Source organism: Dysidea avara, chromosome 4 (genome assembly GCF_963678975.1).
Source record: "Dysidea avara chromosome 4, odDysAvar1.4, whole genome shotgun sequence".
Taxonomy (NCBI): Eukaryota; Metazoa; Porifera; class Demospongiae; order Dictyoceratida; family Dysideidae; genus Dysidea; species Dysidea avara.
Genome location: NC_089275.1, coordinates 9,105,230 through 9,177,318, shown reverse-complemented (window position 1 = coordinate 9,177,318; position 72,089 = coordinate 9,105,230). Strand labels below are relative to the sequence as shown.

Here is a 72,089-nt window from a genome sequence, read left to right as displayed (position 1 = left end):
CCACGCCTTTGACATGAGGCTACAAAGAGTTACATGTGGCTACACTGGTTTTGTGGGTTACATGAAGCTTTACAGGTTACATAAGGCTACATGAGGCTACACAAGCTTACGTGAAGCTACACGGAGTTACCTGAGGCTACATGAGGATACATTGAGTTACATGAAGATACACAAAGTTACATTGGGATAATTACACAGTGTTACATGAGGTTACACTAGCTACACAGAGTTATCTGAGGTTACATGAGGATACATTTGGTTACATGAAGCTACACAAAGTTACATTGGGATAATTATATGAGCCTACTGCAGTGTTGCATGAGGCTACACTGCTACATGAAGCTACACAGAGTTACCTGAGGCTACATAGGATTACATGAGGATACATTGGGTTACATGAAACTACACAAAGTTACATTGGGATAATTAATTTAGCCTACTGCAATGTTACACGAGGCTACACTGGATTACATGAGGGTTATATGAGGCCACATGAGCGTAATTACACCATATTGGGTTAAATCATGAAACTACACAAACTTACACAAGGATACATAGGGTTACATTAGGCTACACAGAGCTATAATACATGAGGCTATAAATTGGGTTATATGAGGCTACACAAGGTTGCATGAGATGGCAGTTACATGAGGCTACAAAGAGTTACATTAGGCTGCACAGAGTTACATGATGCTACATTGGGTTACATGAGGCATGAGGCTACAAAGGGTAAATTACATGAGGCTGCACAGAGTTACGTGACTCTACATTGGGTTAAATGAGACTACACTAGGTTATGTGAGGCTAGATAAGGTTACATAAGGAGACATTGGGCTACACAGAGTTATAGTACATTAGGATACATAAGTTGCAGGAGAATACATCAGGTTACATGAGCCACCAGTGGCGTAGCTACCATTGAGGCAGCTGCCTCGGTAAAAAAATGCTAGGCTGAGCAACCTGAGTTTTCAGTGGCACCCCTAATTTTCTACTCAAATGTTTACTGCTACTAAGACAGCAATACTGTATCACACATAATAGAATCTATATGGCTGTAGTACAAAGCAGGGCTGGAACCCATGGTGATAAAGTCCGGAATTGGCTGGATCACTTTTCAGCTACTTGATTTTGCATCAAAAAGATCGAGATGCTCTAATAGAGCAGTCATCGTAATGTACTCTAATAGAGCATTCAGTACAGATTATAGCCACTGTTCTCATTACACTGCTTGGTCTAAATCATTTACATTTATGTTAATTGTCTTTAAATTACTTTTCAAAAGTTCCAAAAAGTCAACTGCATGGCATTGCATTGAGCTACTGAATTGATCACATCATGCATTAGCAGTTACAGTCAAAAAATAGCTTCCACATACCATTTCAAAGCATATATTTTCAAAATTTTCCTTGAGGGAGCATGCCCTCATACTCCTAGCTTGACATGCAGCTGAATATCAGATAATCTCTGACTTAAATACCACATCAGATCAATAAACCGTATAGTGTGCATGACTATGACCTCTGTTGCAGTCCATGGATGGCCTGACCTCTAAATTATCTCCGGAGTAAGTCAGCTTTTTGTGCTGAGTGAAGCTAAGCTGGAGCATTACTTATGACATTTAGAAAATGCTCAATCATCTGAAACAGTTTCTTCCATCCAACCAGTCAACCTGCAAATGCCAAACTTGAAAGTATTCGTGAATCAGTTGAGTCAGACCCTCTTAATTAGTTCAACTTGCCTTGGTAAAAATTTTTTCCTGGCTACGCCACTGGCTACGCCACTGGCTACACAGGCTTACATAAGGATACACAAGGTTGCATGAAGCTATACACAGAATTAAATGAGGTTACATGCTTGATACATGAGGCTATACAATGGCGGATCCAGGATGGGGCATTTGGGGCAAATGCCCCCCCCCCCTCCCTTCAAGAAATTGCATACAAGATCGAGATACTCTAATAAAGCAGTCACAATGTTCATGAGGCATTGTATAGCTTACCTATGAAGCTATAAATAGGATTTTATTTTACATAACAGATGTGATATATTCGGTAAATAACTAGCTATTATTGTTGTGACCTTTTTTTTTCATTTTTTGGTCTTCAACTGTTTTTCAGCAAGGTGCCCCCCCTCTTTCCAAACTCTGGATCCGCCCCTGCTATACAGAGTTACAGGAGGCTGCATTGGGTTACATGAGGTTACATGAGTTGCATTGGGTTACATGAGGCTACATTAGGTTACATTAGAATACATAAAGTTACAGTAAGATACATCAGGTTACATAAGCTTTGACACAAGGTTGCATGATGCTATACACAGAGTTACATGAGGATACAACAGGTCAAACAGAGGACTACATTTATAGTCTGGGTTATATGAAGGTACACAGGGCTACAACAGGCTACACAAAAGACTACAACTATAATAGCGTTACTATTACTGTCTTTGCAATGTCCAGCACTGAAGGTCTGACAGCCTTTGGATTAACATACATGAGAATTGATAATTTACAAACAGCTTAGGTTACACAGGCTTCTGACAGACTATTCAGGGTTACATGAGGTTACAATGAGTTACACAGGGCTGCTTTGGGCTACATGAGGATATACACATGACTACACTGAGGCTACAAAGAGCTACAATAGGCTATGCAGGTTTACAACATGCTACACTTACTGGGTTACCTGTGGCTACACAGGATTACAATGGGTAACATCGCGTTACATGGGTTACAGATTAAATTATGATGCATGGGTTAATTTACACGAAGGTACATATGGTTATGTGAGGTTACACAGGGCTAGGGTTACGTGAGGCTACACAGGATTGCAACACAGGCTACACAGGAGGTTAAACTGGTTTACATGTTGATGCACACATTAGGCTACACAGGGTTACAACAGGCTACACATATTTACATGAAGCTACACAGGGTTGCATGAGGATACACAAGGCTGTTATTATACACAGAGCTACAATAGGCTACACTTGGTTATTATGTGACTAGATTTGTGAAAGAGGTCTTCCACACACACATCTAGTTTGCCAACTTTGACAATTCATCAGCTTCAGCTGAGAAAAAGCTAGTTACTTGAATTTTGCTCAGTAGAGACCCAGCATGGATTAACAGTTGGCAAGAATTTCAGGCTTATATGTGATCTAATGATCTTCCCAGTTCACAGTATTGGATGTGTGTAGAAGATCCATTTTTGCAAATCTAATCACACATGAAGCTACACAAGGTTACATGATGATACAAAGGGTTAAATAGTTACATGAGGATGCACTGGGTTGCATGAGAATACGCAAGTTTTCCTAAGGCTACACAAGGGTACATGAGGTTACACATGGTTACATGAAGCTATAGCTACACAAGGTTACATGAGGTTGCACAGGGTTACATGGGGATATATACACTCAGTTACATACATGAGGTTACATGAGTCACACAGGCTACACCTGCATAAGCTTGTTACAGATACCCAGGGTTGTGTATATAGTGTATTAAACTGTGTTTCAGCTTTAAGTATTTAAATGAGCTTTAGGGGTTCTTTAAAATCTAAAAAAGTTCAGTAAATTTATCAAGGGTTGTGGTTATAAATTTAAAGCCTCAAATACCTAATGATTAATGTGATTCCACATACACTACATAAGTCGTTCACAGCTTTCTTATGTAATGTTGTGTACTGTAATTTGCCTTACTTGTATTTGGGCTTAACATTTATGATAAAATTTTCACCTTTTCACTACACAAATTTACTAATTTTTCATAGCTTCTTTTGCATGACTATCATTTACATTGAAGTTTAGTGATAGATACATGCTGAGGGGAATAACCAGCTCAAAAATTAAGTGAAGAGTAGCTATAGAGTTAAAGTTGATCGTGAATAGACTGTGTAACTGGTCTATTAGAGTAATCAAACCTTTTACACTGGTGTAGCAAGGATATAAGATAAATCTGTATTCTTATTATGTACTTGTTTAATTTACAATACTTAAACTAGTAGCCTGTTAAAGCCTTACAACTTAGAGCATATGGAAGAAACAAAGTCATAACTAACTAAATAATTGTTCTAAAAACCCATTGAAATTGAGACTATAGCACAGGTTTACCATGAATTACAACACTATATTAGGAAAAAATACTGAATGTATGTATATACTCAAGTAGTATTGCTATTACTACCTTTGCAATGTCCAGCACTGAAGATTGACAGCCTTTGGATTAACTATCCTAATAAATAGAATGCTTGAGAATTGAGAATTTACAAACAGCTCAAGTTACGCAGGATTACACAGGCTTCTAACAGGCTACACAGGGTTACAAGAGGTTACTATGAGCTATGTACCCCCAAGGCTGAATTGGGTAATTTGGGTTACATAAGGATATACACATGACTACACTGAGGTTACAGCAGTACAAAGGGTTACAACAGGCTATACAGGTTTACAATACGCTACACTTGGCTACTACACTGAGGATATATACAAGGTTACATATACACCAAGCTACACAGGGGTTCATGAGGATAAGCTTGATAAATGAAGCTACACTTGGTTGCAAGTAGATCTGTGGATAGTGTCCTTGTGTATATCCTCAGTGTTGTAGCCAAGTGTAGCATGTTGTAAACTTGTGATACACTGGGCTACAAGTGCACATTAATACACAGTCACTTGTATAGAGGATACACTGAGTTATGTCAACTAGGTTACAACAAGGTTTCACATCGATCGGTACACAGTAGGTACACTTTGTTACATGAAAATGCACTGGGTTACAAGTAGACGCACTGTCATGCAACCTTGTGTACCCTTATGTAAAGCTAATGTAACCAGATGTATCCTCCTGTAACTTTATGTATCCTAATGTAACCCTGTGTAGTGTCATGTACTATAACTCTCATGTAACCCAATGTCTCTTCATGTAACCTTGTCTAGCCTCATGTAACCTAGTGTAGCCTCATGTAACCCGATATAGCCTCATGTACTAACTCTGCAGTGCAGCCTAAGGTAACCCTTTGAAGCCTCATGTAACTCTGTGTAGCCTCATGTAACCCAATGTTTCCTCATGTAACCATATCCTGTCTAGCCTCATGTAACCCATTGTAGTCTCATGTAATCCTTATGTAACTCAGCGTAGTCTCATTTAACCCTGTGTATTGCCTCATGTAACTCTGTGTAGTCTCATGCAACCCTGTGTATATATTACCTCATGTAACTCTGTGTAGCCTCATGTAACCCTGCTAAATTGGGTCACATGAGGCCACACAGAGCTACACGAGGCTATAATATACAAAGGGTTACATGAGGCTGCACAGAGTTACGTGAGGCTACATCGGGTTACATGAAGCTATATCAAGACACACGGTAGTGTGTCGTGCGGCCCAAGAAGCGGGCGTGCCACCCGTGAGTATATTAACAGGAAGAAAAAAACGCAATTTTTACACCTATGTAGCTCTGTGATCCCTTATCCGATTGGAACCAAATTTACTAGAGAGGTGCCGGCCAGCAAGGGAAGTCTACACACCAAATATGAAGAAAATCGCTTCAGCCATTTCCGAGATACGAGCGAACAAAATTTCATTTTAATTTCTTCGTTTTTTCTTCTTCTATACTTCTTCTTTTTCGCACACTTCGCAAAATCCGCTATAAAACACGAATTCGTGCTCGGATCGGGATGACATTTGGCACACTTAAAGGGCTCATTAAGGCGGATCTCTGTACCAACTTTGGTAGGAATCTGATGAACATTCACGGAGTTATGACCGATTATTTGCGTAAAATAAGGTCGAAGGTCTGTCACGCCTACAGGGTAAACTCCTTTGAGGAATCAGTTGAAAATTGCTATGTAGATGGAGCAACCATCGTAGGAGTGCCTTTTTGTGGTTTGAAAGGAATCGGGATAAAGACCATGGAGATATGACACAAAACCCGACCTGTGTCAAAATTACGCGATCGATTTTTATAAATAAAAATATTATTAGTTTTCGTGTCTATCAGGCAAACCGCTTAGAGCAATGAGCTGAAAATCAGTGTGTAGCTAGAATAATCATCATAGAAAGTACTTGCAGTAGTACAGAAGAATCGGATTACAAACCACTGAGTTATGATTCTAAAGGCAACTACGTGTAGCAAATGCGAGATCGAGATACTCTAATAGAACAGTCACCCTAATAAAGCATTCAGCTGCATTTATAATTTACTCAATTATATTACATTGCAAGTTATTCTGTAGGGAATTCAGCTACAAACAAGTCACCCTGTAGTCAGATCAGCCAGAAGAAGGTACCTAATAGAGAGAGTTCAGCTACAAAGAAACCATCATGTAGAGAGTTCAGCTCAAACAAATTGCCCTGTAGAGAGATCAGCTAGAAGAAGTTACCTTGTAGAGAGTTCAGTTACAAAGAAACAATCATGCAAAGAGTTCAGCTGCAAACAAATCATCCAGTAGAAAGTTCCGCTATGAACAGATCACACTGTAGAGAGTTCAGTTAGAAACAAGTCATCTTGTAGAGAGATTAGCTAGAAGAAGTCACCTTGTAGAGAGTTCAGCTACAAAGAAACCACCATGTAAGAGAGTTCAGCTGCAAACAAATAACCTGTAGAGAGTTCAGCTAGGAACAAGTCACCCTGTACAGAGATCAGCTAGAAACAAGTCACCCTGTAGAGAATTCAGCTACAAACAAATCACCCTTTAGAAAGATCAGCTAGAAGAAGTTACCTTGTAGAGAGTTCAGCTAGAAACAAATCACCCTGTAGAGAGTTCAGCTAGAAACAAATCACCCTGTAGAGAGATCAGCTAGAAACAAGTCACCCTGTAGAGAGTTCAGCTAGAAGAAGTTACATTGTAGATAGTTCAACTACACAGAAACTACCATGTAGAGAGTTCAGCTGCAAACAAATCGCCCTACAGAAAATTCAGCTACAAACAAAACCATGCACCCTGTAGAGAGTTCAGCTACAAGCAAGTCACCCTGTAGAGAGATCAGCTAGAAACAAGTCACCCGGTAGAGAGATCAGCTAGAAGGATAACCTTGTAGAGAGGTCAGCTACAAAGAAATCACCCTGCTTCATCTTTTCTTTTTCCTGTGGTAAAGAAAAAATGATAGGTTAAAAAAAGCCCTAAATACAAATACAAAAAGAAGTGAAATCTAATCCAAAACAGCCAAGCTGTAAAAAAAGTGCGGCCCTCAGACAGGCTATGGTGAAAAAAGATGTGAAATCCAAGGTGGCGGCCAAGAAATGGCTGTGATGGTAGGTTAATGGTAAAAATTTTAATAATGACAATTCAGGTGAATTTTGTGCCAAGACCAAGCGGCACCAAATTCACGTGAATTGTCGTTATTAAAATATTTACATAAAACACGAATGCGTACTCGGATAGGGCTGAAATTTGGCACACTTGAAGGGCTCATTAAGGCGGATCTCAGTACCAACTTTGGTAGGAATCCGATGAACATACACGGTGTTATGACCGATTATGTGCGTAAAGTAAGGTCGAAGGTCTGTCACGCCTACAGGGTAAACCCCTTGGAGGAATGAGTTGAAAATTTATATGTAGATGGAGTAACCATCGTAGGAGTGCCTTTTTGTGGTTTGAAAGGAATTGAGATAAAGACCATGGAGATATGACACAAAACCCAACCTGTGTTAAAATTACGCGATCAATTTTTATGAATAAAAAACTATTAGCTTTCACATCTACCAAGCAAACCGCTTAGAGAAATGAGCTGAAAATCAGTGTGTAGCTGGAATAATCATCATAGAAAGTCCTTGCTGTAGTACAGAAGAATCGGATTACAAACCACTGAGTTATGATTCGAAAGGTAACTACGTGTAGCAAATGCGAGATCGAGATACTCTAATAGAACAGTCACCCTAATAGAGCATTCAGCTACGTTTATAACTTACTCCATTACAGAATTATAGTACATTGTAGGATATTCTGTACGGAATTCAGCTACAAACAGTTAATCTGATAGACAATTCAGCTACATGCAAGTCACCCTGTAGAGAGTTCATCTAGAAACAAGTCACCCTGTATCAGCTAGAAGAAGTTACCTTGTAGAGAGTTCAGCTACAAAGAAACCATCATGTAGAGAGTTCAGCTGCAAACAAATCACCCTGTAGAGACCTAAGCTACAAACAAACATGCCCTGTAAAAAGATCAGCTAGAAGAAGTTACCTTGTAGAGAGTTCAGCTACAAAGAAATCACCATGTAGAGAGTTAAGCTGCAAACAAATCACCCAGTAGAAAGTTCAGCTATGAACAGATCACCCTGTTGAGAGTTCAGTTAGAAACAAGTCATCCTGTAGAGAGATCAGCTAGAAGTATCACCTTGTAGAAAGTTCAGCTACAAACAAATCACCTGTAGAGAGTTCAGCTACAAACAAATCACCCTGCAGAGAGATCAGCTAGAAGAAGTCACCTTGTAGAGAGTTCAGCTATAAAGAAACCACCATGTAGAGAGTTCAGCTGCAAACAAATCCCCTGTAGAGAGTTCAGCTAGAAACAAGTCACCCTATTTATTTATTTCATTTTATTTCATTGCTTTACAGATACACAGCAAAATTACAAGGATGGTTGGTACAATAATAAGACAGTATGATTGGAAAGGTGATCTGAAGGACAAATGACAATCAATTACAGATGCCTATAAAACTAACTACTTATACTTAACTTAATTACCAAAAGCCTATGAAACTAGTTATTACAATAAATGATAGTTAGAAGGGTTGGGGAGCTTAGCACAATTACAACAAGGACATGCGAAATGGAAAGTACCTTTATTATTTGAATTAAAATTACTTAAAAAATGTTCCCAAAAATAGCTCTTTAACTGTTGCTTAATTGTGTTGAGGGAGAGGGTAAGGTCAATTACTGGCAGATAATTCCATAATCTGGGAAGTCTATAAAAATAAGAATTGGCACATATTGAATTACTTAAAATCTTGTGATGTAGTTTGATATTTGATGATCTGGTATTAGAATTATTGAAGGTTACATAATTGGAGATGTTAAAACTAGGAGTAGGATACTTTAATGATCTGATGAAAAATAGAATGTCTAGTATTTCAAATGTGTACATTAAGGGTAATAGTTTGAGATCCATAAGTCTTTCCTTGTAATCCGAAGTAAAATGGTGGGGACTATTCTACGGAACGGAACGGAACGGAACGGAACGGAACGGAATGATGGACTAAACCACGGAACGGAACGCTTTCTCAAACTGAAGCTTGCAACTTACCATTGCTGAAACTTCCCTTATAAGTTAGCAGTGGAATCTCCAGTGGGTGGTTAAACATAAAATAAAAAGAATAAACGGATCGATTGTGGGTTTTTGTTGGTTGTCATTAGTAACGAAGTATTATGAGCTGTATCAGTGATGTTCATCCATACGGAAGGGAACTTTATGTGAGCTGTTTTTCTTATTTAGACTTTAGAAAACAGTCTGGGCCGGTCTTTCAAGTCATAAGTCAGTGTATAAATAAAGCAAGCAGGAAGATACTGGTAACAGGAAAGAGCCAGCTGAATTAAAACTTGAAGAATTTTGTGCAGTGTGTGAGGAGCAAATATTTTGGCAGACCGCAAGGAGGGTATATTCTGCAAACATCACTGAAGTGTATGCATGGAGTTATTTATATATTAACAACTGGTGCAGTGGACTAATGCCGTATTCAATAGTGAGCTGATTTTATCTGTTGCACAATTCAAGGATGTGTCTGACTGCTAGCCTTGAATCAGGCTAAATGTCAAAACTCCAAGATCAGCCAAATCTCTATTATAAGCCGCATGTGAAACCATGCCCGTAGCCACCAGGCAAACGTGATTTGGACCAGGATGTGTATGTAATTTCAATGTATCTAGTCAGACCTGAAATGGAACACTTACATTAATTACATACCACCTAAGAATCCTAGGATTTCTTAAGTGTAACATTTCACATGCTTCACTTCAAACAAAACAGGTTAAATTTGTTCGTCTATTTTCAAGTGATTCCCAGTCCAGCTGGTCCATGAAATTACAATGGGATCACATGTATTTGTTACAGTGTGGGCTGTCCTGTGTTGGATGTACTCTAGAGTTGAGATTTCAAGGTAGACTCACTGCCAATGTACTGACACTAGTACTGTTGTAGCATGTTTAAGTGGAGGACAAATGAAATAGTAATGCTAGATTATTTATGTATACAAATTTTTCATAATGAAATTGATATCCCATTTTGATTTGTACTTCCACTTTGCAACATATTCAAGAGCAAGAACCTACCACACTTAATCTCCAACCACTGTCATTAATTAACCAAGATCTCACTAGTCTGTAATTCACCTTACTGTAGTGATTTTATTGATTCATCTGTATGTTTTCTTCATTTCCTTTGAAATTGTACCAAGAGTTCATAATAAGGTGGAGAGTGTCTAACTTGAATGCATTCACCAAACACCCTGCTTGAAGTAATACCTCGGCCTTATTTCAGAACAAAGGCTTTACCTTCTTCAGCAACTCTAATCAACAGTTTTCTATCCCCCAGTAAAGGTGTTGATTTGATGAAAGGTGAACTTTACACAGGGTGTTTGTACAGGCCATACTGAGCACTCTCCCCCATACAAATCAGTATTACAAACTTTTGGTTGTACAGTATAGGTAAACAAAGATAAGTTTCTCTCCTATCTTATTCTAGGATTTCTATTGACAAGGAAAATTCAATTATTTGTATACAGGCTCAAAATTGAGAAAATATAAAGAAAGTGAATTAATATTATACAGTCAGTTTGCTTTTGGATATTTAATGTCTCCAACCACAACAATAATTCGATGAATCCATGCATCTCATCACTGGTCATCTGAACATTCTGAAAGTGATACCTCACTCAATCAACCATATATTCTGTTTATTAGACTGAATAAAGTCATGATTACCTAAACAATCACTTAATTAATGTTTTATAATTATCCTATTCCATTTTCCTGGAGGTTCCACTGATAAAATGCAATTTCAGCAATGATAGCAGCTAGCCAAGCTGCAAGTTGATTCAGAAAGCATTCCATTCTGTAAAATAGACCCCATCCAGAATTCAACTCAGTACTCAGGCTGAGATATCTGACAATAGTCCACTACTCTGTTAATGAATCATTGATGTTCACACAATATAGCCTCCTTGAGGTATCTGAATGTTTGCTCCTCACACACTGCACAAAATTCCTTTAGATTCCACTTAGACTGAGTTGATTCAGCTTGTCACCATACTTGTTTCCTTTGTAGTGTAGCTATACACATACTGATTTATGCCGATTAGAAAGGCTGGGCCTCAGAATGTACATTCTAAAGTCAAGTAAGTAAAAATAACTCACATACTAGTAAAAATAAGTCATGCATTAAGTTCCCTACTTGATATATCCGAAGATGAAATCACTGAGTCAGCTATTCCCACAATTAGTACTTCGTTACTAATGACAACCAACAAGAACCCACAATCGATCCTTAAATTCGTTTTATCTTTCTTGGGGTACGTTTGATTACCTGCTGGAAGTGCCACTGATAACTTGTACAGCAATGGTAAGCTGCAAGCTTCAATCTGAGAAAGCATTCCGTTCCGCAGTTTAGTCCATCATTCCGTTCCGTTCCGTTCCGTTCCGTAGAATAGTCCCCACCAAGTAAAATCGTTTAAAATAAATTTGGTGGCACGTCGCTGAATTCTTTCCAACATCGAAATATCCTTAATGAGATTGGGCCGCCACAAAGGAGAGCAATACAATAAGGTTGATCTGACTAAGGTTAAATAAAGAGTTCTTTTGGGTTGGATTGATATAGTGTTTTTGAATGTTCGCCGTATCAGACCAATTGATTTATAAGCCTTAGCTGTAATGGCTTCGTAATGGGATTGCCAAGTTAAGTTTGTTGTAAATATGATGCCAAGACACCCTGTAGAGAGATCAGCTAGAAGAAGTCACATTGGAGAGAGTTCAGCTACAAAGAAGCTACCATGTAGAGAGTTCAGCTGCAAACAAATCACCCTGTAGAGAACTCAGCTACGAACAAATCGCCCTGTAGAAAGATCAGCTAGAAGAAGTTACTTTTTAGGGAGTTCAGCTACGAACAGATCACCCTGTAGAGAGTTCAGCTACAAACAAATCACCCTGTAGAGAGTTCAGTTACAAAGAAACCACCATGTAGAGAGTTCAGCTGCAAAAAAATCAATCACTCTGTAGAGAGTTCAGCTAGAAGAAGTCACCTTGTAGAGAGTTCAGCTGCAAATAAATCACCCTGTAGAGAATTCAGCTACAAACAAATCACCTTGTAGAAAGATCTGATTTAGCTAGAAGAAGTTACCTTGTAGAGAGTTCAGCGACAAAGAAACCACCATGCAGAGAGTTCAGCTGCAAACAAATCACCTGTAGAGAGTTAAGCTAGAAACAAGTCACCCTGTAAAGAGATCAGCTAGAAACAAGTCACCCTGTAGAGCGTTCAGCTAGAAGAAGTCACATTGTAGAGAGTTCAGCTACAATGAAACTCCCATGTAGAGAGTTCAGCTGCAAACAAATCACCCTGTAGAGAACTCTGCTACAAACAAATATGCCCTGTAAAAAGATCATGTCAGCTAGAAGAAGTTACCTTGTAGAGAGTTCAGCTACAAACAAATCACCTGTAGAGAGTTCAGCTACAAACAAGTCACCCTGTAGAGAGATCAGCTAGAAACAAGTCACCTTGTAGAGAGTTCAGCTAGAAGAAGTCACATTGTAGAGAGTTCAGCTACAAAGAAACTACCATGTAGAGAGTTCAGCTGCAAACAAATCACCCTGTAGAAAGTTCAGCTATGAACAGATCACCCTGTAGAGAGATCAGCTAGAAACAAGTCACCCTGTAGAGAGTTCAGCTAGAAGAAATTACCTTGTAGAGAGTTCAGCTACAAAGAAACCATCACGTAGAGAGTTCAGCTGCAAACAAATCACCCTGTAGAAAGTTCAGCTATGAACAGATCACCCTGTTGAGAGTTCAGTTAGAAACAAGTCATCCTGTAGAGAGATCACCTAGAAGTATCACCTTGTAGAGAGTTCAGCTACAAACAAATCACCTGTAGAGAGTTCAGCTAGAAGAAGTCACCTTGTAGTGAGTTCAGCTATAAAGAAACCATCATGTAGAGAATTCAGCTGCAAACAAACACCCTGTAGAGAACTCAGTTACAAACAAATCGCCCTGTAGAAAGATCAGCTAGAAGAAGTTACCTTGTAGGGATTTCAGCTACAAACAATTCACCCTGTAGAGAGTTCAGCTACAAAGAAATCATCATGTAGAGAGTTCAGCTGCAAACAAATCATCCTGTAGAGAGTTCAGCTATGAAAAGATCACGCTGTAGAGAGTTCAGCTAGAAGAAGTCACCTTTTAGAGAGTTCAGCTACAAAGCAACCACCATGTAGAGAGTTCAGCTGCAAACACATCACCCTGTAGAGAATTCAGCTACAAACAAATCGCCCTGTAGAGAGACCAGCTAGAAACAAGTCACCCTGTAGACAGATCAGCTAGAAGAAGTTACCTTGTAGAGAGTTCAGCTGCAAACAAATCACCCTGTAGAGAATTCAACTACAAACAGATAACCCTGCAGAGAGTTCAGCTAGAGTCAAGTCACCCTGTAGAGAGAATCCTGTAAAGAGTTCATCTACGTACAAGCAGATCACCCTGTAGAGAGTTCAGCTACATTTCAAGTCACCCAGTAGAGAGGTCAGCTGAAAATTATCCTGTGGGGATTAATTGACATGTAATAAATATATACTCTCTTTTTATATTATGAACTCTTGATATATGCATTATATATATAATTTGTACATTTACTGATAAAATCAGAATGAGTTAAAGTATTTATAAAATCTGCTTCATCATTTTCTTTTTCCTGTGGCAAAGAAAAATATATAGGTTAAAAAGCCCCAAAGCTGGCCATAGGCCGGCTTTGGGGGTATACAAATACAGAAAGAAGTGAAATCTAATCAAAAACAGCCAAGCTGTAAAAAAAGGAGTGCGGCCCTTGAAAAGGCTATGGTAAAAAAAGATGTGAAATCCAAGGTGGCGGCCAAGAAATGGCTGTGATGGTAGGTTAATGGTAAAAAGTTTAATAACAACAATTCAGGTGAATTTTGTGCCAATTGACCAAGCGGCACCAAATTCACCTGAAGTGTTGTTATTAAAATTTTTACCATTAACCTACCATCACAGACATTTCTTGACCGCCATCTTGGATTTCACATCTTTTTTCACTATAGCCTTTTCAAGGGCCGCACTCCTTTTTTTACAGCTTGGCTGTTTTTGATTAGATTGGATTACATGAGGCTACATTGGGTTACGTGAAGCTAGACATGACATGGTCTACATGAGGAGACATTTAGTTACATGAGGCTACACAGAGTTACATGATGCACACACGGTTAAATAAGCTACACTGAGTTACCTTGGGCTACAAAGGCTTAGATGAGGCTGCACAGAGTTACATTAGGCTATATTGGGTTTAAAAATGTTACATGAGGCTGTGTAGCCTCATGTAACCCAATGTAGTATCGTGTAATTATGTAACCCTTTGTTCCTAATGTAACTCTGTCAGTCTCATGCAATCTTGTGTAGCCTTGTGTAGCTCTGTGTAGCCTCATGTAACCTAAAGTAAACCAATGTAATAGCCTCATGTAACTCCGTGTAGCCTCGTGCAACCCTTTGTAGCCTCACGTAATTCTATGTAACATTGTGTAAGCCTGTGTAGTTTCATGTAACCCTATGTATCCTTATGTAATTTGTGTAACCTCATTTAACACAGTTTAGCCTCATGTAAACCAGTGTAGCCTCATGTACCCCACTATGGTGTAATGCTGTGGAGCCTCATGTAACTCTGTTTAGCCTCATTTAACCAAATGTATCCTCATGTATCCTTGTGTAGCCTCATGTGGCCTCAAGTAACCCTGTGTAGCCTCATGTAATTCAGTGTAGCCTCATTTAACCCTGTGTAGCCTCATACATATAATCCAGTGTAGCTTTGTGTAACACTGTTTAGCCTCGTATAATCATCCAAAAGTAACTTTATGTAACCCAATGTATCCTCATGTAACCCGGTGTAGCCTCAGGTAACTCTGTGTTGCTTCATGTAAGCTTGTGTAGCCTCATGTAACCTCATGCAACCTTGTGCAGCATCATGTAACTCAGTGTAGCTTATAATGTAACCCAGTGTAGCTGCATGTAACCATGCAGCATCATGTAACTCAGCTGGTGTAGCCTTATGTAACCTTGTGTAGCCTGTTGTAGATGTTCATTGCAAGGTTTGTTAAGATTAATGGTATACTAATGTATATTAAGTAAACAATTTAATGGTTTAACAAATAATGTTCATGATTTAATAAATAATGAAAAGTACCTTACAAATCTTGCACATTTTTGGGTAAATAATATCAAGGAACATTATTTCCATTACATTTTTGGAAATGCTATTAAAAAACTAAATTTTGATACAAATGGCATCTCAAAGTTCAGGTTTTGTGCCAAAATGTGTAACAGGACGACAAATATGGGGTGCCGTTTGTATCAAAATTATAACAATATACTAAGTATAAAAGACTAGGTTATATGCTTGCTGTACATGGTTTATACATATGTACATTTTCATAAATAAATAATGACTCTTTTTATAATGCTCAAATGACAAGACAATGACAAGTATCTTCTCTATTATGTGCCATTTGTTGTCCTGTTACACATTTTGGCACAAAACCTGAACTTTGAGATGCCATTTGTATCAAAATTTAGGTTTTTAATTACATTGCCAAAAATAGAAAAATGGAAATATTTTTCCTTGATATTGTTTACCCAAAAATGTGCAAGATTTCTATAGTACTTTTCATTATTTATTAAATCATGAATATTAGTTGTTAAACCATGAACATTATTTGTTAAACTATTAAATTCTTTACTTAATGTACCGTTAATCTTAACAAACCTTGCAATCAACATCTACAACAGGCTACACAAGATTACATGAGGCTACACAGAGTTACATAAGGCTACACTGGGTTACATTAAAGCTACAAAGAGTTACATGACCTACACATGGTTACATGTGGCTACACTGGGTTACATGATATAGTACTGCACAAGGTTGCATGAGGCTACACTAGAGGTTACATAAGGTTACACAAGGTTGCATGAGACTGGCATAGTTACATGAGGCTACAAAGGGTTACATGAGGCTACACTAGAGGCTACATAAGGTTACACAAGGTTGCATGAGACTGACATAGTTACATGAGGCTACAAAGGGTTAAATGAGCTGCACAGAGTTACATGATGTTACATTAGGTTACATGAGGCTACGCAGCCTCACGTAACCTTTTGTAAACCCAATGTAGCATCAGGTAACTCTGTGCAGCCTCTTGTAACTCTTTGTAGGCTCATGTAACTCAGTGTAGCCTCATTTAACCCTGTGTAGCCTCGTGTAACCCTGTGTATTGCCTCATATAATGCTGTGTAGCCTCATGTAACCCTGTGTGTTGCCTCATGTAACTCTGTGTACCCTAATGTAACCCAATGTCTCCTTATGTAACCATATCATGTCTAGCCTCATGTAACCCAATGTAGCCTCATGTAACTCTGTGCAGCCTCATGTAACCCTTTGTAGCCTCATGTAGCCTCATACAACCCAATGTAGCCTCATGTAAGTTACATTGGGTTACATGAGGCATGAGGCTAAAAAGGGTTACATGAGGCTGCACAGAGCTACATTGGGTTGCATGAGGCTACAAAGGGTTACATGAGGCTGCACAGAGTTACTTGGGGCTACAAATAGTTACATGAGGCAATACACAAGGTTACATGAGACTATACAGAGTTACATGAGACTACACAGAGTTACATGAGGCAATACAAAGTGTTACATGAGGCTACACTTGGTTACATGAGGCTACACAGGGCTACATGAAGTTACATCAGGGTACAAAGGGATAATTATACGGTTACACGAGGCTTCACCAAATTACATGAGGTTACATTAGGTTATATACAGCTTTACATGAGGATACATAGGGTTACATGGGGCAACATAGGGTTACATGAGGCTACACATAGTTACATGAGAATACATTGCATTACATTCGGCTAAGAGGCTACAAAGGATTGCAACACAGGTTACATTGAAGGCTAAACTGGGTTACATGTTGATACACACATTAGGCTACACAGGGTTACAACATGGTTACATGAAGCTACACAGCATTACACAGGGTTACATGAGGATACAAGAGGCTATTGTTATACACGGAGTTCCTGGTTATATGTGACTGGATTTGCAAAAAGGGGTATTCCACACACATCCAATTTACTAACTTTGACAATTAATAACTTATAAAATTGGAAAAAGATATTGACTTGAAATTTGGTCAGTAGTGAGTACCAACATGGTTCTCAAGTTCAGAGAATTGGATGTGTGTGGAAGACTCCTTTTTGCACATCCGGTCACATATGTGACTAGGTTTGCGAAAGAGGTATTCCACACACATCCAGTTTACCAACTTTGACAATTTATAACTTCAGCTGAGAAAAAGCTTAGTTACTTGAATTTTGCTCAGTAGAGACCCAGCATGGATTAATGGTTGGCAAGAAGTTCAGGCTTATATGTGACTGGGCCTGCGAAAATAGGGCATGTGGGCACATGATTTTTGCCTACTTTTTCAAACTTTCATCACTCATAACTTTTTGTACCATTATACTATGGCAATGCAGTTTTCAGCTCTTAGTCAGCATTTAATTGGCTTTATGATGCAAGTTACAGGATACAAATATTCTGTTCCAATACTGAGATATGACCTGTAGAGTGACAGGGTATAGTCTGTGCCCACATGCCCTGTTTTCGCAGGCCCGGTCACATATGTGATCTTCACAGTTCATAGTATTGGATGTGTATGGAAGATCCATTTTCAATCGCATATGAAGCTACAAGAGGTTACATGATGATACAAAGGTTAAATGAGGATGCACTGGGTTACATGAAGCTACACAGTGTTACATGAAGCTACACAGGAGGCTACACATGGTTACATGAGGCTATATACACTGGGTTACATGGGGATATATACACTCAGTTATATACATGAGGCTACACAGGATTACACAGTCTACACAGGGTTACAGATACTCAGGAGATTGTGTATAATAGTATATTAAACTGTGTTTCAGCTTTAAATATTTAAATGAGCTTTAGGGGTTCTTTAAAGTCTAAAAAAGTTGAGTAAATTTATCAAGGGTTGTGGTTATAAATTTAAAGTTACAAATACCTAATGGTTGATGTGATTCCACATACACTACATAAGCTTTCTTGTGTAATGTTGTGTACTGTAATTTGCCTTACTCATATTTGGGCTTAACATTTATGATAAATTTTTCACCTTTTTAGTAAACAATTATTTACTAAATATCTTATTGCTGCTTTTACATGACTATTTACATTGAAGTTTTGTGATAGATGCATGTTGAGGGGAATAACCAAATCAAAAATAAAGTGAAGAGTAGCTATAGAGTTGAGGTTGATCATGAATAGACTGTGTAACTGGTCTATTAGAGTAACTAAACCTTTTCCACTAGTGTAGCAAGGGTACATAAAGATAAATCTGTATTCTTATTATGTACTTGTTTAGTAACCTGCTAAAGCCTTACAACTTAGAGCATATGGAAGAAACAAAGCCATATCTATCTATATAGTTGTGCTAAAAACCCAGTTAAATGGAGACTAGCACAAGTTTATTGTGAATTACAGCACTGTATTATAGGAATAATACTGATTGTATGTATACACCCAAGTATCCATTTTGTAACCCAGTAATTCCATTTGTATCCTGTAACAAAGTATACCTACTGTGTACCGATGTGAAACCCTGTTGTAACTCAGTTGACGTAACCCAGTGTATCCCTTGTAGAAGTGACTGTGTATTAATGTGCACTTGTAGCCTAGTGTATCATGATCCACTATTACCTATAGGTGTATCCACAGATCCACTTGCAACCAAGTGTAGCTTCATTTAACAGGCTTATCTTCATGAACCCCTATGTAGTCTGGTGCAACCTTGCGTATACCTCAGTGTAGTGTAACTCTGTGTATAGCCTCATGCAACTTTGTGTACCCTTATGTAAAGCTAATGTAACTAGATGTATCCTCCTGTAACTTTATGTATGATAATGTAAAAATACTATCAAAAGTACTTGCATTGTATTTAATTACGTATCTAGAAAATCGTATGTACTTGTACAGTACTTATACTTAAGTAAATCTCAAAAATACTTGTACTTTACTTAAATACTTTTCAATGTACTTTACCCCATGCCTGGCACTGGATAGGCAATTCATGTAAGTAAATGAGGACTAGATTTAGAGTTGGAAATTATATTTGATGCTCTAAGTACAGTTGGCATGGTTTGGTAACTATCCAATACTAGCGGCACACTGAATTATGGTCCTAAAGATTCTCTTGGTACCATACAGAAACTGAGTCTGGTAAAGTTAGATAATCTGGCTACCATTGGGTTTTTGGTCCAATGATGTCTGTATTATACAGAGTCCAGTGTATTGCTTCTAATGGTGTTTGTATTTTATAAAGAATACATTATGTTGTTTTTTGTATACAGCTCCCTTGTGAACTGTTATCACTAGAGAGAATTAAGAGATGGATTTTGTGTAAGCTGAGTTACTGTATCTGTTTGTTGTTATCTTGTTTGTTATTGTTAGTTTGTTTGTGTACATGTTATTCAGTGTGCCTGCATAGCTTTGTTGTTGTTGTTGTTGTTTTTTTGTTTTTTGTTTCTTTCACTATCAGTGGCGCAGCCAGGAAAAAAAATTTACTGAGGCAAAGTCAATTAGGCCAATGTTTTCAATTAGGTCAATGTATAACATTGACCTAATTGAAAGGGTCTGATTCAACTGATTCACAAACACTGTCAAGTTTGGCATTTGCAGGTTGACTGGTTGGATGGAAGAAACTGTTTTAGAAGACTCTGATAATTTTTCTACATGTCATAAGTAATGCTCCAGCTTAGTTAATGCTACAGTATACCATACTTCAATTATTCGACTAGTATTAATTTCACTCAGCACAAAAAGCTGACTTACTCTGGAGATATATATTTTTAGAGGTCAGGTTGTCCATGGACTGCGATGGAGGTCAGTCATGTACACTATACTTTTTGTTGATCTGATGTGATATTTAAGTTGAAGATTATCTCTTTCATGTGATATTCGGCTACATGTCAAGCTAGGAGTATGAGAGCATGCTCCCTAATATATGCTTTGAAATGGCATGTGTAAGCTATTATTGATTGTAACTGCTAATGCAATATGTGATCAATTCAGTAGCTCAGTGCAATGCCATGCAGGACTCATTGGAACTTTTGAAAAGTGTTTAAATACAATTAACATAATGATTTAGACCAAGCAGTGTAATGAAAATAGTAGCTATAATCTGTACTGAATGCTCTATTAGAGTATCTCCGTCTTTTTGATACAAGCTATATTATGTTCACGTTGAGCTGAATCCTGAAAAACAGCTAAAAGTTAAAAGTGGATTTTTTTCTCAACAGAGTTAACATTTCAGCTAACCAGATGATTATTGGTAACAGCAAAGGTGTCAACAACAGACACGTACGGTTTGGCTCCATTACAATTTCGGGAAAGGGCTGTAATGGACACTGTACTTATATGGCTTCCCCATAGGAAATGTATTGTGAAAATTTTGATTGGCCGTAAATATTATGTCAAACATTTGAACAAAAAGATTTTGAAATATTTTTAGCGGATCAAGCAGTGCTACAAATGAGCCAAATTTCAAGATCATGTGTAATTGCATCCATGAGTTATTAAATGTTTTTGAGGATTCAGCTCAACGTGAACGTACTATAAAAAGTGGTCCAGCCAATGCCGGACTTTGTCACCGTGGGCTCCAGCCCTGCTTAGTATTACAGCCATATATATTCTATTATGTGTGGTACAGTAATGCTGTCTTAGTAGTAGTAAACGTTTGAGTAGAAAATTAGGGGTGCCACTGAAAATTCAGGTTGTTCAGCCTGAATTGTTGAGCATTTTTTACCGAGACAGCTGCCTCGGTTGCCTCAATAGTAGCTACAGCACTGACTATCAGGGAGGAAAGTGATGGAATCAACTTCCTTGACAAATCTTTTTTGAGCACAACTTTACGTCCACTCTTTATAATCAATCATTGTATTCTAATCAAGTTGTATGTACGTACTAAGATTATTGTTGTTGTTATTGTACTTTATTGTGTTGTATGTTGTACACTCTCACATGGAAGAACGGCACTGCTGAATGTGTTGAGATTAGATTTTTAGATTAAAAATCAATCAATCAACAATTATGTTGTGCGTGAGTCTCCCAAACTTGTTCATTGATTGTTGTTATAGTGGAATGTACAGAGTATCTCTCTGTAGCGGAGACTTTGGGATTAAGAATTTAATTATGTTGATTTGTTTGCTCATTAAAGTGCATGAAATTAGCTGGGATCGAAATCTTTATCCACATTTTGGAGTTTTTTTCTATTGTGTCCTTCAGTTGAGGAGTTTCTTAAGAAATTTTCACTGTACACTGAAACCTGCATGACCTTATTGATTGTGTCAGATTAGTGATTTACTATTGTTATGATGAATATTTTACAGAAACAGTTGTAGCAATGTTTTAAGAGTTTGTTTGCTTGTACTGTGAAAGAGTATGTTGTGTTCTCAATGCATATTAAATAAATATCTTGGAGGTGATTAGGTACAATTGAACTCCCCTATTTCAGACATGTTGGAAGCAATCTTGTTTAAGAAGTGTCCTACTGTAGTCTCAGAGGTATAATTATGTATATGCTGTACACACATTTATAATAACCCAGAGGAAGTTGGAAGCGTGCATGTGAGCCCAATGGTTGAAAAGTCCTTGCGGGTTTGTAATGCCTCCCGATTGATAAAGTAATATATGACATGGCAATGGTACAATAATCTCCAATGAATAAATCAGTTTTTTAAACTTGTAAATTGGGCTACATATAAGTCGCACAAGATCTCGTGCCAGGCCACAGATTCAGTAAATGTCTTTGTTGATGAGCTAGAAAGACAGAGAGAGGAGTCCCACTATAGGAAATTGTATGAATAAACACCCAACAACTCAACCCGCACAGCATACTTCACAAAGATTGTAAGGACATGCGTCCTAGTTGGGGATCACATGAGACAACATTAGCAACAATTGGCTGCCATGAAAAAGGTTAGAAATGGATATCATGGCTACCATTCAATGTTGCTGCCCTCCTTCAATGCTACACCCCACTTTACAATCTCAAAAATACAATTAACATAGAAAAAATTCATAGCACTTATTACGTTTCCAACCTCCTCTGAGAAATTACCTACTAACATGGACACAGGGGACAATTGCCCATACAAATGAGATGATGTAGTTGTGTCCTGATTATCAAGATGGTCTTACTGTATAGTGAGGTGTTCTGATCTAAGTGTGTGTATACTAAAGGGATCACAAACAAACGCCTTAAGGTGTTCTTATTTAATGAGGTGTACTTATTTCAGTGTGTGTATGCTAGTACAAATGAAATCATAGACAAATGTCCTGATTATCACAGTGGTCCTCTTTTTGAGGTATTCCATTGTGTGTGATTGTGAATGTACATGCTTGGTAAACCATGGCTTTATTGTCATACGTTTTGTAGTTGGGTTTCTGCTATGCCTGGCTCAGCTGAATATAGCAGGAGCTATGGAAGCAAACCTTACAAGATGGCTTTGTGATCCCTCTGCTCTGAGATGAAGTGTTCTTTATTCACAGTTCATTTGAAAGTGTTCTCAATAACTCTAAGGATAAGAAGTATGTGTGTACTGCTATGTACTTGTGTGTTGTGTGCATTCCAATCAAGATTCTAGAAAAGCAAGTTTATTTTTATCAAAGTTTATTTGCTTCCTACAATATTTTGGTTTTTACATATTATGTACACTGTATGTCCATGCAAACGCAGTGGAATGGAGCCCATCTTAGCTGGAGTTGTGGTGCTTGTGGCTGAATTAGACTGGTGGAATACATTGTGAAGTCTCTTACATATGTACAACAATTGGTGAATTAGATATGTGGCCTTTTGAATTAGGTGGCCACTAAGGCATGATATTTTACAGATGACCTTGTGTATCCTTTCGACAGAATGTGTCACCCAAACTCTTGACTGTTCTATTGGAATATTTTCTTATGTTCTATTAGAATAATTCAACAATAAGTTTGTATATAAATGAATGGGCTTCAAGTATTGCACTTATCTCAATCTGAAACAAGCCAGTTGTATGCTTGTAGTGTTTAGTATCAGAAACTTTTACACACCACACTTCCTAAAATTTCTTCTGGTATCATTTCTAATCCTTTCCACCAACACTTCCATAGTTATTAAGCCATACAGACTAGATGCGACCCTATGTAGCTGTATAAAGAGATTATAATAGTATGCATTAATTTTACTGCTGTATTTTATTTATTTCAGTGAGCATTGTCGAGCCTCAGAGGTTCAGGACATGCTGGGTCATGTGATGTAACATGCGTGAGTAGTAGTAGCACATGTGACAGTCACATGTGGTGATATGTGTTGATTATGCCCCTAGGGGCACCATGCATGGAGAAAGGAGAAGCTATTTGAGAAGTTCACTCAATGAACTTAACCAGTTGTTGGAGATTTCTTGGTCCTCAGGTACATTAACATCTATTTTACTTTAACTGTATGTTTTAATGCATATACTCTGAATGAGTAATGCAAGCAGTGTATGTATTTTGCTTTGTTGCTGACTGACTACAGCCTTGTTGGTTCTTGCTTTCCCTACATAGAGTATTCAGAAGGTCTGCTGGGGTTGCAGAGTCTGTTTTTATACAGGCTATAAATGATTTCTTAAGGAAGAGTCCCTTTATTGTGGTGTTGTGTATATAATTAATTATGATCCCTGTACAGAAAAATGATTCTTTATGTATTTTCTTCTCCTTCATTACCCTAATTCTGACTACGTACATTGAGGTTAGCTTGTGATTAAGTCAGCTGGTTATTCCATCATGCAGCCAGTGTCACTCTTCCTAAGGCCAAGCACAAACCAAGTGTTGAAGACTGTTCTGAAAGGTGAGGGGTGCTTATGATATAGGATGGGCATATGGTAAGGAAAAGGTGAAAATTGATGTACTTTCACACTCTATGATAATGATTGTAGCATTTATACAGCATAGTGATATGTATAACAGAACAGAATACTTGTAAGGGAAACTTGTACAGTGAAGAGTTGATTATCTGAACTTCATTTAATTGAACAGTCTATACATATACATTTGCTTGACAAAAGGATTGTTTAGTTAGAGTGTTTTGTCAACAAGTGTCCGCTAAATTGAACAGAGCTAGGAATTTTAAATTGGATTAGGGATCAAAGAAAAAAGTAGTGAAACAAGAGAGGCTGCAGGTATGCAAATGCACATCAAATCTCTATACTCAGTCTGAATATATCGATTAAATGTCCATTTGCATATCTGCAGGTATAGACAACCTCTCTAAGTCTCTTGTTTTACTACTTTTTAGTTGGCGATTGTCAGAGGGTAATTGATAATTCAAAGATATCAAATCAAATTGTTACACAGCAAGAACAGTACAAGAAGTGTCTCTACAACCAATCCATTTGCTACAGAAATACAGGCGATAAGCGTGATTAGTCAACACAGCCACAGGGAGCTGTATCACATTATTGCAAATTGACTCCTTGTGTTGTCAGTGAAGGAACTGAGACACAAAGGAGGATCCATGATGCGTGACGTATTGTATGCACTGCGGTTGGTGGAAAAATGTGTCTTGGGACAAAGTGACATCGAATGGTGAAGACTGAAGAAATCAAGCCCGTAGCCTTATCCATTGTCAAGTTATGCTTGGCTGGAGACATCAGTTAATTAGACAGCATAAAATTCTGTTAAATAGAAGAAATTTTATAGAAATTTATTGGAAGGGTTTAGGGTCTCTCTGGAGACATTAAATGGGCTTGGTTATGCTTAACCAATACTGCAAAGCTGATTTTTGGGTGATATTGTTAGGCAAGGAAGCCCAAGCCACCATGATCCCTAATATACAGCACTACAGTACTGATTGATGGTTTGATGAAAATAATGTTATCCAAGTTCCCCTTCCCCATATTACTTCTGATAATTGACTTGCACCTGTATTTGTAGGAGCTTAAACATGACATGTGGCTAGTAGCTACCCTTGCATAAGTAATAGGAGGAGAGATCTGACAGGTCTGGTAAACCAGTATAGGAAGATAGTACAGAATTATCATCACAAGTACATGGGAGATTATCGTGCTACATACTTGAGGGACTTGATGCAGGTATGAACTGATTGTGGGTTTGAATATTAGTCTGGTAGATGAAACTTGTAACCCGGAAAAAAATGGTATAAAAGATCATTTTAAAGCTCATTTCTCATAGAACAACATATCCAAAGTCCCAAAAAATCCCCCTTGGGGAATTTGTTTTATATCAGTTTAACTTTCCAGGCTAATAATTGTGACTGGATCTGCAAGAACCCCACATGTTAGTACTAGTCCATATTTTTGAATGTACATAATATATTCTTTAGATAGCCAAGAAATGGTAAACAGAAGTTTCAGCTCTAGAAGCCAAGCACTTTTGAAGTGACAGTGCTACAAAGTGGTAACAACAGAACTGAAATCAATTTGTACAGTGACAATACAGAATATAAACTACAGGCACTTAATTAAACTGTCATAACGTACGATTGCAGTCCTCTACCAAGATGCAACTTGCATCATCAGATTCTCCATGAACAAGCAAATCCATTGCTGGGTAAGTTTTGTCTTCCAGACCCTTCCTACAACCATCGCCAGGCGAAATTGACAACGTGACAATAAAACTATAGTGATCCACTTGTCCAACACAAGGCAGACTAATGCTCATACGTTTTGTCTCCTTGGGGATACAGACATGAAACAAAGATTTAAAAACTCCTCTTGCTTTGGGGATCACGATGCTATCAAGGTTTTTGCCATTAGCACCTTCCTTCATTGAGAAAGAAGCACTCAAAAAATTCCAAAATATTTCACCCAATGGCATTGTGTTTATAAATCAGGGGGAAACTGCGGCTATTTTACATGCGTATGATTACACATGAAACTACAAATTGTGACTATAAAGTATAGCTACACGTATAACAACTATGATATGACTATAACAACGAGAGTACAATTATGGGGAAAAGGAAAAGTCATCATCCAAACCTTGTCAGCCCGATATCATAAAACTAATCCTGGCATTGTTTGGTCAGCATGAACACACTGAAAGTTGTTGATGTAAGTTTCTCCTAGCCACTTTGGATGGAACTACGATCAGTAATGAGTCTAAGAATTGATGGTGCAAAAGGTGTCCTTACCCCAAAAGATTCCACAACTAGTGGAATGAAATCACTTCCTTCTCTTAAAAGCTATTACTCTAAACACTGAGTTTAATAGCAGAGACTTGTTCACAAATAATTTGTAGTAATTGTGTTGACAAATTGTGACCGAATCTGCAAGAATCCTACATGTTAGTGTAAACTAATTTTACAGTAGCAGCCTATAGAATGCAGGAGTTATATTTGATCCTGATTATCAACATAGCTATCCTGCCAATTTTGATGTCTCTGTCTGCAGTACTACTCAGTCTGCACATAATTTCCTCCTCTGCTTTCTGTGCTACCCATGGGGTAGCTGCTGTAGCTGGATAGGTGGCTAAGGATACTACTGAAGCATCTGGCTCCTGTGAAAGAGCAGTTAAAGAAAATTCTGATCTTTTAACTAGCAAACTGATCTGGATATGGTGTGGCCAGTTAATAGTTTTACTCAATAGGATGCCACACTCTGCTGCTGGCATTTACACCAGATATAGGTATATAGTCACTTATCAGTTACAAGCTTTCTTGCACCTTTTCGGAGACAACTAGCCCAGTGCCTGTCTATAAGATGCTAAAAGACATACTGTGATTTATAGTTGATTTTATTCTGCAAAGTTACAGGGAAAGCATTAGCTAAGACTTCTTAGTATAGTGACAGTCGGAAAGCTGTTTTTCAAAATGATAGCATTGTGCACAGTTCTCCTTCACTATACCAGCAGCAAAGAAGTGCTACACATTACGTACATAGGTAATCCTGCAAGCTAACATGTTATGTATGTGTAAGTTAGACAGCATATGCCTCCGCCTCCTATTCAATGATAAGAAGCTACTGCTAGCTCAATGCATTCTGTTTTACTTAAAGAGTTATGTAAAAGCAGTTAGTGTTGATTACATGCCTTCTGCACTGCAGCATGTTACTGATGCTAGCTCCTAATCTCACATCCTCCTTATTACTTGAACTGTGCGTTAGTTGATTCATAGAAATTTGGTTTCACAAACCTTACTTAGATCACTGAGATCAATGCATGCTGAGATGTAGTACTGGTGTTTGGTTCTTCAGAGTATATGTATCTCAGCCTGCCCTGGTGCCATCAGCTTTTAAACTACATAGCAAAAGCTAATTACCTGTAGCTTTCTTTACAACAGCTGTGTCATTATCAGTATCAGGATTAAGAAAACACTTTCAAAACTGCAGCACTCTCTTTAAGGGGTTGATGCTACAGTATGTGCCGTCATCCTTTATATTGCTCAGTTTGCTTCTCCAAAGACTAGGGACCCACCGATTATGCTCATAATTTTACCTATTATGCTATGCTGCACTGCTAAAAAATTTACCTATTATGCTTTTAAATTTATACTCAATACTTACCTATTATGCTCAAATTATGCCCAATTATTTATGCCTCAGTTCTCATGTTCTGCTAATAATTTCCAGTTTATGGATAAATAATAAGTGGCTGAAGCACAAACTTACTTGTCAAAATGCATATTCCAGAAAAGATCGATATACTCTAATAGAACAGTCAGCTATATTATCTATTAGAGTTACTGGCTGTTCTATTAGAGTATATCGATCTTTCTGTGATAGCAATTTTTATAAGCAAGAATTCATACTGTTACAAAATATTCCACCTATTATGCTAGCATTATGCTCAATGCTTTCAAGCACCTATTATGCTCATAATTATGCCAGCATAATCGGTGGGTCCCTACCAAAGACTGATTTAATTCACAGTCCTATGATGCCATCTTTTGCCATAAAATCATTCTAGTCATTTGATATTGAAGATGTACTGAGTCTCACCTACATACTCTGATCTTGAGAAATATTACACACCCTTGCTCTGTAGTTTTATTTGAAAATGACATAAAAAGCATGATCACTATTTTGATCACCGTGCAGCTATAACAAGATCGGTGCTTATGGTTACATACCTAACTACATCCTTTATAAATGCATCTCACACAGGCTAAAGTTTAATGCAATCATTCACTTATTCATGACAAGAAGTGAATATCTGTATTAATGTACTTATCAATATTATTCCCCTCCTCTCCCCTACAAGAATAATAGAGGGTGAATGTAGCTAACCAGTGGCGTAGCCAGGAAATATTTTTTACCGAAGCAAAGTTTATACATTGACCTAATTGAAAGGGTCTGCTTTTGACTCAACTGCCTCACAAACACTTTCAAGTATGGGTGGTACAGTATTTACAGGTTGACTCTCTCTGGTTGGATGGAAGAAACTGTTTTAGAAGACTCTGAGCCTTTTTCTACATGTCAAGTGTAGCTCCAGCTTAGTCAATGCTACAGTATACCATACTTCAATTATTAGACTGTACTCAACACAAAAACTGACTTCTCCTGAGATATTTTGAGTGGTCAAGCCATCCATTAACTGAAACAGAGGTCATAGTCATGCACACTATTCTTTTTTTATTATTGATTTGATATGATATTAAAGTCAGAGATTATCTGTTTCATGTGATGCTCAACTGCATGTGCTAAGCATATCAAGCTATGGAGTCTGGGAGCATGCTTCTTATTATATGATTTGAAATGGCACATGGAGGCTATTTTTATTGTAACTGCTAATGCATAATACACATGTCATTGATCAATTAGCTCAATGCAATGCTATGCAGTTGACTCAATGGAACATTTGAAAAGACAATATAAATGTAAATGATTTAGCTCAAGCAGTGTAACGAGAACAGTGTCATGAATGCTCTATTAGAGTATATTACTATGACTGCTCTATTAGAGTATCTCGATCTTTTTCGTAGAAATTCAATGCCAGACTGTTCAGGGCTCCAGCACTACAGCCGTAGATTCTATCATGTGTGGTGCAGAAATGCTGTCTAATAACGTTTGAGTGGAAAATTTGGGCTACCAAAACTCAGGCCTGCTCAGCCTGATACTTTTAACCGAGGCAGCTGCCTCGGTTGCCTCAATCAGTGGTAGCTACACCACTGCTAACCATGGCTTTTGAGCATATGTATTATGGTCATAGTAAGTATATTCATTATCGTGTTCTACTGTATTCAAACAATGCCCCTACAGTAGCCCAAGTAAATAAGTGGGGCTGTGATGTCAAATGATGCCTTGTGTGTACTGTAGGGAATCTGATTGTATAATAGTCAAATCCCTTACTATGGTTCCTGGGAGGTGAAGCTGATCACGCATTTACAGTAACACATTTGAAAGACATGTACACTTGGCGACATGGGTGGGTATGTACCTTGAGACATTGAGACATCCAGTGTAGGAGAGGTACTCACACTACTGTTGACAAACTTATTGCCAGCCATTATGTAATCTGCCATGTACAACTATCACAATATACTTTGTTCGGTTTTTCAGTAGGAATGTGCGTGACTATACAGATGTATCAATATAAAATTTACCATAAGGCCACTCCAAATAAATTCTCTGTTTCCCGTCCACCGCCCGCATCTAGTTACTGTCAGCTTAGTCTCGCGTGCCAGACGGTTTGTGTGGGGGCGGCAAATAAACCGTCTGGTCGGCACTGTTGCACACATTCCGGGACCACTGCCGGAATGTTGGCAGAGCCAATCAGATCGCTTCGCGGACTCTGTGACGAAACAAACACTAATAATTCAAATTCTTAGTGTAATAAAGAACTGAATCTCGGCTACACAGATTACTTTTTCGAAAGTTTAACAACGCCATGGGTTTAGGATCTTTGTTTCTCTAGTACAGGGCTCTTAAAAGCGTTGGTATAAGAACGATTATGGTTCACTACGGATTTGTGAAACGGCGGAATTGTAGAGGAAGACGTTCAGCAATGTTTCAAATACGTCACCAGGACAATACCAGTACAATCATCGTCTTAGTCTGCTCACACTGAGAAGTGGTTGGAACGATTATTACATCATCCTTGGCGCAAAACAATACCGTGATGTAATCTAATTGCATTCCTGTGAGTTCACGGAAAGTGTGCAACAGTGACCAGACGGTTTATTTGCCGCCCCCACACAAACCGTCTGGCACGCGAGACTACTGTCAGCTCTAAATATTCCATTATTTCGTATTCTTCCATTATTTTCCGGTTATTGTTGCATACTGACAGGCTCACTTGAAACCATGTCAGCTCACGTGTCAGCAGTGCTATCAAGTCGGCACAAACTTCACGTTTGTGCTATTTTTGCAACTTAAAAAGGAAGGAACATACTTAAGCATGCATTTATGCAGCTTTTTATGGTTGTGCCAGGTAAATAATGGTTTGAAAAGCTACCAATCTTATAATGAATAATGGAAATGGACCGCCCGCCCGCATGCAAATATGCTTGAGCCCAGGACGGGAAACAGAGAATCTATTTGGAGTGGCCTAATCATGATACCAATATTAAAATATTCATAAGGACAATCACAGGGAGAACACCCAAACATTACTAAGACAATTAGGGACTCCGTACTCACTAAATCTTTTGCAGTGCGGAGCCCTAGTGTATACACCAATGGAAGAACATGCCCTACAAATACAGTGGATAGCTGATCAAAGCAATGAAAATCCCAGACAACAATGAAGCAAACCTAAAACTACTGAGTACTCATCCCTCACTTAGTGGATAAAACAAAAGCCAAAGGCTTATAAAAGATAGTAGCTTCGTGAGCTAATTGTAATGGGTGCATCTAAAAGTGGCATGTTCAACCTCATGAATGTGCTGGCCATATGTGTGATATTTGCATGTTTCTTTAAGATAGAACTATAAGAGATGAAGTTGTTGGAAGGAGCAAGAGGATTGAAATTTTACTGTTATTCCTTTTTAGAGGTAAACTTGTAATCATAGAAGTTCACAGGAACCTCAGAAACTGTCCTTCATAAGTAGGTTAAATGTAGAGTGTACTTTACATGGAGGGTCCTTTAAGCACTGTCAGCTAACACATAGACTTGCCAATTCCAAACTAATGTGTATGCACAACCATAGTACTGTGCTTGTGATCCATATTTCCTCAAATATCAATTCAACTAGTAAGCTGTACCTGGTGTTTACTATTCTATTAGACACCAGCTGTCAACCATTTGTTACAGAAATTACATACAAACATTTAAACAACAATAAAAAATTTTCCCTGATGGATTTTTTGGGATTTTGGATATGTTATTCTCCATTAAATTTCACACAGAATGATACCAAAACTTCTTTTATACCATTTTTTCCCGTGTACATGGTTTTTTTTGCATTTGACTACCGGACTATATTGTGAAGTTATAATTATCTACTACTATATTGTAGTCCCGAACATGAGACACTTCTGTTGTCCTCAGTTGTTGATACTTGTACACAAGGCAGAATGGAAAAGAAGGTATAGGAATTATGATTGACATATGTACAATGAAACAGCTCAGAGATTAGGAATGGGGGAGTGTGGCAAGTATAGTTTGAACGTTTGCTTTACAGTGTATTATAACCTGCCAATTGGTTTTGATTGACCATACAAAATCTTTATCAAGTACTTTGAGCAGGTGAATGTTTGTACAGACAACATAAATTGTTGTGAATTGAGAAGTTGTGAGTGGTTGACATTGTATAGCAATTTATATCCAATACATTAACTCCATAGCACATGTGCTAGATTGAAAGTGCTCTAATAGAACAGTCACAATGATGTGCAGACAAGCAGGTGTGTGTGCTAGTGAAGGTTCACACTGATTCTCTTGTATTAAATTCACTGTGTTTTATTCTGTGTTTGTAGCTGAAGGAAAATATCATGACTTTCAAGATGTGCAATTGGATTGGATGAGATTGCAGGTAATCTAGTAGGGGTGGGGCTTGTTTCCTACTCACACATATTTAAATATACATGTATTTCATTCCCTCAGACATACTGTAGCATCAGCCAACCAGCAATGAGTCTCAGGGAGCACACAGACCTGGCTTATGCAGTAGCGGATCTAGGATTTTTAAAAGGGGGTTTCCGAAAGTTGGTATAGCTGAATTAGACATCTGATGACATTTCTCCAGAAATTTTTGAGATTTTTGAAGCTCTGAGATTGGATTTTAGGCTACTTTTAGTTAGCAATTACAATAAATCCAATGCTTTAAACTGCAAACACTATAGCAAAGATGGTGACTATAAGCTGTAGCTTTGATTGCTCTATTAGAGTAGTTACTTGACTGCTCTATTAGAGTATCTCGATCGTTTTTAATCCAGTGGGAGGTGAAAAGAGAAGTGTTGCTGAGGGTTTAATAGCTATAACTGTTGTCAGTTAAGTGCAGCTACATGCATGCTGCTGAAATACAGAGGTGTATAGTTGCTTGATATGAAAAATGATCAGTGCAACAATGTTTATGTATTTAGACTTCCACTGAGCTAAAATTTAAAAGGGGGTTTCTGTCGAAACCCCAGAAACCCATCTAGATCCGCCACTGTTATGCTATGAAGTTTGTGTATGACTTAGACAAGGTAATTTCTACCACATACTGCATACTTTATACTGAAATTTTGTATTTCGTTTCTGTACTGCTATAATATGCACATCACCCTATAATAATAATCACTTCAGATATTATGAATGTGACATTTTTGTTAAGGTAACAATAGTTCTGTTTAGAGTAGCTGTAGTCTTTTCAAAGGAACCATATTTGCTCTAAGCATGAGCTTATGAATTATTAATACTGTATTACCTTTCAGTTCATCAAGCAAATGGATTTAGTTGCGATTTTGCTGTATGTTTTGAAATTATGTGATATAGCAGTTATTTATGGTACTGTTATTGTAGGTTCTTAGGACTTATGGAGACATTTCATTCATTGGATAAGTGTGTGCATCTAGTGTGTGTATGTTTATGTGTGTACAGTGGGATATCATTACACCTGTGTGCCAGTCCAATCACAGAAGTGTTAATTGGTGAAGGCTGTTGTATTTATACCAGCATCAAGAAGCACTCTTGTTTAAACACAAGGCTTTTGAACTATTCTAGTAGAGCATACACGCTGTCTGTTGTCAGAATACTCTAATAAAACAGTCACTTTAATCAAGGGTTGGTGTTGTTTTGCTATTCAGCTTGTCAAGGCCCCACTCTATGTATATTAAATGTGTGTAGTTTGTATGTGCGTGTTTTTATACTGTACAAAGTCTTTGCAACATCAGATTTTGTCATCGTTTACTGGAGCAAAAGTCTTAGCAACCATGCAGTGAGTGATATAATATGTTAATGTGAAACTGTAAAATGTTGCCTTGTTTGTTGTTAGGTATGTGTCAGCATTTCCCATGGTGGCAGCAGAGTTTATGAATGCTTGCTCAGTCTTTGCTGATGAAGAGGTTTGTATGTTGGTATACATGTACCACACAAAAACAGCCAAGCTGTGAAAAAATGGTGCGGCCTTAAAAATTCTGGGTGAAAAAAGTTGTGAAATGAAAGGTGGCAGCCAAGAAATGGCTGCAATGATGTTAATACTAATAAATTTTAACAATGCACACAGCCAATATTAAAAGATTTTAGCATTAACATCATTGCAGCCTTTTCTTGGCTACCACCTTTGATTTCAAAACTTTTTCACCCAGGATTTTTAAGGCTGCACCATCCTTTCACAGCTTGGCTGTTTTTGTGTGGATTTCACTTCTTTTTGTACTTTATAAGGTCCTAAAACCAGCCTATGGCTGACTTTGAGGTTTGTTTTTTACTCACATTTCTTCTTTTCTATGTAGATACAATGATGATTATTGAAGACAGACTTATAAATGTATTTAACTGCATGATTGAATTCAATATTTGATAATATTATTGTAATACTCCAATAGAGCGCACATTTTTTTAGGACTTCTAATAGAACATACATAGAATGTTCTAGAACAATCTAGTACTTCTATTGGTAGATCTATGAAATTACAAACGTTTGATTATAAGCAGATTTCAACTAGAAATTTCATTTATAAAGCAGAAATTAAGTGAGGTGATCAGCCAAGGTAGCAGTGGTTCAGTGGTTAAGGATGCAGGTGTTAGGTATGGAGGTCCCTGGTTCGAACTCTGGTAAGTATTGTTTTGACATTTTGCACACCTTTTTTACCCAGCGGTGACTGCTCTATTAGAGTATCTCGATCCCGCGATTTTACACTTGTTTAGTTTTTGCTTTATAACTTTGTCACTGTAACTCTAATGCTATTCAAACTATCAAAAGGCACTGCTACAATGATCAGCCTATCTACACACCAATTATCAAGTTATTTCTGTATTTGGTTTACCCTGTAGCCATGACAGAAGTTTGATCTTTTTTTATGTGAATAAATGCTCATAACTCCTTGAGTATTACTCAGACTCACAACAAACTTGGTACGTGAATCCACTGTTACATGCTCTTCATTTGTGCCAAAGATGGAGGCAATCGAGTTACATGTTTGTGTTTTATAGCAATTTTTGCCAAGTGTGCGAAAAGAAATCGAAGCCCCCGTAGCCCCCCGTACGGCATAAGAAGAAAAAAAAACGAAATTAAAATTTTGAATGCCCATATCTCGCAAATGGCTGTTGCGAATTTAATCAAATTTGCTGTGTGGCATACCCTACTTGGGGTACAGTTATAATGCAAAAATGGTGTGCTTTGGAGGAGGCGCCATGGAGCTATGCATGTATGAAACAAATGTGTTTTCTTTCTTCCTGTAAATATACTTACGGTGTGGTCGCCGGCTTTCTTGGCCGTACGACACACTACCGTGTGTCTTGATGTATGTCTATAAAATGTGTTTGTCTTTGTGTATGTGCTATGTGTGCATTAGTGTTGCACCGATAATCGGTTCAATAATCGGTATCGGGCCGATATTGGCTACTAGCCGATTAATCGGTTTTGATTAAATCAAGGCCGATGTTAATCTCCACTGCGCTATGTAGTATAATGATGTGGGGGAGGCTAGACATAAGTTATTTGGCATTTTAATTAAGTTATGTGTTAATGGTTTAGCGGTGACTACAAGCCATGCCCATAATAAACTGTCAGGGTTTAGGCCATGCCCAACAATAAACTGAGGTTTTTAGGTTTCTATGTAGTACCAGCCACTTGTCTCAACTGTATAGCAGTAGTAAAATGTACTTAAAACCTGTTTACCATGAGTAACTTTTACTTGTGGTATACATCTAACTTTACATTTTAGCCTAGAATGAGCTGTATATCAATGGTTATGTCACTAATATGAGCCATTTAATAATGATGAGGATGAGTGTTAGTGTTATTAGTGAATATCGGATCGGTTATCGGTATCGGCTAATTCTGTTGCTTAATATCGGTTATCGGAATAATCGGCTAATTTGGATATCGGTGCAACACTAGTGTGCATGTCTAAAGGAACACATGTTTCATGTTATTTCCCATGTATGATATTGCTTGTTGTATACACCTTGGTACTCTCCCCAATGTTGAAGCTCATGTGAAGACATTGGTGGAGCATTGTTTGTGATCAGGGGTGAGATCACACTCCAGGGATTTTCCTCATCACGTGTTATCCCACACAGTGACTGGTTGTAAACACCTAGGACATCAATTACATTAACCACTAATAAGCCGAAACATGTTTCTTATGGTCTAGCTGTATAGTAAGGGTTATAGTATATGCACTGTTAAGTACCAATAATTTATAAGCCTGTATGCTTTCTATATGTAACCCTAGCTTGTGCTACTTATTGTTGTACAAAGGACATTAATGTTGGTAAACGCAGTGTTAGTATGGTCATTTCCTGGAGCTAACAGCTAGAGAGATCAAGACCATTGTGGGTAGTCTGTGTAACAAAAGAGTTGCATTACAGCAGCAGGTATGTGTGTGTAACTTTTTAAAGTTAGGAATGTTTGTACAAGCAGCTTATGACTCTGTGGGTGTGCACTCGGTTTCCTGAAATTGTTTTCTAGAAAGTGCATAGCATGTGACTTATTTTCTTCCAGATAATGATGATCTTATTGCTTGTACCACAATCGTGGGAATTGTGCTAGTATTCCTAAGCTAACACTGGATGCTCTGCACAATGAAATTCCTTAGGTTAGGTAATTCAATGGCTGCAGCACATGTTGCTGTCAGTACGTTAGTGCTGGACACTGTAGAGGTGTAACATAACATACAAAATATCAAAGTTATTTGTGGCTACTAATAGTTCATGAAACATTTCATAGGACAGTAGATGTGTCTATTTATGAGACTGTTTCACAGATTTTGTTTTCAAATTTTATGCTACAGTGAAGTTGGATATTTACTATTGTCAATAGTGGCCAGAGGGTATACCTTTCCAAGTAGCAAGTAACTTCTTTGAATATATAGTCACTAAACTTTACTCCTTTTCTAAAAAGTATTGATATGTTATTTGCTATTGTTCATGTTTTATACCTGTGTGATATCTGCTGGTACTATTTTTACACTATAGTAAACAGTGTTGGGAGTAACGCGTTATGTAATATTATTACTTTTGTGGTAACTAAGTAATATAACAAAATACGCTATAATAACAGGTAATATAACTCAAGTTACTTTACTTACAAATGTAATGCGTTACCTAAGTAATATAGTTACTGTGACGAGTCTAATATTATGTAATATTATTACTACAAATAACGAAGTTACTAATCTCGTTAGTTATCCTCTGAGTAACGCCTAGTCACATCGAAGTAATGAAGCCTACTGAATGAAGCTTATTCACCAGCTTCTTACTTATAACCAAGATTTGCACATTATCCAACAACGCAATCATGTCACGTGATAAGGTGGTAGTTTCACACATGACAGCTTAAGGCTGTGGACACAAAGTAATATAATATGTAATATTATTATAGTTACTTTATTTTATGAGTAATATGTAACTGTAACTAAATAGTTCTGTTGCAAGTAAAATGTAATATGTAACTAGTTACTTTTACAATGTAACTAGTTACTTTTACAAAGTAACTTGCCCAACACTGATAGTAAATGTCCTGTGTAAGTTCACTGTGTGTTAAGCTGTGTTGGTGTGGGAAAACTGAAACCCACAATCAAATAATTATGACAAGAAGTATTATAAAAGGAATCAAGTGTAGAGTATTGCTATCTGATAGCGCAAAGGTGTTGATTTGTTTTTTTTTGTACATGTAATGGAGACCTTTGAATAGATTGCAAACTCCACCCTCTGTGGTCTAATAACAATTTATGACAACTTGTGGGCCATCACCATGTTTTTTCTGTATCCATGGTTGGTTAGGTTGGCAAAGCATTGTATTACAGCTTTTTTGGTACACGATATCCTTTTTAGCTACACTGTTTTCAATGATGGTTTACAAAGTGTATGTGTTGAGTAGCATACCTTTCATTGTACAGGTGCTCAGCTATCATATCTCATTCTTGTTGAGTTCCATCACAGACCTCATGTTGTTTCCACCTAAGGACAAGCCACTGAGATTACTTCAGTGGCTGGTGTCCATTGTGACATGGACCCAGCTCTAACCTCAGCAACGTCACATCATTGTAGCATGTGTCTCTAGTATTAGTATAGCAGCACAGCACAAAAATCATTCACTTTTTTTGTAAAAGGATGAAACTATGGCTTGTACAGCAGTCTGGTCACTGCCAATAGTGGTGGCTTCCAGATCGAATTAGTGCTAAAATAACTCACTAGTAGGCTTCCTGGATGAATACAACCATCTTTATTATCCAGTGATGCTTTCTTTACACTCTAGTGATGATTTCTGATGGCTGTTGTGACTGTAATCCAGCAAAACATGTGACACACGTGACAAAAAAAATTGCCACGGGTATCTAACCAGTTCAGATACTGTACCTACCCGTGGGTATCTATTGGATTTTGAAAAAAGATTTGGCTAATTGTGGGGGCTATTCCGCTATACTATATAGTGTGGTGCTAGTTACTAATGGGTACTTTGAGATTATCAGCGCTTAGTCATTTGTTCTGTGCAGAAAACTGTTAGGAGTATATAGACTTTTTGTTTACGTGTTGATGCTAAATGTCATCATACAGTACAGTAGTATACTGTATATATTATAGAGATGATTGAGTTTTGGGCTTTCTTGCTTTCAAAATCACCCAAAATACAGCCTCATTTTTCCTTCCAAATAGCTTGGCTGTATTGGTTAAGCATAACCAAGCCCAAAAGTGCCTTCAGACTGGCTCCAATCTTTCCAACAAGTTTCTGTAAATTTCCTGACTTTTCTAACTAACTAACTAACTGATGCCTTCAGGCAAACATAGCTTGGTAATGCATAAGGCTAGAGGCTTGATTTTTTTACTGTTCAACATTGTTTTGTCCTGAGACATGCCTTTTCATCAATTGTGGTATGTACAATACATGCATCATGGACTTACTTTTGTCTTCCTTTGTGTTCCAGTTCTTTATGGTGACAACTCAAGGTGTCAATTTGTGGTAGCACAATATGGCTTCTCTGTGGCTATGATGATAGCTATTACACTTATTGCCCGTATTTTCTGTAGTGATGCAGAGACACTTCTTGTATTGTTTTTCATTTGTAGCATTGTGTAATGGTGTAACAGATAGAACATAGCTGAAGGCGAAGTGTAATGACCACTGCATCTTTAAGTAATTGATTATTGGAATGCGTTCAGACGCAAAATTAATTCTATGGCATGCCTGGCGCCATTCTTTCTTTTGATGCAGTATGCGTGAGTTCAGTAGTCTTGACTATGTTATCAAAAGTAAACAAACAAGTATGTACAGGGAAAAAAGTAGAAATTTTAAGTTGATGAAAAAGTAGACAAAACAAGGGAACAGTAAAACAGTAGAGCTGTAACTACATAGGAATTTAATGGCCACTAGTATATCTGCAGGTATAGGCAACCTCTCTTGTTTCACTACTTTTTTATTCTTTGGATCCAAAACCCAGCTTAAAATAGAGTTGAGTGTGCACTTTTATTAGTGTCTGATGTTGATTTAGCTACTTTCATTACATTTCCATATCTTATCACATGTTGTTATTGTTACAGAGAACTCACAAGAGGACTTCACAATATGGTCAATGTTTCTTGTCTACTTGGGAGTGGCCCTACCAGACTTGGCATACAGGGACACCAATTTCCTACTCAGCCTTGAAGGTGAGCCATCAGTCATGTTTGCGTGTGGACAGACATGAATTTTGACAGCAAGTCGCGATAATCTTAATGATGACTTGTTGACTATTGTTTCCTGAATATTACATAATAATATTGATTGGATTACGAAAATGGATTTTCCTTATGCATCCAATTCTATCAACTTGATAGGTTTCTCCTTCCATCATGCTGTGCTATAATTCACTTCTGATTACATTTCATACTAGGATAGGGTTGGGCGATACTGAAAAATGTGCACCACGATAATATCATGGAAGCATTTATCATGATATCAATATTTTCACAATATATATTATAAGCTCATGTGTACAAGTTTTGCTATGGCTTGTATAGTTATATCCATCCCATAAACAAGTACTAAGCTATAAGCACTGCATAATAGCTTCATATCATATAGTAAATGTGATTTGCTGTGTTTGTGAGGCAGTTACATTAAAGGTATTTTATTTTGCAAGCATTATCACGATGTACCATAAAGTCGATATCATGATGCATAAATACAGTGATCTTCTCATGCCTTAATTGCGGTAGCTACGATATAATTATCATAATATTACCTAACCCTATTTCAAACCAACATTCATTTCCATTCTGTACTTAGAAATCACCAAATTTAGTGTGTGGAAGAACTGTTTTCGTGAATCTAGTTACTTGCTTATAAAGTTAGACATGAGTTACTTGTTCAAGTATTATTAAGGAAATATTTTTAGCAGAGAGCTTTGAGTATTTGAGCTGCATATCACATTCAAGTGCAATGTTGTATTAAATCTGTATTGTAGTCAAATGGTATTATGTGTGTATATTCCTACCACAGATCATGATAATAATGCTCACTGTTTGGCCATTTCTGTGTATGCTCTAGCTGGAGCAATGTTTGCTAGTTATGGTGCCTTTAACCAGAAACAACGAATGAAAGAATTTCTTGTGGTAAAGTTTAATGTAGTGTGCAGAAGACACTATATAGAAGCTTTGAATTAGTAGGACAATGGTGTGGCTATGATTAAGGTATTGGTAGAAAAGAAAGATACTGATTTTGAGTGACAAGAATTTTGTGCTGTATATAAATGATTGAGATACTCTAATAGAGCAGTCAGAATTTGAGGGGTCACTAACTTGACTTTAATAGAAAAGTTAAGAGTGTGTGTGTGTGTGTGTGTGTGTGTGTGTGTGTGTGTAGATTGTAATTTTTAAGCCATTCCTTTGTTGATGTTGCTGTTTGTCTTCACTTTATTGTTGTATTCCTTTAATGTCTTCTTGTGTTCTCTATGTAGTTCAAATCTTCTCGTATTATGAAGTTGGCTGCTGAACCAGAAAGAGAGAAGGATGCACCAAACTCACGAGAAGCTGTTTACCTACTGCTAGACCTGGTAATGTGTTTGTTTTGTGTTCTATATAATAGTTAGATGTCAAGAACCAGGGTTCTACGGGATTCAAATAACTAGAAGGCCCGGGCTGTAATGCCTGAGGGCACTACTAGTTTTCTAAAGCCTTTGACATCTAGTTTATTTAGACTACAATTCGTTGTTGTACCTTGAGTTGGCAGCAAACGAGAAATGTCTCGTAGAAACAAGCCCTCAATACACCCCCTAATTCAACGTGACAGTTGCTATCCATTTAAACACCCATGTGTTGCCAATGTTACAGGTGTGTAGTTTTCAAGACCATTACACCTCCCTCTAATTTAGTATGGCTGTTACTAGCCATTTAATATCTATGTATTTCCAATGTTACAGTTGTGTAGTTGCGTGTTTCATATCACCTCAGTGCGTGGTCACATAAGTGTGGCACTACGGGATTTAGAGACTACATTTTCAGCCTATCAAATTTTGGTATCAAACTCTAAGTGCAATGAAATAATGATAATTCTTGTCCTAATGGCACAAAAAGAGTCTTTTATGCATGGAAGTACTTTGTTATTATGCTTTGATGTATTTTAGGTAACCTGTAATAATAATTTTGTTGACATGATTTTTATTATTTTATCAGAATCTCCCTACCTTACCATGGACATGTTGGAGAGGTGTTTCCCCTATGCCTTGTTAAGGGATGCCTACAGCAGTGTATTCCGCCATAGTCACATTGTAAGCTGATCAGTGTAGTACAATAACTACATAAATGCTAGGGCTGAAACAATCATAATTTGTAGTATCAAGTAATCTCTGGTGTTAACAATCAAGTACTCAAAAACTACAGTTAACCCTACCTGTGTAACATGTTACATACCAGAATATAACCATTTTACTACATTTTAGCAATGATATGTATGCTGTATCAGGGGCGGATCCAGGAGCTGGCAAGGGAAGGGGCACAAACAGGCTAAGTGATTGGGGAGAGCCAGATTCTCTATTTCAGTGCTGCATTTTTGAAGCAGCAAATAATCATGTATTAGCAGTGTCTCACTGTTGATTTTAGCTATTTTGTCCTTTTCAGATGGTTGTGAAGTCTTAAAAGCTGTTTTAAAAGGCTCTAAATCTCTTAAACAATAACAACACGATAATTTTTTTAGAGGCACTTAATATGCACGAAGGTACCGTATAGCCTAAATATTTCAAGGGGGAAATTTTTTGCTGATTTGCGGTTTTGGGTGTTATCAGCGAAAATTTTACCCTTGAAATATTTAGACCTCCATATAGTCTAATACTTTTTTGGAGTGTTTGCAAATCTGCAAATTTTTTATTTTTAGCAACATTGCTCAACTTTGTTTCAGGTGAATTTGTAATAAATGGTGCATATTTTCATAAGTTTCTTGGCCTGACATCATACAGTACGGTAGTACTGTATATTAGGGATCATGAAGATTTGGGTTTTCCTAGCCAGAAAATTCACCCCAAAACCAGCTTCACAACTCCATCCTTGCACCTTGGCAGTATTGGTTAGGTATAACTAAGCCCAAAAGTGCCTTCAGTACCATCCTAAAGGCTTCCAATAAATTGTTATGAAATTAAAAAAAGTTATTCAATGGAATTTTCTACTGACTGCCTGCGTGCCTGCCTGCGTACTTGCGTGCCTGCTTGCCTACAATGCATGCATTGTAGACTTACCTTTGTCCCCCATTTCTTTTTGCTGACAACCCAAGGTGTCTATTTGCAGTAGTGCGATGCATGGCTTCTGTACTGGAGTACATTAGTAAATGGGAATCGTCCGTATTTTCCGTGGTGACTGGATTGATTGCAGAGGCTCTTCATGTGTAACGCTGTGTAATGGGCTGACAGCAAAGTGTAAAGGCCACTTCACTTCGATTCAGTAATTTATAGTTGGGGTGTGCGAAATGTTCGTATTTTTCGTGGTGACTGGATTGATTGCAGAGGTGCTTCTCCTACTGTTCTTCATTTGTAGTGCTGTATAATGGGCTGAACATAGCTGAAAGCAAAGCATAATGGCCACTTTACTTTTGAGTCACTAATTGATAGCTGGGGTACATGTTCAGATAAAAACATCAACTCTGGCACCATCCTTTTTTTTGACACGGTGCAAGTTTACCAGTCATAATAATTAATGTTACAAAAAAGTAAACAAACAGGTATAAGGAAAAATTAGAAATTTCAAGGGATCATAGAAAGTAGGGTGAACAAGGAAGGTCGCCTACACCTGTAGATATACTAGTAAACATTTTATCTCTAATTCAGTTATGTGTATAGGGATTAAATGTCCACTAGTATATCTGCAGGTGTAGGTTTTCTCCCTACTTTTTTTTATGGTCCCTAATTGAACTTAAAATTCCTTATACTTGTAATTATAAAAATCTAGTTGTGAAAGCAGCCTGGGTAAACTGGTGGCATGGCTGTAGTGTAAATGTGTAGTGTATTGGTGTAAGTCTCCATTCTTGGCAAAAAATCAACATCAATGGTGTGTATGAACATTTACGATTTCAAAAATTTGGTCACATATTTTTTACAGCTAAACATTTATAATGCTGTGTTGTTTCATTTTCTAGCCAAAGGCAAAAAGCAAAGTAGCAGAAGACACTACTTACTAGCTGGTGTTAGTACATGTAGAGCAGTGTTTATTATTGTAAACTTTTTCTATTTTCAACCAGCACACACACACTATATTACTATAGCTGTATGGAGCACAGGAGGAACTGTGTGTGATGTTGTGTCATTTTGACGTTATAATAGTTAGTGTAGTGATTGTATGTGACTGTGATGGGTAATAATTGTGAATTGAAAAGTAAACACTAGCAACTGTTGTGAGCACCTTAATACTTATATGTGTCCCCTCCTTCCCTCTTTTTGTCATTTCATTTTATTAAAGTTTGTAAAGTTCTACAGTTGATCAATATCAGTACATCAATAAAATTTACATTGTCACAAATACAAAAGCTAATGAGTGTCATACAACATGTGGTGTGTATAGTGATATGTGTAGTGTTGTATCTGTCACAATGAAGAGTGAGTATGAATTAGTGAGTGATGCAATCCTTGGGACGGATCTTCATTGCAATTGACAGTACATCTCCAGCTACCCATGGTGGTTGTCTGTTGGGGTTGATATGACTACACCTGTTGTACCAAAACCCATCCTTTGCTGTTTCTGCACAGTTACTACTACTTTTATCATTGTCATTGTCTGGAGTGCTGAATTTCATCCCATTCAGTGGACTAGATACAAACCGGTCAGTACCTTCTCCAGTAAACTGTCCAACAGTCAGTGGGTATTCTTCACTGGCACTACCTACACTGAACTGATTGTAATGGAGGTAGGACCAGGTCTTGTCATTCTTTTGATAATCCACTCTCATCTCCCATTGGCCAGTTTGTGTAAAGCAATGAATTGCCTCCAGACCATACCAGAAGTCGGTTGTCAGATTTCCAAATCCTTTTTCATAATCAATCCAATTCTTATTAAAGTTTACTTTACTATCCTTCCTGTTTCTCTGTATCACAATCCATCCTCCACCATCAGTGGCCGTGTCACAGTAGACATCAGCAGTTCCGAATGTTCTTGTACTCATCTTGAATATTCCAGGAGGTGGTGAGAAGGTGTTGAGGTCACAGCAACTTCTAATGGTGATCAGTGATGGAGTACACTTGTGTTTGAAGTCCTTGTAGAGGTTGGTACAGTATAGATCAGCATTGACCAGTAGTAATGACAGTGTCAATATGACAAGTTGTGTAATGATGTTCATAACTGTTGTTGTAGGTGATAATGTCTGGTAGATCAGTTAGAGTAGAATGAAGACAGTTACTAGAAGATTGTTATTGAGCTATAGTCCAATTAGTTCCACTGTACACCTTGTCAGAATCCTGCTCCTGTTGTTTTCTTTGCTTTGAAGGTTGACTTTGTTTTTCTGGCTTTTCTTATCAAGCCAAGTTGCAGTGGATCTTTATAGCAAATGTGTAGTGTACTATTTTGTTAGAATATCACCAAATATGGTAACATCTTATATATTTTTGCACTACAAAATTACCCTTAAATTACTACCTTGCTCATATTATAATTAAATGGTATCTGGTTAGTTAGCACAGTTGGTTCAGTGCCATATAAGGGAAATATAAAACAGATCATTACTACTGATATCATGTCAAGAATTAATATAATATTTTAGGCCCTGTTATGAAACTCTTGCTGATAATAAAGATAATTACTTGTTTAGCCACATAAGGATAACATGTTTTTACAGATGTTTCATTTCAGACTACTGTATGGTTGTTTATCACAGTATGGTCTTGAAGCCACTGGTCTCTCATGAAGGTGAGAATTTTCAGGGAGTATGTAATGTCTATTTAAATTTATAAATGTAGTCTAAATGCAACATGAAAACTTGCTTAAACTAATTCATTAATATTACTGCTGAATAACATTATACACATGATGTGATGCCACTAAAAGTGAGATGTTACTTTACTGCAGTACGTCAAATTGAAGGTATAGTAACTAGTAAATGCAAAACCATGTAGCTACGTACATCATGTACGCACATGTATTTTTAAGAAACAAATATGTGACTGAATCTGCAAAAAGGGGTCTTATAGCCTTTCCAAATTTCCAAGTTTGACAAGTCATAACTCATCATATGTTTAACCTATTGTCCTAAAGTTACATCCAGGAATAGTGCTATGTTAGCAGTGTAAAGTGACCAAATTTCAGGCTGGTACCATACTCACAAGTCAAGTTGTGGATTGCCAGTACATGCAACTAGAAAGGCTATAAGACCCCTTTTCACAGATCCTAGTAGTGTACAATGACTTATGTAATTGAAAATTATGACGTTTTCATTTGCATGCTATAACATTATTATGCCATTTTTTGAGGGAATATGGTACAATAAGGCTCTATAAAAATGGAAAATATGGTACTGTAGGTAATTTTTTGCACTACAAATTAAAAATACCCTAACCAAATCAATTATGGTTAAACATTGAATGGTATCTGGTCAGTTAGTAATAGTTGATCAAATCCCATAATTATAATGCTGATTTAGCCACTTAAAGGAAAACTTTTTATGTAGTTGATCCAATAGCCATAATATTATAAGGGAAATAGCAGGTAATTAATGTCATTACTAACTATATATTATACTGATTTAGTCACTTAAAGGAAAACAGTTTTTGTATAATAGATATCTCATGTTGATACATTGTACATGTGATCACTATGTGGCTAAAATATATAGTGGTCCCTCAAGAAGACATATGTACCTCCAGGAGGTATATCTAACTATCTATAGTATTTTATAACAATGAAATAGTTGCCTCATATTGGATCCAGTTCTTATTAAAGTCCACTGCACTATCCTTCCTGTTTCTCTGTATCACAGTCCATCCTCCATCAGTAGTGTTCATGTCACAGTAGACATCAGCAGTTACTGTATTGAAAGGAGATCCACAAGTACAATTTGTCATCATCTGGTAGACAGCAGAAGGTGCTTTACTGAGTGTAAAGCCAGTGAGGTCACAGCAACTGTTGATAGTTATCAAGTCTGGACTACATTTGGTCTTGAATGTGTTGTACTGTTTGAGGAGGTTATTGTTGTTATTATTATTAGTGCTTTACAGTGACCAGCACTGAAGGTCTGACAGCAACATGTGCTGCAGCCTTATAGGATTATCTAACCTAATTTCAAGGACTTAGACTTATAGCTGAAAAGATGTAACAGAAAAGGGGCCAAAGTAAGGAAAAAATCCCTCCAACCCCAGGATTTGAACTGCGGGTTATCACAATATTGATCAGCATTGACCAGTAGTAGTGACCATGTCAGTATGACTAGTTGTGTAATGATGTACATAACTGTTGGTGTATGTGATAATGTCTGATAGATCAGTAAGAGTAGAGTTACTAGATTTGAGTTATAGTTCAATAAGTTCTACTGTGCAACTTGTCAGGATCCTTCTCCTGTTGTTTTCTTTCCTCTGAAGGTGACTGTCTTTCTGGATTTTCTTATCAAGCCAAGTTGCAGTGCTATTTATAGTAAATGTGTAGTGTACTGTTTTGTTAGGTGATTTGTTTGCAGCTGAACTCTCTACATGATGGTTTCTTTGTAGCTGAATTCTCTACAAGGTAACTGATATCTCTACAAGGTCACTAGTTTGTAGCTGAACTCTCCACGTGGTGGTTTCTTTTTAACTGAACTCTCTACAAGGTGACTTCTTCTAGCTGATCTTTCTACAGGTGATTTGTTTGCAGCTGAACTCTCTACATGATGGTTTCTTTGTAGCTGAACTCTCTACAAGGTAACTTCTTCTAGCTGATCTTTCTACAGGATGATTTGTTTGTAGCTGAACTCTCTACAATGAAACTTCTTCTAGCTGATCTCTCTACAGGGAGATTTGTTTGCAGCTGAACTCTCTACATGATGGTTTCTTTGTAACTGAACTCTCTACAAGGTGACTCCTTCTAGCTGATCTTTCTTCAGGGTGATTTGTTTGTAGATGAACTCTCTACAAGATAATTTCTTCTAGCTGATCTCTCTACAGGGAGATTTATTTGTAATTGAACTCTCTACAGGTGATTTTTTTGCAGCTGATTTCTCTACATGATGGTTTCTTTGTAGCTCAACTATCTACAAGGTAACTTCTTCTATTGATCTCTCTACAGGGCGATTTGTTTGTAGTTGAACTCTCTACATGGTAGTTTCTTTGTAGCTGAACTCTACAAGGTGATTTCTTCTAGCTGAACTATCTCTTTCCATAGTTGCATGAACTCCCTACAAGGTAACTTCTTCTAACTGATGTCTGAACAGGGTGACTTGTGTGTAGTTGATCTCTATACAGGTTTCTTGTTTCTAGCTGATCTCTTGAATTCTCTTCAGGGTGACTGCTCTATTAGGATGACTGCTCTATTAGAGTATCTCGATCTCGCACTTGCTGCACCAAGTTAGATTTCGTGTTATAACTCCGTGGCTTTAAGTCTGATTCTTCTACACCATTGAAGAGCTTTTCTAAGATGATTACTCCATCTATACAGCGATTTTCAAAGCATTACCCCAAGCGGTTTATCTGGTAGGCGTGGCAAGTAATCGTTTTTTTATTAGCTAATCTCGATTGCGTAATTGTTACACACTGTTGGTTTTTTCGTTGTATCTTCCTGGTTTTTAGCTCGATTTCTTTCAAACCACAAAGGTTTGAGGTTCAATAGTTAACCTATTCATCCACCGATTTTCAGCTACTTCCCATACGCGGTTTACCCTGTAGGCGTGACAACATATTGGTGTTATTTTTCGTGAATAATCGATCATAACTCTTTTCCTGTTTATCTTATCCTAGCCAAAGTTGGTACAGAGATGCGCCTTTATACCCCGCTTTAGTGTGCCAAATTTCAAGGCAATCGAATATGGCGTTCTCGTTTTATAGCAGTTTTTGTAAGTGTGCGAAAAGAGGAAGAAAAATAAGAAAGAAAGCGAAGAAACTAAGCCAATTTTTGAAGTCGCATATCTCGGGAATGCTTGAAGCGATTTCGCTCAAATTTGGAATGTGGAGTGCTGAAGGTGGAGGGAGTGTCCACAGCAAAAATCGTCTTGTTTCATCAAGGCAGCACAGAGCTACAGAGGTGCGAAAATTGCGTTTTCTTCCTTCCTGTCAATATACTCACTGGTGTTGCGCGCCGGCTTCTTGGGCCGCACGACACACTACCGTGTGTCTTGATCAGCTAAAAGAAGTCACCTTGTAGAGAGTTCAGCTACAAAGAACCATCATGTAGAGAGTTCAGCTGCAAACAAATCACCTGTAGAGAGTTCAGCTACAAACAAATCTCCTTGTAGAAAGATCAGCTAGAAGAAGTTACCTTGTAGAGAGTTCAGCTTCAAAGAAATCACCCTGTAGAAAATTTAGCCACAAACAAATTGCCCTGTAGAAAGATTAGTTAGAAGAAGTTACCTTGTAGAGAGTTCAGCTACAAAGAAACCATTCTGTAGAGAGCTCAGCTGCAAACAAATCACCTGCACAGAATTCAGCTACAAACAAACCACCCTGTAGAGAGATCAGCTAGAAGAAGTTACCTTGTAGATAGTTCAGCTACAAACAAATCACACTGTAGAGAGATCAGATAGAAGAAGTTACCTTGTAGATTACTCAGCTACTAACAATTCACCCTGTAGAGAGGGCATCAAGAAGAAGTCACCTTGTAGAGTGTTCAGTTACAAAGAAACCACCATGGAGAGTTCTGTAATAAATATATGTATTATATATATAATTTGTACATTTACTGATAAAATCAGAAATATTTAAAGTACATCTGCTTCATCTTTTCTTCTTCCTGTGGTAAAGAAAAAAAGACAGGTTAAAAAAGTCCCAAAGTCGGCCGGTGGTATACAAATACAAAAAGAAATGAAATCTAATCCAAAACAGCCAAGCTGTAAAAAAACAGTGCGGCCCTCAAAAAGGCTATGGTGAAAAAAGATGTGAAATCCAAGATGGCGGCCAAGAAATGGCTGTGATGGTAGGTTAATGGTAAAAATTTTAATAACGGCAATTTAGGTGAATTTTTGCCAAGACCAAGCGGCACAAAAATTCACCTAAATTGTCATTATTAAAATTTTTACCATTAACCTACCCTCACAGCCATTTCTTGGCCGCCACCTTGGATTTCACATCTTTTTTCACCATAGCCTTTTTGAGGGCCGCACTGTTTTTTTACAGCTTGGCTGTTTTGGAATAGATAATATTTTAGGCTCTATTATGAAACTCTTGCTGATACTAAAGATAATTTAGCCACATAATGATAACATGTTTTTGTAAATGTTTCATTTCAGACTATCACAGTACGGTCTTGAAGCTACTGGTCCCTCATGAAGGCAAGAATTTTTAGGGAGTAGGTAATGTATATTTAAATTTATAAATGTACCCTTAAATTACTACCTTGCTCATATTGTAATTAAACATAATTGGTATCTGGTTAGTTAGCACAGTTGGTTCAATACCATATAAGGGAAATATAAAGCAGATGATTAATATCATTACTGCTGATGTCATGTAAAAATTAATATAATATTTTAGGCCCTGTTATGAACTCTTGCTGATACTAAAGATAATTACTTTGTTAAGGATAACATTTTTTTGTGCAGATGTTTTATTTCAGACTACTGTGTGGTTGTTTATCACAGTACGGTCTTGAAGCCACTGGCCCCTCATGAAGGCAAGAATTTTCAGGGAGTACATAATGTTTATTTAAATTGATAAATGTAGTCTCAATGCAACATGAAAACTTGCTTAAACTAATTCATTAATATTACTGCTGAATAACATTATACACATGATGTGATGCCACCAAAAGTGAGATGTTACTTTACTACAGTATGTCAAATTGAAGGTATAGTAACTAGTAAATGTTAAATCAGGATGGATATGTAGCTATGTACATCATGTAGGCACATGTATTGTTAAGACACAAATATACCTACTGTATGATGTTTCTCTAGTAGTGTACAATGACTTGGAAATTGAAAATTATGACATTTTTATTTGCATGCTATAACATAATATGTGACCCAGTCTGAGAAAACTGGTCTTATCGCCCATGTCAGCAGATTCGATTTTTCACCCAGGACACACAGCTACATGAATAAACTATCTAATTCCACATTTAAAATCAGCTAGACTTGAGTGGTCTGGTTTTGCTGGCTGCTTTTCCCGAGCCCAGTGGCGATCCGTACATGTGGTGTGGGGCCTTAATGGAGCTCTGGTCAGCCTGGGAATGACTGTATGTGGTTGTACAGCTCTGTGGTGTTGAATAACTACCTCTGCTGTGAATTTCCTTTCATTTTAGCCAGTTTTGAGACTTCAATGGCTCAAAATTTGGCCTAATTCATTCCTTGGCCTTCCTTTTCAATTTTTGAACACCATCTTGCATGCCTCCCACCCAATTTGCAGCTCGCCTGATACAGTCAACCTCGGTTTAAAAACTATCTAAAATGGCGGGAAACTTAGTTGTTGGCTACTTGCACAGTGGATGCTCTGGAAGGTAAGGAATTGGTGTAAAACGTGTGAAAATTTGGTACACATAGCTTCAACCATTGGCGAGCTACAACACACTAAATACTTAAAACCGGCATTTCTCAATACTTTTAAATAGGCGATAAGCCTGGTTTTGTCAGACTGGGTCACATATTATGCCATTTGTTGAGGGAATAAGGCTCTATAAAAATGGAAAACATGGTACTGTAAAATAATTTTTTGCACTAGACAAATTAAAAGTACCCTAACCCCTATGGTTAAACATTGAATGGTATCTGGTCAGTTATAGCTGATCCTATACCGTATGTGGGAAATAGCAGATGATTAATGTCATTGCTAACTATATCCACCTAAAAACACCTTCGCTGTAAAAAAAGGCGCGTCCAAGAAACTACAAGTACCTGTAATCCAATGTAATTAAAAACAGCTCAGTTGTAGGGAAAGACTTCATAAAAGTAAAAATAACTGGTAACTTAAAGAGCTGATATATGGAGCGGCCAAGAATCAATCTTACTCATACTAAATTGTTTTAATCCATGAAAGAAACCTTGCATTGGCTGTAAAAAAAGTGCACCCAAGAAAGTAACTGGCAATTGAAATAGCTGATATCTGAAGCGGCCAAGAATGAATGCTGATATACAACTAATTGGAATTAACAAAAAGTTTAACATCGAACCTTTATCTTTCAGCTGTGTTCTACATTCATTCTTGCTGCATCATAAATTGATTTCTTTTAACTCTAATTGGCTGGTAATTTGGCCACCTTTTTTAATATTCAGTGTATAGAGCAAAAAAAGGCGGCCAAATTACCAGCCAATTAGAGTTAAAAGAAATCAATTTATGATGCAGCAAGAGTGAATGATAGAGGTATCTTTCCAGATAAGGGGATCTTTCCATCATCCAATTATTACTACATAAAAAACATTAACTTTAGCGCTTTGCTCACACAGCGCGCAACGAACTAAAGCCGGTCTTATTCTTTTTAGTTTTGAAAATTGGATTTCGCCAAATCCAATTTCCAGAGTTGAGCTTTTAAGCTTAACCATGTCTAGTTTGCTTGGCTCTTGTGGCCACCCAGCGTTAATTGCTCCATTGATTGAAGCCATTATACGCATACACCATTACACTGCTCAGAGTGGCTATAATTGTTATTGTTATTGTTATTAGTGCTTTACAGTGACCAGCACTGAAGGTCTGACAGCAACATGTGCTGCAGCCTTAGGATTACCTAACCTAATTTCAAGGACTTAGACTTAGTGACTTATAGCTGAAAAGGTGTAACAGAAAAGGGGCCAAAGTAAGGAAAAAAATCCCTCCAACCCAAGGATTTGAACTGCAGGTCACCCCAATGTCTAGTCGGGACCACACTCAGTCTCCTCCAGGAGGGATGGACTTTCTTCCTTAAACCCAAAGTATTTATTGTTATTAGTGCTTTACAGTGACCAGCACTGAAGGTCTGACAGCAACATGTGCTGCAGCCTTAGGATTACCTAACCTAATTTCAAGGACTTAGACTTAGTGGCTTATAGCTGAAAAGGTGTAACAGAAAAGGGGCCAAAGTAAGGAAAAAAATCCCTCCAACCCCATAATGTTTCTATACAGCATTGCGATACTACGTACCTTTAGCTAATCCCTAGGAACACATCATGAATGCCTCTCCCCCTCTACTCACTTTCATACATGGCCTTTGACTAGGTCTAGGTTATGTCAGTGCACGAGGCTTCCCTTCTAGTCATGCATGTCTCCAGGATGGCTTGTGAGGCAGCTGCCTCATAAAATTTTAGTAAACTGATAAGGCATTCAAAGCTTGCAATAAATTTTAATGAACTGTATGTTATTTAGTTTACTTGATACAATGCTGAGTGAAGACTTCAGTGGTAATTCTAGGTAGGTTTCAGAAATTTGACATGCAAGATCGATATACCCTAATAGAGCAGTCAGCGTATTAAAAAATCCTGGCAAAGCCCTTGATATCACTGACTTGGCAGAGCAAGTGCCATGCATGTGGGAAGGGGTTGCCCCACGATCTGAAAAGATGGAAGATAATCTTGAAAGATGTTAATTAAAGTTTCATATACCCTTTAGCTTACTAAATTTCACTGGCTCCCATCCGAACTACCAACAATGTTACCTTATATATATATATATATATATATTTATGATTGTAAAACTCACAAATTTGAGTATAAAAACAATGTCTTTAGATTATTAATTACTGTTTTTCATTGAATGTGTCAGTGTTGATTGAAGAATACTATCAAAATCATTTAGGGAAAAAATATCATTGATTGGTAGTTGATTCACCTTAACAAAATCTTAGCTATTTTTTCTAGTACATAATATTGATCATAGGCACAATCAAAGTATTTGTATAATAATTTACAGCAAAATTTATTCTGTACACTTAAAAATAGGCGCTTGTCGAATTCCGTCCAATCCATGATGAAACCTTCAACTAAGCTGTCACACTTTGAGCACATCCACCACCATAGGGTTCTGAGGACGTTGAGCCAATACCACCAATGGCAGAAGCTTCAGCTGTACAGTAGCTTCCACTTCAAGGCAATCATGTAGCTCCAAGTGCCCCAAGTGCTAGACAAATCAATATGGAAAAGAAATTTGCAATAGCTAGCACTTTGTATAAAACTTCATACACTTACTGAAGCTGCTTCTCCACTCCGGGAAATTGGAGTAAATTATCACACAAGTATTGCTGCACAACTACAGTTATGCTTTGCTTCACTAACTTCAGCAGAACCAACTCCACTGTAACCGCTCTGTACCATCTCATCTGAAGGCATCAGGGCAGGTTTCTAAAATGTGCGGGGTACTTGCAATAATAACAAGGATTATCAAAATAATATTCATCAAAAAAGTTTCCACCAACAGGTTGCAACCACAACTATTTCACAGGATACACACTTCATGGAGTTATTCTATGCACAGCTCATACGAAACACAATCAGTGTACATCATAGCAATAAGTGGATAGTGCAATCTGATAGTCGAGTCTTTAGTAGAGTGAATCCATAACTACCGTATTTTACTGGTCGAAACCTGCCCCTCCTACTGCATAACCTTGAAGTATTGTCACACAAGTACTGCCTAGCAATGTGTAGCATCTGAATATGCTGATGCAATATGTTTGAGAAGAAAAAGCCGTTAAAAGCCAGGATATAGTATTTTTTAGAGGAGCTGAGTAGATAGGATGGTTAAACAAGGTCAGTCGTTTGAAAATCTCATGAGCTGCTGCCATAAAAGCTCATATTGTAGCCACTTTTGCATAGTAACCAAGTGATATAATAGTGGCTGCTGTTAACCAGTAAAATGCAGTACTCCAAAATTATGTAAAAACAATGATTGTTCAATTAGAATGTTTTGATTACTTTAGGGAAGTGTATCTACTATTAGAGCAAGTTAACAAATTCCCAAAGAGATAGGTGTAGTAATCTATCGAGGGAGAAATGACATCGTCTGCAATACACAGAAGGAGTTTTGCATGCCAGTGTACTAAAATAATGACACAAATTGCAGTATGTCACATTGTTGCCATGCTGTATACCAGAACTTTTGATCAGGTTGTAATTGAAGAAGAATTATTTCACCAACGCCTTGGAGAAGTGGGATTTTTGCTAGATTGTAGTACATTACTAAAGTAGTTGAGAATAGTATTGCCACCGTAACTGCTGTGATGAACTTTTGCAAGCGGAAAACTAGCTTGCTCCCTAACAGTAGTTAGTAAAATATCATCATATTTATAAAGAGGCTCTGTGTACTGTGTACAGACATCTGAACAACATTTGTACCTGTAATGTTTTTTTTATCCTGGATCAGTTAGATGATAAAATGATCCTTCTTTTCAAATTTATTCTTTAAAGATTCTCCTTGGGTTTGATACAGTAGTATATACTCTCCTAAAACATGCACACCATTAAAACATGACTGCTACAAATTACTTACCTATTGTCTCTGTCTCATTGGCCAGTTGGACATTAACATGTTCGTACTGTTGTAAATGATCTAACAGATCAGCTTTCTCTGTCATGAGCTGACTGAAACGTTCCTGTGTGAATTATAGTACAACATATACTTCAAATTTACATATTTAACACTGTACTAGGGATTCCAAATTGATAGTACCAGAAATGGCTGAAAGAAAAACAACCTTTATAAAGGTAGCTAGGGTTATTTTTCAAGGGGAGAGAATTACAATTTTAACAAATGTGTGTTTGTGTTCCAGAATTTCCTAGCAGATTTTTAGGTCCCATTATTTAGTTAAGAGCTACTACTACCCTTGAGTGTCATCATGCTCAACAAGTTCAGTTCTATCTTCTTGTTGAGATATTACCTACTGTGTCCTACTGGTAGTGCATCAAGCCTGGCTGTTAACTCATCTCTCTCTGTTTGTACCTGCCTCAGTAGCTCCTCCTGAGAAAGAAAGCAAATGCGCTTACATATAAAATGGAATCTTCCACAAAGGCTAAATACAGTAGAACCTGTCTAAGCTGGTCACCCTCGGGCTAACATTTCTATGCTCTAGATGGGTGAATTAGTTTATACCTTATTCAGTAGGTAAATCTAAAGTTGACCTTTTTAGAGAGGTGGTCTTACCATACAGGTGGTTGTTAAGACAGGTTCCACTGTAGTCCAAAACACTCCAACATAAAAGTTAAGTATCTCAGCATCTAAGTATCTTTATAAGTATATGTGACCAAATTTTACAAAAACGTCGATCTACGCACACAACCTTGAAGTTGACCTTTCACCATAAATGGATAGCCACATCAATACACTACACTTTTACACCACAGCCAAGCCAATACTTTGCCAAGGCTGCTTTTCTCGAGTGGATTTGTACGGACGTGTGTGAGCTACTGGGAGCACACTGGCACCTTGGAATGGCACTGGGCAGCTGGAGTACGAAGCTACAGACGTGGACTGTCTTGAGAAGCTGTCCAGACATTTTCTAAGTGTATTTCCTTCACTTTGAGCGGTGCTGGTGGCAATGAGCGGTGCTGGTGGCAATGGTGGCCCTATAATAAGGCTGGACACTCCATATAACCTGCTCGGCCATTTTCTCCTCATATATCAATTGCCCTCCCACTGCCGCCACCACCACCCTAGGTAATATACGTGTGATATAGATACCGTGGTGAAAAAAGTTGCTCAAAATCATGGTTATGTCAATAACTAGCCTACTGCTGACTAAAGTGTGTTAAATAACATACACTACTGGACAATAAATCCATGCTGTTACCATGGAAATCCCATGATCCTCATGAAATACCCATGGAAGTTGTACTTGGTATTTTTCACGGGTAATGAAATACCTATGAAATGCACGGAGCAAAATAATGTACCCACGAACAACCCATGAACAAGTGAGTTTTCATGGGTTTGCATGTATGCACAACCCATGAAAAGCCTGTGAAATCTCACCTATGAAAAACCTGTGGAAAGCCAATGAATATTATTCATAGGTTTTCAACAGGTTTATGGCTGTGATTCACAAATTTTCATGGTAATACAAACCCATGAAAACTCACTCGTTCATGGGTTGTTCGTGGGTACATTATTTTACTCCAGCATTTCATGGGTATTTTATTACCCATGAAAAAAAAAACCAACTGCAGCTTTCATGCGTAGTTCATAGGCTCATGGGAATTTCATGGTAATAGCATGGATCATTGTCCAGTAGTGATAGGCGGCTGCATTCACGGTGAAAATTTCAAACTCATAGCTTTTGGCCTTCCCGAGCTATACTCGATTAAAATCTTTAAAACCATGTATCTCACAATCTATTCTTATGCGTAGATCGATGGTTTTCTCAAATTCAGTCACATATAAGTATCTAAGTATCTTTGAAAATTTCACCACGATACCTACAGTATTATGAACCCACTATCGTGGTTCATGATATTCAGCTAAAGGCTAGTGTATATGATTTATGTAAGAAAGTGTTTCCATTGCATAGTTAATATGTGCACGGCTGAACATTACTTACTTTCAAGGACACATGTTTGCATGCATGTGTAATGGTCGTGTGCATAAGCATGCATAGGATATTGTAGCACGAACGTGTTCCTTAAAGTGTCTTCAAAAGACTTACAATTTCTCTTAATCCCTTAGTTGATGGCAATGTATTCTCAACAGGTCAAGGACAATCCTTCCTGAAAATGAACAAATGATGCTGCTAGCTGTAACACTTTGTGTTGGGTGTATACAGTATGTGTGTGTAGAAGCTGTATGCGTGAGTATTTGTGTGTGCTTGTGCGTGTACAAAGAGGGAGTTGACATGCACATTATACTAGATAAATTAAAAAATGGTATTTTAAAAAGGTAAATAGGCAGTGGCGTAGCTACCATTGAGGCAACCGAAGCAGCTGCCTTGGTAAAAATGCTTAACAGCAGGCTGAGCAGGCCTGAGTTTTGGCACTCCGGATTTTCTACTCAAACGTTACTAGACAGCATTGCTGTACCCCAGTAGCTGAAAAGTGGTCCAGCACCATCAAGGTACCATAGGCTCTAGCCCTGATAAGTACTACAGCCATAGATTCTATTTTGTGTGGTTTGAATTTGTAAAAGATCGAGATACTCTAATAGAGCAGTCATCGTAATATACTCTAATAGAGCATTCAATACAGATTATAGCCACTATTCCCATTACACTGCTTGATTATTTACATTTATGTCAATTGTCTTTACATTACTTTTTAAAAGTTCCAATGAGTGAACTGCATGGCATTACATTGAGCTAATTGATTATGCATTAGCTGTCACAATTAAAAAAAAAAGCTCGCTCCACATTCCATTTCATAGTAAAATTTTCCTTGAGGGGGAGCATTCCCCCAGACTCCCTAGCTCGACATGCTTAACACATGCAGTTGAACATCACATGAATTGTCTCTGACTTAAACATCACATCAGATCAATAAAAAGTAGTGTGCATGACTATGACCTCCATTACAGTCCATGGATGGCCTGACTGCTCAAAATATCTCCGGAGTAAGTTGTGTTGCATGTAATTAAACTACTCTTATGATTGAAGCATGGTATACTGTAGCATTAACTATGCTGGAGCATTGCTTATGACATGTAGAAAAACGTTCAGAGTCTTCTGAAACAGTTTCCTCCATCCAACCAGATAGTCAACCTGCAAATGCTGTACCACCCATACTTGAAAAGTATTTGTGAATCAGTTGAGTCAGAAGCAGACCCTCAATTTGGTCAACGTATAAACTTTTCCTTGGTAAAAATTTTTCCTGGCTACACCACTGATAGGGATTGCTTGAAAAAGCAGCAAAACAAGAAGGGATCGCTGAAAAAAGTGATCCTCTTTTGACTTTACTCTACCTTGGTAGCTATATGGTTATTAACTCATAACACAATAAGTAAAACATTTTGTTTAATATTTTTCTGTTCTGCCAAGTCAAACTATGGATTTGTGGCTTACTTTGCAACCCCAGCGATCCCTTCATGTTTTGTTACTTTGTTCAGCGATCCCTTCTTGTTTTTGTTGCTTTTTTAAGCGATCCCAATTTACCTTATTAAAATGCCATCTTTTAAGTTATCTATTTTGTTTACTTTTTTAAAATCCATTTTTTTAAAAATTCGTGTGTAGTTTTAGTTAGACTCAACTGTCATACCTCTGGCATGAACAACATGGTTTGAGGTGCAATCTCACACACATGCAAGTTTTGAATTTCATGCATAGTTCAAACGTATAAAATTGTGATTTTGAACACACAATATTATAAGGTGTTCATAATTAACATAGGAGTTAATGTTTATGCACTTTTCAATATTATCCTCCACCTCCCCCCTCCCGGGAATAGTGGGGGAGGGGTAGGGATTTGACTTTTCCGAATATCAAACCCCCCTCCCATGGGGACACGACAGGTGGTCAAATCCCCACGTAAGTATTTTTAAAACCGGTTATTCTTGCGGGAAGCAACAACCTGACATTTTTGAACAGTTAAATATCCCACTAGTGGGGCAAATTTTAAGTTCAAATTGGATCAAATCCCCCACTAATTTTAAGTTCAAATTGGATCAAACCCCCCACTAATCCTCCGTGTAAACCCGGGAAGGGGGTAGTGGGGCTTAATATTGATAGGTGCAATAAGGTCTTTAACTCATTGTGGCTTCCTCTAAAAACCAGCATCATTATGATTCAACAAATCACTGAGCAGTAGTGAATATAGAGTGACTTCCCTATCAGGGTTTAGAAGTTAAGAACTACTAGCATCACACCCTGTTCCTGGTATAAGCAACAAGGTTAAAGTTTTCAACAAAGTAACAAAAATAAGACCTGCTTTAAAAAATGATCACATGATCAAGGGAATGGCCAGGGGGTTCTTATGGTTTGGACCAATCTCCCTTTTTGTGGCAGAATTTTTAAAATCGCACCACACTATTACTCACAGTTCTGTAGTTCTCCAGGGCTATACCTACTGGCTTGGCCTTACACTATTGAGAGTCCCACTTCTAGCAACTTCTTTTCTCTGCACTATTATATATCACATCATGCCCAAGCTGATCTTTTGAGTCACAAGGACCTTGACATGGCACTTACTGGAGCTATGATGGCATTGACCAACAACGGAGAGCACATCACAGATGCTGGACACACAGTTGAAGAAAGACAAAGGGCACACACAGCATACATGCATAATGGCCGTAAAGTGTGCCAGCAAACCTTTAGATTTCTTCACGGGATCAGCAAGGAGAGACTGCTGGCATTAAAAATCACTACATCACCAATATCTGATGGCTTCAGCATTCATGTACTGGGAAGTTACCACCCAATGTCACTCCATATGAGGTCTTCCAGCATATAGTCCATTTTATCAGCAATTACCCAGAAGAAAATGGCATCCTTCTTCCTGCACGGATTCCTGGATACAAGCAGGACGATATGTGACCGGGCCTGAGAAAATAGGGCATGTGGGCACATGATTTTTGCCTACTTTTTCGAACCTTTGTCACCCACAACTCTTTGTACCATTATGTTATGGCAATGCAATTTTCAGCTCTTGTTCAGCATTTAATTGGCTTTATGATGTAAGTTACAGAATATGAGTATTCTTTTGCAGTACTGAGATATTGCTTGTAGAGTGACGGGGTGTAGTTTGTGCCTACATGCCCTGTTTTCGCAGGCCCGGTCACATATTAAGATATTGCCATCAAGCATAAGCAAAAAGGTAACACTGTAGAGTTGATGATTTACTTCATTTTAAATTTTCTAACTCCAGAACACCCTTTATGATGAATCGTGTATAGTCAGTGGCATGTTATCAGTCGGTCTATCAACATTTTGCAGATACTGGAAGACACATCTGCCTCATATCATCATAGGGAAGCCAATGTCTGACCTGTGCTGGACCTGTCACCAAAATAGTGCAATGATACAAGATCAATGAATCGATGTGAAGGTGAAAAATCACAGGTAGTCTGTTAGTATACACTTGCTATGGGGGCAGAAAGTGACATCGATCAGAGCACTGCAATGCATGCTGGCCTTCATGTAACTCAATTCCAAAGATTAATGTACCTAGTTTGTTCATCACTGTAGATTAGCATAAGTATGATATGCCTTCTTAAATGGCAACTAACCACAAACATGTATAGGTCAGTCCCTTGCACATGATTGAAGGATATTGTTTGCATTCCTAATATGGTTTGTGGCAGTCCTAGTTTGAGAACAAAATTGTTTGTTCAGTTTAAGAAGCCATACGACACTTTTACTAACTTTGTTGTTTATTAAAATTAGAGATGTACCAATACCACCTTTACCGATACTTCCGATACCAATATTTTTAGCAAATAATTTACCAACACTGATACTAATATTAAGCACTGAAGCCTAGACAGCGTTTAATCTAGGGTTGTTAGGCAGGATAACCCCCTAACAGTTTCAGAAGCAATCAGTACTTAATTGGAAGATACAATGACATGATTGCCAGCAAGTTGCTCAACTTGATCTCAAAAAATTATACTGGCTGTGAACTTAACTTTGTGATCACTTGAATCTCATCTTTACACAGAAAGGGAGGATAACTCCAGATTGAGTCAACCCCAAAACAAACTAATCTTCGAATAAACACTGAGCCTAGACAAGCTTTATCACCATTTAAAAGTCAGACTCCTACAAATTAACATCTGTGCTTTGCCTTTACACATTGTAGCACTGGCATTTTTTACAAAGAATTGATGAGTTCTGATTTATTAGAATACACATGAAGCCAATGTAGCAGGTTAAACACATAATTATTTGCTACTTTATTAGCCCAGCCAACTCATTCCCTACTGGAAACGTAGTCAGGGATGGTTGAAGATACAGTACATGAGATGAGTGTCCTCTGGTGGTATCGACAGCTTTGTATTGCCGATACCAATCTGTTCCAATACATTGGTATTGACTAGGGCTCTTAGTTTCAATTAATTTATAAATCAATTAGCCATCAATTATCAAAACAACTATTGGCAGGAATTTTCTAGAAAATAATGTCAGGGGAGGCAAAACAGGTCTTTCAAAATTATGGGCAGGAAGAAGGGGGGGGCAGAACTTAAATGATGTTGGGGCACTTTTTCAACTGACATGTAGATCATAGCCTACGAGTACAATACAAGTATAAATACACTCTAATTGCTTGTAAAATTGCATGGCCATTAGACATAGAGATTTACTGTCATAGTGTATGAAGCAAGCATGCATGATGAGATGTATAACACAATGGGACTGAGGTATTGACTGGAAAAGTGCAGAAGAATGAAAACTGATCAAAATTTTTACCACCTTATCAACACCTCACATTCCTACAGGGTGATATCACAACTTGTCTATTGGAAGTGTATCATACCTCTTGCAGCATGGGAAAAGAGTGGGTGTGCTAGAATATTATGTGTGGCTATTGTGTATATCAGCAGAAAATCTGGTAGTGCTTATGCCTAGAGTTTCTATACAATTTTAATTTAGTAGGTACAATGGCTACTCTTTTACTATTGGTTTCTAAAGGTAGGTCCCCATGCTCCAAATAATGTACTATTATGTTTCAAAATGCATGACCTAAGCATGGAAGTGCAATATTTTTATTTGAGAATGATAACTACTGTACCTATAACAGGTCAAGTTAAATTTTTATGTGTAGGCCATCAAAACTGCTGAAAGACATCTCAAGATAGTTAAGGAGGAGTGTGACTATTACAAGAAACAATGCAAGGACAGCAGAACCAAAATAAAGGCATTATTCACGGATGGAGAAGAATACAGACCAACACCTGTCATCATGCAATCCCTTCCTAAGTCAAGAAGCCTAACAGCTCACTACAACTTTGAAATAGCCCAGCAAGTAATGAAAACTTAATGCCGTCATATCTATGCTGAATTTGGAAGGCAAATTTGGACAGGCATGTTCCATTACAATGTTTTTCATTTTTAAGGTTTGTCTTATGCATGTAAATGGTGACATCACTTAGTCTCACATGGCCAGACCACCTTTCACCTTCACAGTGCATATCGATTGAGTTCCTATTATGAAAAAAAGGTCTGGGGAAACTCAATGCAAAAAAAAACCTGGCATCACTCGAATTTGAGTGCCACTGATCAAATTGCTTAATGCCAAATAGATGATAATATTGATGCCAATCAGTATGAATAATTCTATGTGTTTGTCACTTGTTTACAATGAAATACATTGTTCCAGAGTTCTTAAATTGATTGTCCGAGAACTAGAATATAGCCAGTGACTTCCATATGCCAACAACCCACTGTGGTCCAGCAGCTGTACCAGAGTAGAATTTGCTTTCTGGCACAAGAGAAGTGTTAAGTTAAAGAAAAAGATGTTGAAGAACAAGATGCTGAAGAACAAGATGATAATAGGCATTAAGTTGAAGAACAAGATGCTTTACAGGCTTTTAAGTCTTTCACAGGCTTTTCACCTTCTTAGTATTCTTCACATATTTACAATCGATAATAAGTATATGTTGGTGTGAGGTCACTGATTACATTCCAGTGTGCATCTTGGGCACTAAGAGACTAGGTCTGCAAATACAGTGTACTGCAAGGCACACTGAATACACTTACAAAGATAATGGCATGTGTGGAAATCTATACTACTGTTTGCATTGCGCCTTGCAGTACATGGTAGTGAAGCAACCCCAACCTGCATGGAACTGTACCCTAAACATTAAGCTACAAGATCTGGCTTTGAAAACACTCAGAAGATGAATATTGAATGTTTGTGGGCTCAGTTGTGGGTGTTTGTGGGCTCAGCAATCATCTCCTAAATTAAGTGGCCTTTGTAGGGTCGGACACGCTTGAGTATGTGTGTGTGTATGTGTGTGTGTGTGTGTGTGTGCACACTATAATCACTACTAGAAACATTGCTATGCATGGTTATTCCATGAATTTCTAAATGATCAGTGTAAATGTGCCATGAAAATGTTAATTATCACCAATACCATGGAAATTTCATGGGTCTTATTTAACCATCTCTTTCATGTGTATTTCATAGTAATTTTCATGGGCTGTGCCATGAAAATTGTCAAGAAAATAACCGTGCATATTTCATGGCCAAGTTCTCTGGTAAGCAGAGAATTAAGTAATAGCTACTGGAAGTTGAGTGTAGATAGTCTAACAAGTACACTCATATTTATCCAGCAGCCTGAAATGCACACTGGTACTTTAGTGGGTGTAGGTTTAATAGGTGGCCATTTTCAGGTAGCCAGATGACCTACACACACGCAGCCTACTGTCATCACTAACCAAGGCACAATTCCTGTGGTGCTTAGCTACATATTGTTTGTGTGTGTGTGTGTGTGTGTGTGTGTGTGTGTGTGTGTGTGTGTGTGTGTGTGTGTGTGTGTGTGTGTGTGTGTGTGTGTGTGTGTGCAGGTGACAAGCTATTTGCTGTTGTTGGGGTATTATGCGTTGCCTAACAAAAAAATATCCCTTTACAATTCTGGGCTGGAGATGATAACTAGGCAAGTCAGCGTTTAATTAAAGAATATAAAGCACTCTGTTATTATCTTTCATTCCATTGTTTAGGTTAACTGACAGTTACAAGGGCTCTATAATTTGGGATTTCCTATAGGGCTGCAGTACAGTTGCTAATGAGTCTGTTAACACTGGTGCAGTCAAAGGTTAGCTTTGACATTATGGGCTTTACCATGTGGGTTTTTCTTTTGTCATCTTTCTGGTCAGCAAATGTATAATTATACCAACATCAAATGGCTTAGATCAGCTTGCACTAACACACTCACAAGTACACTATATGTAAAAATCAGGGGAATCATGCCTTAATTTTGTAATGACACTTCAGGCTGCTCTTATCAATGTCACTGAGCTAACTGAGCTCACCTACTGGCTACCTGAAAATGGACAGCTACCACCTAAAAGATAATATGCCCATGTCCAGCAGTGTGCATTTCAAGCTGCATCATAAAATTATGAACAGACCTGTAAAGTAGCTATAGCTTAATTGTCTGCTGTCAAACCATTTTCACTACCAGAGAAACTGGCCATGGAATAAGCATGGTTATTCCATGAATTTCTAAATGACCCACGGAAATGTGCAATGGAAATCATGACAGTTTCATGGCATGGCCCATGGTAATTGCCATGAAATGCCCATGAAAAAAATGTTTATATAAAACCCATGAAAATTCCGTTCTACAGGGTAAGTAAAATTTTCATGGCCCATTTACACTGTTGGTTTAGAAATTCATGAAATACCCATGCATATCCATGTCTTTGGTAGCTTTGATATTGTATAAAACACACACACACACACAAATCAAAAAAATAAATAAAAATAGCAAAGCCTTTGGCTGCCATGTTGCCACAATCATGCCTACCCAGTGACTAGCAATGGGATACCTGTGTGCTACTCAGGTACTAGAGACGGTGCTGGAAAATCTTCCTGGGGTATGACTAGTAACCTGCAGAAAGCTGTACCATGCCTCACAGGTGAGGGTGTGAGCACACAAAGTCCCACCTGAGCCTTCACCTGTTATGTGAGACATGGACAGTTGGCATTTGCTTCCCCAGTAAACACCAGGTACCCATTGATGCTACAGCTGCTGCTTGTCCAGTTGACACCAGATCACAATGCTCCTATTTAACAGCTGGGTATACTGGAGCAATGTGAGTAAAGATTCTTTCTCAAGGAAACAAAAACATCACCAAAATAATTGGGCCTTACCCAGCATTGAAACTGAAACCTTTTGATTACTAGGCCAATGCTCTAGTCCATTTTCAGGTAGCCAGTCGGCGACCTAAGACAACATTGATAACAGCAGCCTGAAGTGTCATTCCCCTGGTTCTTACATATAGTGTACTTGTGAGTGTGTTAGTACAGGCTGCTGATCTAAGCCATTTGATATTGGTATAATTATATATTTGCTGACCAGAAAGATGACAAAAGAAAAAATCCACATGGTAAAGCCCATAATGTCAAAGCTAACCTTTGACTGCACCATTGTTAACAGATTCATTAGCAACTGTACTGCAGCCCTATAGGAAACCCCAAATTATAGAGCCCTTGTAACTGTCAGTTAACCTAAACAATGGAATGAAAGTAAACAATGCAACGGTCAGATCTTTCCTAAACACTAACCTAGTTATAATCTCCAATCCTGAATTGTGAAATTAAGAATTCTATAATTTGGGATTTCCTATGGGGCTGCAGTACAGTTGCTAATGAACCTGTTAAGACTGGTACAGTCAAAGGTTATAGCTTTCACATTACAGACTTTACATATGGTTAAGTTTTTTTTCACTAGACATAAGATTGGCTTATTCTGCATGCACACATCATTTCATACGAGTAGTGATGATGATTTTGTGTGTTTATATGTGTAACTGCATATTTGAGGTCAGTCAGATTTTGCGGTGGTTAACTGAAAGACAGATGAAAGTTTTATGTGTTGTCTATCTTTCGCTGTAGATATACAACCATTTCATAATGATGTTAACATAGATCATCACTGATGGACAATGTGTTAAAAAAATTTACACAAAGAGAAAAAGAGAAGGTGAACGATGATGACTGATTAAGAAAAATAATGTTTAATTTAATTTAACTTATTTTCTTTTTTTGTTTGCAATCTGTAGACCCATGTTGGATTCAAGGTTTATCACCAATAATGAGAGTATATCATCACTTGATGAGTCTAATAATATGGGTGGAGATATGGCTTTGAATTTATAGCATAATGCCGCCAGACAAACTTGTTTAATTGTTTTATCATCCTGACCCATGCACATCACTTTTACCTGGCCTCCTCAAATGCTGATATTAGTCTTGTGCCCATGTATCGTGCTCAGATGCGGGCTTTCACTTTACAGCACAAGAAATGTCCCTAGCAGCTCAGTAAAAGAGTATAGTGCGAATATTACTTTTAAGAAGGCATTAGTTAACCTTTAATTTACAGTTACAGATAGATTGTTACTGCTGTGGTTTGATTTTCTTTCAAAATGAATAACAAAATTGACCTCCCAAAATCCAAATTCCATATTTTGCGGATTAAAAAAATGATCAAGTTTGCCTAGCTTAAGCACTAAGCAGATTTAGGGACAACCCCAGATGCTGATAACTCTAAATTCTTATGTTCAGTAATTCTTATGCATAACTATAGCATCTTGTTGCATTTGGTTGGTGATGTATTCTGAACAGTTTTGACATAATATTATGCTTATGCTTATATATCTATTGCATAATAAATACTCACAACTTTGTTTACCATGCATGTAATGGGAACATTTAGGGTGATAAAGGGGATAAGCTAATTGCATGATGGTAAGAGATGACTGTTTTATTACAATTTAGATTGTTCTAATACAGTATCTTGATATTTTTAATATCACTTTAAGGACATGGCTGAGGAAGTGGGTACTCCTTGTACCCTCTTCGATTTTTAAGCCCACTACCAAGTTGCTTTTGTTAACTAGCTAATGTTTGCCCACTACCAAGTTGCTTTTGTTAACTAGCTAGCTAATGCTTTTAACATTTATGAATAGCACTGAAGGGAAGGTTGCATTTATTTATATTTCATTTATTTATTAAGGCTGTACAGCACTATGTACTATCTTATATTGCTACCAACAACATTTAGCTAGCACACATAACAAGGCCGGAGGAGACGGTCCGGTTGGTCAGGCCTGAGCCGGACCAATAATCTGGAGTTGAACCAACTAGCTGACCAGCTCGAACTACATTACTCTCATGCAATCTTTGGACGATCACATCTACATGTAGCTACGTACGTTTTACAGATGTTATTGAAGATGCATGACACGAATAGTTGCTTAGTTTCTCAGCCTAACTAAAGCACAGGACTACACGTATAGTACCTCCAATTACCTTACAGTACAGCATAGCATTCGTATCGTTTTGTACAGAAATGATTGTGGGTTCTACATACAGTATCACGTGTACTGACAGTTGGCATTTATCATGTGAAAGGCAGGTGCCTTCTTTGATTCTAAACCAGCACACTTATATCACAATTCAATCTTCATAAAATAATCATTAGCATTCCTTGGCTTGTTTCTCTTAGCTTCTTTTACTGGGCGAAGGGCTGGCAGAGACAAACCAGATGACTCATTCCGCGGCAAAAAGCTGTACACCCATACATTACATGGTGGCCATCTGGATGAGATGTTGAGTAGAAATCACTCCTCTTCAACTACCCACTCGTCCTGTCGAGATACTGAGCAAACTCTCAGTCTCACCCACATCGCACCATTTTCGAATACTGATTGGTCTCATGACTGTCCACCAGTATATTTACGTGGTGATCCGTTCACTTCATACAAACCAGTATAGTATTTTTGTAGCTGTGTAGCTTTTTATTGTAGCTGTGTATAGTAATTATATCCTAGCTAAAGGGGGCCATACTGCATGGGTTCCCTGTAAAATTTGGGGGGAAAGTTGCAAGTTGCTAGCTAATTTTACTTAAAAATTTAGCATCAATAAATTTTAAGGCATTTTCAAGCCTTTAAATTGCAAAAATTCTGCAGCTCCTGGGGGTTGCACCCCCAGACTCACCTTGAACTTCTAATTGCTAGCTATAACTAAATGAACCATACAGCAAGTTTCATGCTGTGTCCCCTGTATGTCAGGTCTGCAATTATACATAGTATAGAAAGTCTGCAGAACAACAGATAGGCTTGAGCATATTTATATAGCTAGCTAGCAGTGAAATATCACTAAAATTGCGTATCTGAGTGTCTAATTTTCAAAAATTTCCTGTGGGGGCATGCCCCCAGACCCCCCTAGAATGCTTGTGCTTCGCACTTCACAGAGTGTGCTTCGCACACTGTGCAACAGCTCCTCTCATTGGCATGTATATAGTAGCATTTCAACATTATAGTCAATGACCTGACCAACTCAATTTTCCCTCCTCCAGCCCTGCATAAAGGTAGGCAAGAAATTGACACATTAGTTACTTGTATGAATTCAGTTGTCACCACAATTAAAACCCTTAAACCCGCAGAAAACTTTTTGGAAATGCGTGTTTACACAATATGGGCATACGTGGCGACATTAGGTGGGGTAACTTAATTCTTACAGCCTACAAATACACATAGATTAAAAGTGTGTTTACTAGGCTACTTGGAGAAGGTTAAACGAACACTGTAACTACAGTGGCTTACTTGATATGAAGCGGTGAACGACAAATCACATCTCCGTGTTTCTAAATTTTTGCCCGTGTTTAATTTCGATTGTGGGTTTACTCACGTGAGTCATATATGGCTTGATGCAGAATTTCACGAAGAGTTGAATGAAAGCTGTTGCAAAGCGATAGGATCAGCTACCATCGAGTTATCGACCATTTTATAAAGGTATGTAAAGGTTTTTCGTGTTTCCTTACCAGTTACCGAAAAGTTATTTTCACGGCTGGTTTTGACTTCACCATTTAGCGTTAGGGTAAAACTCTAGGTAGCTATCATTTTGATCCTTGCTACATCACGAGTAAAATGACATAAATTGCATAACCATAGAATGGACGCTTCGAAAGTTACAGTGCTTTGTGCAAACCATGCGTATTTATTAAGTGTAAATCCAGTTTTCTGGATTATGCGGCGGGTTTGAGGGTTAGCTAACTAGGTAGCTATCTAACCGCTTATCTAGTATTTATTTATTTTAATGCTTTATGGTGAAAAGTGACACCAAAGGTCTGATGGTAACTTGCACCATCAGCCTGCCTAAATACAAAATTATCTACAATTATACAATGTTATGTTGATTAATTATAAATGTTTGAAGTTTGTGACTGGAGGTCTGGATTGATGACAGGTTCTGCAAGGACAAAGGAAGTGAAAGGTACAGTTGTTGCTCTCGTCAAAATTCGTTAGAAAGTGGTTCCATAAGAATGATATAAGCTTAGATTTGAGAGTAGAATATGATGTGTTTATATCCATTATCGGCATGGCATTCCACAAAGATGGTAACCGATGGAAATAAGAATGTCGAGCTGTGTTGTTAAGGTGTTGAGGTATCAAGAGTTTATTGCTTGCTCCAGTATATATAAGTTATCTACACCATGCAGGATCTACAGTTCATAATAGTAATAAGCTTGCAATAATGTTTGGGAAATGTTTGCTAGATGAAATGGAAGCATTTATAAGGGAGAAAATAGAAAAGATGGACCCATGCACAAAAGACTTAGTCTTCACTTACAGCACAGATTTCCTGGCAAGAGAGGACTGAGCGTTTCCTCTTTGGACCGGTTTGCAGCAATGTTCTTTTTCATTTATTACTACATTAACTAGTCAATATACAGTATGGCATGACTAAATCAGTAGCTGGCTAAGCATGCTAGCTATATGGCGCCACTGTATATGGCATATCAGCAACTAGTACTGGCGTTCTGATCGGCTAATAAAGCTTATACTGTTAAATAAGGAGTAACTGTTACTCCCCTAGGGGAGTTCCCAGTGTAGGGAGGATTTAACACCCCTATATTTTTGTGGAGAGTAACTAACACCCTGCAAAGGAGTAACAGGAACCCTTTGAAAAATCTATTGTAGGGAGTTTTAGTTACTGTAGGAGAGTTCACATAAGCATGCAAGGTGTTTCCTTTACTCCATGAAATTCTACAAATGACTCCGTATAAAATCTCAAATGATGTTAAAGACATACAGCAAAACTGTAACAAAATGTTTACAATATCCAGCTTTATAATATTGGAAAGTCACTCAAGAGATCAGTAGCAAGGCTTCATTTCATCATCAGCAAACGACACTTCACTGGAGTTACTGCCTATCACATGACATGTTATCAGCTGTAGTAAATAGCAGTATAGTAAAGAAATATTCAACAATCACACACTTGTTACCTGTATGGCTGAAGGTACATCACACGCAGTTGCCAACAAAGTTGTAAAAATAATTCTGCCAGACCAGCAGCATTGGTAGTGTAAACTAAAATAACCACAGTTGCTATCATGCAAAACAGCACATTTTTGCTACCTGGAGTTCATCATTTTGTTTGTCTACTTGTTCACTGATTTCTTGTGGCACCTGTAAGATATGTTTACAAATTGATGCAGTCACTGTATGTTAGCACACTTACTGGATGTTGTTTAAATTCTATGTTCTCAGTGACATTGAGACATCCGTGCTAAAAAAGTAAATATGTGCTTACATAACTATAAACATTATCTCCTTACAGGTCTTGGAAAGTTGATGAAGCCGAAGACACACAATGTACATTGTATCATAAAGATTCTTGTTAACTGCAGACGATATATCTTACTAGTTAATTCCAGTGAATCTGCATGTAATTATGTAAAGACACTGACAATGATACAGGCTACTGACCTTACCAGCAATATCATTGTGTCTGGCTGCTAACGTCAACTGAAAGCAGACGGACATGATATGTACGCCATGTTTAAGCTAGGTGGCTTTCTTCTCCTCCCTCAAGTCTTCAACTTCTTACATACTGAATACTAGTAGCTAGCGGTGAGTGGGCTGAATACTGTACGTACTAGTCAGTGATATGGCTGAGTCCACCGAATTTTATTCTCTTTCCCTGAGTCTTGAACTATTTCTGCTGTGTCACGATAAGGCGCCTAAACCCTCACGAGCAGTGGTGACTACCGTTGGAGCCAGTTTAATAAACCCGGCGTGTCACACGAGACGACTCAGATATGAGCTCAAACGTGCCTGAAGAAAGAATGAACGAGATAGTGAACGTCCAGTAATTATTCACGAACAAGTAAACACTTTAGTATCACCTTTTAAGCACTACAATTCCTCAGAGAAACAAACCGCTTTCAACTACTCAACACGGTTCTGTTGTTAAAGAAGCCGTTTCTATGGTAATACTCTTCACTCTAAATAATGCCCTTGTAATAGAATGGCTAAAATGACCATGGTGGCAAGGTTATTTCAAACACTCAGCAAGAGGTTGAACAGATCATGGGAAATCTGGGTAATATACCACTTTGACACCTCATATTAAAGAAAATATTTCATGCATTGCTCTGACCACAGGCATATGATATAGCCCTGACCACAACTGACTTTGACGCTGATACAGTTACGAAGCATAGGTTCCCTTTGATTATTATATATAACTGCTTAGAGTTTTGCATTGTGGGTTTAAATAGAGCTGCTTTATGTTTTGCATTGTGGGTTAAGTTGAACATGATGGTTTAGTTAGGCAAGGCATTATATTATTTCCTTCACTATGTCTTGGTTAGTCTGTAAAATAAAACACGAGTCAGTAAATGGCTGCCATTGAAAAGGAAACTTAAATAGTTACTTTTCTTTTTACATTCAGTGGCTAGAATTGAACTGGCTAGTTAATGGAGAAAATATCATAGTGAGACAGCTATAAACGGCTCATCATTCAGTTCAGCTATGTGGCCTCAGTAGCTAGCTATATATATATACATACTGGCTCACTGAGTTCACCTTAGTTACTAGCTAGCTGGTAATGGGAACTCTTCAGTTTGGTGCTTTCACTTTCTCTTTACCCTTAGTGGGTTACTGTTAGCTACTCTCCTAGTAATCCGAACTCCCCTTTTAGAGTAAAATATTTTACTCCCATAGTTACTGTTACTCCCCTGTTTTAACAGTGTAGTTACAATCACAGTCGATTTGAGAGAAAACCATCATTACATGAGAAAAATAAAAGTATGTGTGACTCGATGTGTGACCTCGAAGTC

At 37.8% G+C, this 72,089-nt stretch overlaps 2 protein-coding genes and 4 long non-coding RNA genes across 8 annotated transcripts; 3 read left to right on the top strand and 3 right to left on the bottom strand.

Annotated features, from left to right (window-relative positions):
- The first annotated feature begins 33,562 nt into the window (after positions 1-33,562).
- Positions 33,563-39,503, top strand: LOC136252185 (uncharacterized). Its single transcript, XR_010699398.1, has 4 exons — positions 33,563-33,625; positions 33,683-33,752; positions 36,087-36,228; positions 39,391-39,503. It is a non-coding gene; the product is annotated as an uncharacterized lncRNA (long non-coding RNA).
- An 825-nt stretch (positions 39,504-40,328) lies between these two features.
- Positions 40,329-41,597, top strand: LOC136252183 (uncharacterized). The gene is made up of 3 exons (XR_010699396.1): positions 40,329-40,443; positions 40,788-40,883; positions 41,503-41,597. It is a non-coding gene; the product is annotated as an uncharacterized lncRNA (long non-coding RNA).
- Positions 41,598-43,918: 2,321 nt separating this feature from the next.
- On the bottom strand, positions 43,919-44,644 carry LOC136253525 (ficolin-1-like). The gene has a single exon (XM_066046196.1). It carries the CDS (start codon positions 44,642-44,644, stop codon positions 43,919-43,921), a length of 726 nt encoding a protein of 241 aa, XP_065902268.1.
- Positions 44,645-54,775: 10,131 nt separating this feature from the next.
- LOC136253464 (uncharacterized) lies at positions 54,776-68,640 on the bottom strand. 2 transcript variants are annotated; one of them, XR_010700148.1, is made up of 7 exons: positions 68,566-68,640; positions 60,136-60,291; positions 59,605-59,803; positions 57,016-57,076; positions 55,255-55,334; positions 54,867-54,969; positions 54,776-54,820 (listed from the first exon to the last, which is right to left on the bottom strand). It is a non-coding gene; the product is annotated as an uncharacterized lncRNA (long non-coding RNA). The 2 variants fall into 2 exon arrangements; XR_010700147.1 differs by lacking the exon at positions 57,016-57,076.
- LOC136253465 (uncharacterized) lies at positions 60,166-66,125 on the top strand. Its single transcript, XR_010700149.1, has 4 exons — positions 60,166-60,354; positions 62,057-62,257; positions 65,855-65,942; positions 66,022-66,125. It is a non-coding gene; the product is annotated as an uncharacterized lncRNA (long non-coding RNA).
- Positions 68,641-70,019: 1,379 nt separating the features above from the next.
- Positions 70,020-70,871, bottom strand: LOC136253245 (uncharacterized). 2 transcript variants are annotated; one of them, XR_010700030.1, is made up of 6 exons: positions 70,735-70,862; positions 70,584-70,687; positions 70,487-70,534; positions 70,384-70,434; positions 70,251-70,335; positions 70,020-70,196 (listed from the first exon to the last, which is right to left on the bottom strand). XR_010700030.1 is itself a non-coding variant. In XM_066045880.1 (6 exons), the coding sequence occupies exons 1-5, from the start codon at positions 70,789-70,791 to the stop codon at positions 70,270-70,272; spliced, it is 321 nt and encodes a 106-aa protein (XP_065901952.1). In that variant the 5' UTR covers positions 70,792-70,871; the 3' UTR covers positions 70,020-70,196; positions 70,251-70,269. The 2 variants fall into 2 exon arrangements, 1 of the variants encoding a protein (XP_065901952.1); XM_066045880.1 differs by having other exon boundaries at positions 70,740-70,871.
- Between the last annotated feature and the right edge of the window lie 1,218 nt (positions 70,872-72,089).

Excerpts from the sequence above, each read along its gene's own strand:
- LOC136253525 (XM_066046196.1), bottom strand. The coding sequence starts at position 44,644 with ATGAACATCATTACACAACTTGTCATATTGACACTGTCATTACTACTG.
- LOC136253245 (XM_066045880.1), bottom strand. The coding sequence starts at position 70,791 with ATGTCCGTCTGCTTTCAGTTGACGTTAGCAGCCAGACACAATGATATT. Across the intron at positions 70,688-70,739 it reads CAGACACAATGATATTGCTG|ATTCACTGGAATTAACTAGT; the intron begins GTAAGGTCAGTA and ends AATTACATGCAG. Across the intron at positions 70,435-70,486 it reads TAGAATTTAAACAACATCCA|GTGCCACAAGAAATCAGTGA; the intron begins GTAAGTGTGCTA and ends CATATCTTACAG.